Genomic DNA, 72,089 nt, shown 5'->3' on the forward strand with positions numbered 1-72,089 from the left:
TCTACAACTTGGAGAAGACATTTTCTTCACGTGTTTAGCATTTGTCACACTTTTATCTTCAGAAATGTACTGGACAAAGCACAACATATGTGTGTAGTGGATGGACTATGTGGGGAACCTGTAATCTCCAACGGATTAATGCTAATAACTGAGAAAAATTAATTATTGTTAACTTATATAATAATCAATAGTAGTCTTACAAAGTTGTGATAATAGTGATGATATTTTGTAAGCAATTTAGTTCCATGACTGAAACAAAATCGAATCGTTTAGTTTCTACCCCCCAGAAAATTTCATTTTATCCCTCAGGGGTAATTACCCCCAGGCTGGGAACCACTGTGCTAAACTGACAAAAAACACTATACAGGATTTGGGTTGGGCTGGGAAGTCATTCCGCACCCACCTCATTCACCTTATCTTTCGCTCTCAGATTTTCACCCTTTCCGCTCTCTATAGAACAATCTACAAAGAACTTGCGGTTTTCGGATGAAAATGCGCTTCAAACATGGCTCGACGAGTCCTTCACCTCAAAACCACGTGATTACAGTTGCGGAATTGACAGATTACCTCAGCACTGGCAGATTGTTTTAAATAGTGAAGGAGAATATATTACTGTTGAATAAAGTCTCTGTTATGTGTATCTATTAAAAACGTATGGAAAAACGCTATGAACTTATGCCATGCACCAATCCAATACATATGCTGGCTCCCAGACATTTTATTTTTTGTGTACATTGTCGAACATTTCATAGCTGCATATTTCACTCTTTTCTGTGCCAAAGTTAGATTCATTAAAGGGTTACGCAGATCTTTATTTCTTCGAGTCCTGTACTTGTAAACGCCTATGTTATTCTAAAACTCATATGGAGTTTTCATAATAAGTTTGTTTTATTGTGTTTCGTATGGTTAAAACATAATTATTCCATCCATTTACTGCTTTTCTGTTATGTGTTTGTGGCCTCCCCTAGTCGCTCATTTGTAACTTCATACGGCTGAATCGCCTATTGTAGATTCGATCTCCGATGCTACCACGGTGAGGAGGCAGATTTTCAGGTAAGATTGCTTTCATCTGGAAATTAGCGAACCTTGCAATGCTTCGCAATTTCTAAATATAAACTGAAGCGCCAATAAAACTCATATAGGCATGCGTATTCAAATACAGGGGCGTGTAAACAGGCAGAATACGGCTCTGCGGGCGGCAAAGCCGTTGTTAAATCGGTTACTGGTGCTATAATGGCAGCTTATCAACATTTAAGTGAGCTTGAACGAGGTGTTATAGTCGGCGCACGAGCGATGGGACACAGCATCTCCGAGGTAGCGAGGAAGTGGGGATTTTCCCGTACGGTCATTTCACAAGTGTACCGTGAATACCAGGAATCTTGTAAAACATCAAATGTCCGACATCGTTGTGGTCGGGAAAAGATCCTGCAAGTACGGGACTAACGACGACTGAAGAGAATCGTTCAACGTGACGGAAGTGCAACCCTTTCGCAAACCGCTGCAGATTTCAGTGCTGGGCCAAGTGTCAGAGTGCGAATCATTCAACGAAACATCATCGATATGGGCTTTCGGAGCCGAAGGTCCACTCGTGTATCCTTGATTACTGCGCGACATAAAGCTTTACGGCTGCCTGGGCGCGTCAACAACGACATTGGACCCTTGATGACTGGAAACATGTTGCCTGTTCGGTTGAGTCTCGTTTCAAATTGTATCGAGTAGATGGACGTGTACGGGTATGGAGACAATCTCATGAATCCATGGAGCCTACATGTCAGCAGGGGACTGTTCAAGCTGGTGGAGGCTCTGTAATGGTGTGGGGAGTTTGAAGTTGGAGTGATATGGGACCCTGATACGTCTAGATACGATTCTGACTGGTGACTCGTACGTAAGCGTCCTGTCTGATTACCTGAATCCTTTCATGTCAATTGTGCATTCCGGCGGAGTTGGGCAATTCCAGCAGGACAATGCGACACCCCACACGTCCAGAATTGCTACAGAGTGGCTCCACGATTTTAAACACTTCTGCTGGCCACCAAACCCCCCCCCCCCCCCAGACATGAAAATTATTGAGCATATTTGGGATGCCTTGCAACGCGCCGTTCACAAGAGATCTCCACCGCCTCGTAATCTTACGGATTTATGGACAGACATGCAGGATTCATGATGTCAATTCCCTGCAGCACCACTTCAGGATTTAGTCGAGTCCATGCCACGTCGTGATGCGGCACTTCGGCTTGCTCGCCGGGAATTGAATGTGGGTCCTAATCTCCTCCCCCCTTTCTCTGCCCGCTTCCTCCTCCATTCTCTCTTTACCCATCAACCCCTCCTCCTCCTCTTACTCTCTCTCGATATCACCCCCTCCATTCTCTCTCTGTTCCTATTCCCCCCCCCCCATGTCCATTTCCTCCCCGCCTCTCTCTGTCCTCTAACCTCTTTCTCTGACATTGAACTTTGTCTGCTGCTATTACCAACGAAACCTTTATAGGGAATAGAAATCGCTTTAAATGAATGGGTAAATTAGTTGGGATCATTGCTATATGGGGTATAAGAGAGTCCTCTCCAGCTGATCCATCTCAATGGCGTTATTGCGCACAGTTTTAATCTGCGAATGGGTAGGATACGAAGTTTCGAACGATTCAGATTTCGTAGTAGTATTTTAATCATAAGCCGACAAGCCATAAATGCAAGTTTACTGTTTTCTGTAAAACCGACGGCATACTACTTTTTTAAAAACTATATATAAAAACAAAGAAGATATATATGAGACTCATGTTGTCTAAAGGTTTACATTCTCTGCTATCGTAGTAGTATCTGACTGCAAGAAAGAAAAGGAAACTGCAAATTTTCACAACAGGAAACCTGTACATGATTGTTTAAAAAAATAGACAGCCTATGTCTACATACATGTTTATCAGTTTATCGTGTCAAATTTTAAGTAAATCGGTCAAGAACTTTTTGAGATTTTTGTTAATATTGTTTCCCGTTCTATATTTATATATTATAAGCATTAAAATATATAACCTATGTGCGTCCAAATGTCCATTAGAGTATCATGTAAAAATGTGAAATAAATCGAGAGTTTTAGTAACAACGGTTCCCCTTTATGTATTACACATATATTTCTACGTTATACATACTGAAATATATAACCTATGTCCATATGAACGTTCACTAAAGTTAATTTTGAAGTAAATCGGTTTAGAACTTTTCGAGACTTTTGATAACAACGTTTCCCTATTATATATTACATAGATATTTCTACAGTACGTACAGTAGAAAATATGTAGTCTATCTCCGTCTGATTGGTCATTAGAGTATGATGTAAAATTCTGCAGTGAATCGGTGAAGTAGTTTTGGAGATTTTAACATCTTTAAACAATGATTTGTCTTTAGGTACGTTTCAGTATAGATAAGGAAGCGGTAGCACATAGGGTAGCAAGCTAAACTGATTTGTTGGAGACTCATAAACTGTTTAACGTCTTCATTACTAATTCCAAAACAGCTACAAACTGCGCCAGCTAGAACAAGCAAGCAAGCCTGGAAATTTGCCATGCTGTAAGCGGCTATATGTTTCGCCATGGAACTTCTAGTTTACAGTTTGTATCATTAGTATTATGTGCAACTCAGGTAGTAAATACACGCTATTATTGCTGAACCGTCGAGAATTTCCAAGTAATCCTAAGGCGAGCGATCAATTTGTCGCTGTAGAGTAGATTATTTGATTCGGCCCACAGTCACGCAAGCTGAATTAGCTATGCACGGGTGTGAGACACCTGTTTGGGCGGTCATGGGAGTCAGCGACCCGAACAGCGCCGTAGCAGTGTATCAGTGAACCGCAACCTGGACAGGGCGCGTGGGAGAAACGGACGACAGCCGCCTACGACCAGCAACTTCTCCCTCGCCGCTGCTGGCGACGGAACGATGTTTACTGCGAGGCTGCATTAACACGGCTGCCTAAGATTCTCCCGCGCTCGTCGTGTTACGCTGGTGGGTTTGCTCGCCATGTAAAGCGATCGCCTGGCACCTCGAGAGCCTTCCTCCGCCGCGACTATGCCCGGCGTTTGCGTCAGTGGCGGCTTTATGGGGGCTTTTTTTCTCTCCCGGAGGGTCACAAAAGCGACCGAATGGCCGTCGCTTTTACGGCCAGTGGCCTTTGTGGGCGGCCTCTTTATGACCCGACAGGGAATTGGAGTCGGGGCCTCTAAGCGCAGCTGGGGCGGTTAGGTGCTCAGCGTTCATCTGTAACGCGCAGGTGCACTGGCTTCTGTTTCTGTTCTTATTTGCGTCTTTTCACCTCTCCAGTTGTCACAAAGAGGCACTACGTGGTATCAACATGCAGCATTCCATCCTGACTGTTCACAAAAAACCCACCTTCATTTTCGACTTGAGAGTTCAGAGACATTCCGCCTCGTTAAACACTTAACGTACACAATAAAAGTTGCAACACTGTCCTGAAGAGATTTACGTCCTGCACCATCTCGACCTGCCCTGCCTACCAAACACTGACGAGCCAGAACATTATGACCACCTGTTTAATACAATGTTCGGACACTGTTCGAACGCGATAGAGCAGCGATTCTGCATGGCATGGACTCGACAAGTCCTCAGTAAGTTTCCGGAGGCGTGTAGCACCACATGCATACGCACAGGTCACGCAATTCCTGCAAATTATGGGCTCTGGTTTGTGTGCACGCAGCTGTCGCCAAATAGCGTCCCAGATATGTTCCATCAGGTTCTTGTTGGACAAGACATCAGCGTGAGTTCATTATCATGCTCCAGAAACAACTATAGGACCATTCTGCCCTTGTGACACGGGCAGTTATCCTGCTGGAAGATGCTATCGTTGTGAAGGAATGCAGGTTGTCCGCAATAATACACTACTGGTCATTAAAATTGCTACACCAAGAAGAAATGCAGATGATAAACGGGTATTCGTTGGACAAATATATTATACTAGAACTGACATGTGATTACATTTTCACGCAATTTGGGTGCATAGATCCTCTGGCCGTAATAACGGCCCGTGTACGCCTGGGCATTGAGTCCAAGAGAGCTCGGATGGCGTGTACAGGTACAGCTGCCCATGCAGCTTCAACACGATACCACAGTTCATCAAGAGTAGTGACTGGCGTATTGTGACGAGCCAGTTGCTCGGCCACCATTGACCAGACGTTTTCAGTTGGTGAGAGATCTGGAGAATGTGCTGGCCAGGGCAGCAGTCGAACATTTTCCTCATGTCAGCACGTTGTAGGTGTCGCCACCGGCGCCAACTTTGTGTGAATGCTCTGAAAAGCTAATCATTTGCATATCACAGCATCTTCTTCCTGTCGGTTAAATTTCGCGTCGGTAGCACGTCATCTTCGTGGTGTAGCAATTTTAATGGCTAGTTGTGTATTTAGATGACCCACATCTGTCATGGTTCCTTCCATTACTACCACAGGTCTCCTGGAAGCTCACATGAATGTCATCCACAATATAATACCGAATGCACCCCTGAGCAGACGCACATGGGAAGGAGTACAATGTCACAATAACGTTAAACAGTGAGTGTACCCTATTCAAAGATCTGGAGGTCAGTACGACCATGCAACATTATGCTTCTCCGAACCATAACACCTAGACTACAGAACGACCATGTTGGATAACGTTCATGGGTGCATAAAGTGTTTCCATCTCGCAGCGTATGAGGTTACATGCAGCATTGTTCCTTGACCGCGAAATATCACGCGAAAGCTACTTTCGTCGGTAAGTTTTGCACACCTGTGTATTACCGCGTACAGAATGAGTTTCGAAAGTTTGCTTCAAACCTGTAATATAAAGAAAAATATGATATATAAACACCGATTCGTGGAGTATCGTACATGCGTTTCGTTGATAGTCTGAGCATAATAAATTTATGTAATTTTGAAATCCTAAATTTTATATGCAATGACTCATGTACCTTTTACCATTGTAACGTACACTAACGTCACTTACCATCAAGACTTTGAAAATCTGAGAGAAGGAAACTCGTATCTGACAACTCACCTGCAACAAAGAGAGTAAAAACTAAGATTATTTTATCTAGCACAAATAGATAGACAGCAATATGAAATAGGCTGATAAGGCAAAATGCTACACAAGGGTTGCAGTGAATCACTGAAGATTGGAAAAACATGTTAACTACTACTTATGTAAGCAAGTTCCGATAAGATGCGTGTGTAGCCGACAGAGATACGAACGCTGTATAAAAGATGAAAAAAGAGGAAAAGTTAATGCAGCCATTTGGAAACAAACTGTACACGTCGTAAAAGTAGTTCGATTATTCTCAGAAATCTATTCTAAGACACTTACCACATGTTAGTAACTTTTTCACTATTTAGCAGCAATATCTGAAAAAAAATTTAATATTAATAATCACAAAATATTTGCTGGCAGACCTTGTTATTAACTGTAACTAAATTTTACTGTGTATTCGTAGTAATATCTATTTACATTTCTGTTAAAGTAAATCTCGCGTTATAGAACTAAATCTGACAAAAAAGAAGAAATTAGTCGCATTACTAACTAATTGCCTCTGACTTGATCGACCTTGTTAACCAGTCAGAACGTAAGGCAGACTGCGAGATTGGAAAACAGCTGCTGACTAACACGACACAACGAATAATTAGTTTGTAATGCGAGCAATTTTTTACATTATTTCTTTTAATAATCATTTTCTCTGTTCATATGAAATGGCTGTCTGCTTGTGCGTGTTAGTTACATTCACCGTTGTAGCTTCTTGGACCTTGTTAACCACTGTTTATAAACTTGAAGAGGACACACAAAACAGTCATCACAATCAACTCTTTTGTATTTCAGTTTTTTATTACAGTCAAACTATAAAAGTTAGAAACACATTGCGCGGATCACTGGATTGTTCTTATGCAAAGGGAAGAGCACTGGTCCGGCAAGCACGTCTGATGAAGATCTCGAACGTATCCGAGATGCGTTCGCACGGAGCCCTCGGAAGTCCACAAGATGGGAGGCCAAGAACTTCAGCTTCCTCAAACTATGGTGTGGCGTGTTTTGGAACGAAGCCTGCATATGAAGCCTTAAGTTGCAGTAACTGCACCCCGGAGACGATAACAGAAGCTTAAGAATTTCGCACTTCATTTCTCAAGGGTACGGCAGAGGACACTTCTTCCGAAGTATCGGCGTTTCACCTATTTGGTAACGTAAGCCGCTATAATATAAGAATTTGGGGGTCATAATGTCCTGGCGCCGTCGTTGAGCACGAAAGAAACTGACTAGAACTGTATGTGTTTTGTGCCGCTTCTGCTCACAAAGATTGTGGACCTTTCTTTCTTGCGGAGGAAACCGTAACAGGAATGACATAACTGGACATGCTGCAAAACGAGTAGTTTCTTCAACTTCACTAAGATTTTAATGATTTATTTTTTATTCATGACTGCATACTGCCTCAATTTTACCTTGACGTGCGGCGTTGCCTTAACAACACCATCCTACAGCGTTGGATAGAATATTTTATTCACTGTTTTTGGTCTCCCAGGTCACCAGACCTCACACATTACGATTTTTTTTTCTATGGGGGAACATAAAGACAGAGTCTTTGACCCACCTGTGGCAGCTACTCTTCAATATCTGAGAAGTCGAATTGTTGAAGCTGTCGATTCAATAAACAGGGGCCTGTTGATGTATGTGGAATGAAATGGACTACCGTTTCGATGTTTCTCGAGTAACGCATGGTACTCATGCTGAGAATGTCTGTGCGAGCAGAAAACTTCGAACCATCCTCTACCCGACATCTGCAATGTGTTTCTACCTTTCCAGTTTCTCTGTTCTTTCCTTATGAATCGTCCTGTATATGTCAATAAGAGAGACTGTGACAATTTGACGCTGAAATCGAATGTATAGAAATTATTATTTTAAAGACTTCCAAAGATATTGCTATTGGAACTCAGATTCATTTATATTCTTCATCGTTACGTAATTTCTATTTTAACAGTATTGAACAAGTTAATGAAGAAATGTGAGTACCTGAAATCTGTAATATCGTTTAGGATCTCGTTTTTCCACTTTTGATCACGGTTAGATATTTTCATTTCTTCCGTTTCCAACTCTTCACCGACGTGTGAAGTTCAAAAATGGCTCTGAGCACTATGGGACTTAACGGCTATGGTCATCAGTCCCCTAGAACTTAGAACTACTTAAACCTAACTAACCTAAGGACATCACACAACACCCAGTCATCACGAGGCAGAGAAAATCCCTGACCCCGCCGGGAACCGAACCCGGGAACCCGGGCGTGGGAAGCGAGAACGCTACCGCACGACCACGAGCTGCGGACCCGTGTGAAGTACTTTAAGATAGTTATCATCTATTGGAACACTGTGTCCTCTTCTTCTATATGCTTCGCTGTACCTAATTTGTTAGATTTATCACATCTCAAACAATCGATATGTTTTTTACATCGATTTTTAAAATTTCTGTCCTTTAGGCCAATTCATCCCCATTACGGTCGGAGGAAGGCAATGGCAATGGCAAACCACCTCCACTAGGACCTTGCCTAGTGGAGCTCCCACATCGTCCCCTACGCTCCTCGGAGTATGGGACCTCATCATCATCATCATCATCATCATCATCAGGCCAATGTAGTAGCTGCTACAATGACTGCATGTCAGTTTGGTAATTCCTGCGTTGCTCAGCCTTTCACCTGGTTGTGAGATGCCATGCGCCAGTTTCTTCCACAAGTTGGTAGTGACGAAAGTGATTCTGATATCTGTGTTCTTAAATACGCAGGTTGGAACTTAAATAGTGGCAATTAAATAGTGGCAACACTGCTGTGGAGACACTATGCAATGGAATCTACTATTGTCGCTGACAGCACACGTTGTTGACATACCTACCTTACCTCCGAGCAAATGGACTCGCCCGTCCCATGTCACCGGCGTGCGCACAGTCGAGGGAAACACAGACATTTGCGAGCGAGCAGTTTAACGTAACGGTGTCACTATGTTTTCGAAACAGGAACAACGGAGTTGGATCAAGACTGAATGTGCCAGAGGTCGTACAGCACGACAGAGACATCATAGTCTCCAAGAGGCGTGCGGGGAATCGGCATTGCCGTACAGAACAGTGGCACGTTGGGTAAAAGCCTTTAACGAAGGTCGAAAGACTGTGGCAGACATGCATCGGGCAGGTCGTACTAGCGTCTCTGAAGAAGAAATGCATGCTGTTGCCGTGTTAGTGGACAATGATCGACGCCATGCGATTCGTGAGCTCGCCCACGAAACCGGATTAGCGAATACGTCTGTGCTTCACATCCTGAACGAACGCTTGGGCATGCGAAACGTTGCATCACGATCCGTTCCGTATGTCTTGACGGGAATGCAGAAATGGATGCATTACGACGCTGCTCAGACGTACTTGGAGCGCGATGAGCGCGAAGAAGAGGCCGTATCGTAACACTGGATGAGACACGGGCCACATCGTACGAGTCAAAACTGAAACGCCAGTCCAACGAATGGCGTCTTTATGGGTCGTCGCGAAAGTCGAAAGTGGACGTGTACAGGCATGGAGACAACCTCATGAATCCAAGGACCCTGCATGTCAGCACGGGGCTGCTCAAGCTCTGCAAAGGTGTGAGGTGTGTGCAGTTGGAGTGGTATGGGACTCTTGATACGTCTAGATACGACTCTTACAGGTGACATGTACGTAGACATCCAGTCTTATCACCTGCATCCAGTCATGTTCAATGTGAATTCCGACGGACTTGGGCAATTCCAGCAGCACAATGCGACACTCCACACGCCCAGAATTGCTACGTAGCGGCTCCAAGAACACGCTTCTGAGTTTAAACGCTTCCGCTCCCCACCAAACTCCCCAGACAAGAATATTGTTGAACATACCTGGGATGCCTTGCAACGTGTTGTTCAGAAGAGATCTCCGCCCCTCGTACTCATACGCATTTATGGACAGCCCTGGTCAATTCCCTCCAGCACTACCTCAGAAATTAGTCGAGTCCGTGCCACGTCGTGTTGCGGCACTCTGCCTGGTCGCGGGAGCCATACACGATATTAGGCAGGTGTACCTGTTTCTTTAGCTCTGCAGCGTATAACTTGAATGTGTCATCTGCAGTCAATATGGCCTTAAAGTGGAGAAGTCGTACAGGTAATACGCCGGCGAAGGAGACACGATCGACCGCTGGCAAAGGACACGGTGTCGCCAGACGAGGTGGACAAACTTGTAAGAAGCCGAGCGCCCGGGCTTAGTATTCCGAGGAGGGCGTCTCTTTATAATTACTGGGGCCGGGAATATTGGAGCGCCGCGGCACGCCTGATCACAAGGTAGGAGCGTGCATTCTGCGCACGCGCCGCCCTGCCTCTCCCAATTTGGCCGACACCGGTTAGGAGGTCCTCGGCTCCTGATCCCAAGCACTGCCAGCGCCGTCTCAAGCCAGGTTTACTCAGTAACGAATGCAGGCGAACGAGCGTTCACAGACAGTTCGCGAGTGTTCACTACAATTCGCTCGGCGGGCTTTTTGTTGCCATTCGACTGGAGTAATGAATGAAGTGGTACTGGTCTCGCATTAAGGAGAAGCTGGGGTCTCACTTGAGGCAAATATTTTAAGAAACCAGACTTGATCGCAGTTGTCATTTACTCTGTGCCGTGAATATAAACGGCCTGGTGCAATTGCCCAGAAATTAGGTCTAATGTGAATAATAATAAAAGTTTTCAAAATTAGGGCAGGTGCGAGTAGGACTGGTATACAGGATGATTCAAAAGTAACTGTACAATCTTCGCGGGCGTAATGTATGCATGAAAATAAGACAAAAATGTTAAGTAAAGTTCTGTCTGAAACTGCCTATATCACTAACGTCGATATGCAGTCGGATTTTGGAAAATATACTGTATTCGTACATTATGAATTACCTCGAAGAAAACGATTTATTGACACAGAGCATTGTTTCAGAAAATATCGTTCTTATGAAACACAACTAGCTCTTTACACTCATGCAGTAATGAGTGCAATCGACAGGGGATGTCAAATTGATTCCGTATTCTTAGATTTTCAGAAGGCTTTCGACACCGTTCCTCACAAGCGTCTTCTAACCGAACTCAGTTGTGCGACTGGATTCGTGATTTCCTGTCAGAAAGGTCACAGTTCGTAGTAATAGACGGAAAGTCATCGAGTAATATCCGACGTTCCCCAAGGAAGTGTTACAGGCCTTCTATTGTTCCTGATCTATATTAACGACATAGGAGACAATCTGAGTAGCCGTCTTAGATTGTTTGCCGATGATGCTGTGATTTGCTGTCTTGTAAAGTCATCAGATGATCAAAACGACTTGCAAAATGATTTAGATAAGGTATCTGTACGGTGCGAAAAGTGGCAATTGACCCTGAATAAGGAAAAGTGTGAAGTTATTCCCATGAGTACTAAAAGAAATCAGCTAAATTTCGATTACGCGATAAGCCACACAAATCTGAAGGCTGTAAATTGAACTAAATACTTAGGGATTACAATTACAAATAACCTAAATTGGAACGATCACATAGATAAATTGTGGGTAGAGCAAACCAAAGACTGCGATTCATTGGCAGAACACTTAGAAGGTGCAACAGGTCTGCTAAAGAGACTGCTTACACCACGCTTGTCCGCCCTATTCTGGAGTATTGCTGTGCTGTGTTTGATCCGCATCAGGTGGGACTGACGGATGACGTCGAAAAAGTACAAAGAAGGGAAGCTCGTTTTGTATTATCGCGAAACAGGGGAGACAGTGTCGCAGACATGATGCGTGAATTGGAGTGGCAATCATTAAACAAAGACGTTTTTCGTTGCGACGGGATTTTCTCATGAAATTTCAATCACCAGTTTTGCCCTCCGATTGCGAAAACATTGTTGGCACCCACCCACATAGGGAGAAATGATCACCACGATAAAACGAGAGAAATCAGGGCTCGCACAGAAAAATTTAAGTGCTCGTTTTTCTCGCGTGCCGTTCGAGAGTGGAACGGTGGAGAGACAGCTTGAAGGTGGTTCATTCAACCCTCTGCCAGGCACTTTATTGTGAATAGCAGAGTAATGGCGTAGATGTAGATGCTTTATTTCCGAGAGGGATCACGAGTGAACCACAGAAAACACTAAATTTGTTGGGCCGTGAGTTCACGTAGCGCGTTCGCCGCACGTAAGACGCGGCCACCGCCTTCTCGAGCACCGTGTACCAACGCTCCCGAGGCAGCAGCGCGCCATGCTTCAAAGTGGTCACAGTGGGGGCGCTACAAGAGATGCAGCAGTCATACCGCTGGAGCCGACGGAGCCAATCAGGATGCAGCCCCACGTGATTAAGTCGTGTCGTCGCGGCCCGGAAGGGGAGTCGTCTGGTGGGCCTTCTGGAGTACGGAACAGGTCTCCTCTCGTCGTTGCGCTGTTACTGTGCTAGTGTTTACGGCAGATGCAATTTGGCTACGGATCTGAACACGAGTGATTACGCTGAGTTATGTTTCACCTTGTGGTTTCAGAATAAATCTTTTAGGTTGTAATTAACTCCGACTTTCCATTTGGTAGTTTGTACCTAGGACACAAATTAAAAAAAGTCTCTGCGCACTTCACGGGGTAATGAATGCATCAAAATAAGAGTAGAATGTTAAATAAGGTTTTGTCTGAAATCGGTTATTTCCGAGATATTCATTAGAGTAGGGATCACAAGTGCAATACAAAAAACACAATTAAGTAATTCTTCTCAGAAAGCAACGACACGAAGGAAACCGAAATTTGCCTCAGAGCTTGTACAAAATGATGTCGGCAGCGAAGTGCTCGACGCCTTACCGCTCTCGAAAAGTTGCAGGCACCGTTTATTTCATTCTGCACAGTTGCACAGCCATTTTCATTTCGCTGCTATAGTTGTGCTACATTTCTTAGTTGCAACACGATACACGAGCTCCCTGAGACAGCGCCAAAGGTAGAAGTCCAGGAAGTTAAGGTCCAGAGGTCTGGCCGACCAAGCAATTGATCTTGCACGACCTCCCCACCAATCGGGATAACGAAGCAGATCACATACCTCGTGTTCCAAAAACTGTCGATTCAAAACGATGTTGATACTCTCTTACTACAGATACGAGGATATTCTCATACACCCATAGGTGCATGTTCTGAGTGTTCACGATACCCGCACGAGGGAACAATGGATCAGCAGCATGGCGAGCGAATAACCACTGACACAAATTCTGACGTCTAGGGTAGTCTCCTGTACCTTCTGTAGATGAAATGGGTGGAATCGCTGTCTCCGAAACAGATGACATAAAGTTGATTGAGGAATCCCTAAGTGGCACTTACACGGCGGGTACGTATGCTCGGTCCTTCATCTACGACTTCCAGGATGTTCTTAGCACCCATGATATAATGCCTATAACAAAAAACGTTACGCATCATCTTTATTTAAACTTTTAGTCTCATTTTGGTGCATACATTCCACTTACAAAGTGCACAGTTACTTCTGAATCACTCTGTACGGATAGTTCATGTAGATGTAGATACTGGCAACATATACGTCTGCCTACTCCTGGAAAAAAGGATTCTTAACAGAAGGTCAGATAAAGAATGACAAAAAAATACTTTTTCATGAGATATAATTACAAATTAACAATTTTCGGACTATTCCCCTTATTTGTATTGTGAACCTTTGCTTCTTGCCGATTTTCATGATTGCAGGTCAACGGGAAGTATCCCGTAAGTTTTTATGAGTGAAGTTGCGAGTATTAAAATATGGGATATAAATGGCCTTATATTTTGGTTGCGTTGACTTGGAGGCTTAACTATTTCACACCACCAAGGGACCGTAGACCTTAATACTTGACTTAACCCTTTCAGATCTCAATTTTTTCTGCACCAAGCAAAAGTTTTCTTTATGTGGTAATGCTCTCAGGTGATTTTTTACTGATTTTAGACGTAAAATTCGTACAAAAATATGTACCCGTCTTGAAAACATGAGTTATATATCTCATCAAAACCCAATATGGTCGACCTCCGTCCCTCTCTCTCTCATATTGGTTGATAATTGATTACCTGTTCAACTAACCAATCTTCCTCATTCTATTAATACGTTACGTCCGTTTTATCGATTCTTGATCTATTTTTTCCAGTTACACAGTTTATATTAAGTTCTGCTCTTATAGTTTTGTCTTGTATTTAATCTCTAAGACTATATTATTTAATTTACAGGCAGAATTTCATTTTAAACAACTGTATTTTTCTTTTGTCTTTCTTAATGTCTAAAATTCGCTTCCACATATTGGAATAGAGGTAGCCATTACTCAGTAAAATTTTAGGTTTGTTTTCTTCCTTGCCACCTAGTGTTCTGTGCATTGCGCCACATATTATTTGATATTTAAATAATTTATCAGTGACGTAGTTTTCATTTCCGTGATTCATATCGGGGCCTAACGACTGAAAACGTGACACAAGTTCTACTGATTGTTCACGTAGTACTGTTTTCCAGTCTACTGGAAATTTCCCTTTGAAGGCCATAATTTCAGTTATTGTACTGAAAATTTTTAAATGGCTGCTGTTACAACCGGATTTGATTTAGGCGATGTGGCTATTTCCCGTCTTCTGAATAATTATTTTGTTATGGGCAAAGAGCCGAGTATTCATGTGTGTGTGTGTGTGTGTGTGTGTGTGTGTGTGTGTGTGTCCTGCTATCAATATGACACCCGGTTCAACTTCCCGTTTCCACTGTCTAACCAGGTTGCCCAAGTATATAGTGAATGTTGTAGGTGAAAGAAAAGCTACACCTTTGTAGCACTTCTCTGTTGATCTTTATTTGTCCTGTATTTCTTATAATTTCTGTACGCCGATACGAAGTCTTAATTACTTGAATGTCTCTGACACCGTCGTTTTTCCAAGGTGTTTCACAACGTCCTTTTATTCACTTTTCCAAAGCTTTGTCATAAGCTATGTCTGTCAGACACGATGCACGTCTGAAGGAACAGACATTGCTAGCATCTACAGCTGTATAAAATAAGTGGTTTAGGTGACCGCTTGAGTAAAGCAGGAAATCTGGGTTCGAGTCCCGTCCCGGTACGAGCTTTCATAATAATATCAATAAAATGTGCAGGTGAAGTGTAATCGTATTCGCGATTGCGAATCCATTTCTTTTATTTCATACAGCTGTAGATCGTAGCAGAGCATGTCTGAAGGATATCGCGTAGTACATCGTAAAATACAAACACTGCGAAATACTATTACATGCTTAGACAGGCAGTGACAGTAATAACTCTCCCGGTGCGGGAATCACAACTGTGGAAGTGCAGGACACGGATACACGGTGACATATGGACGTTTCGTGTGGGGTCTTGCACTCGTCTCTTATAGGGTGCCTAAAGGATGCTGCTTTCTCAGATAGCTATACAACAATTCAAGCAAATCACATTAATGGTTTTTATTACAATTAAGTAGTTTGGCAATACTTTGGTTTAGAATGGCGTCGCAAGCGATGGGCGAAATGCACTATATACGAGGCGTGTCTTTTAAGTACAGGGTGTTTCAAAAATGACCGGTATATTTGAAACGGCAATAAAAACTAAACGAGCAGCGATAGAAATACACCGTTTGTTGCAATATGCTTGGGACAACAGTACATTTTCAGGCGGACAAACTTTCGAAATTACAGTAGTTACAATTTTCAACAACAGATGGCGCTGCAAGTGATGTGAAAGATATAGAAGACAACGCAGTCTGTGGGTGCGCCAATCTGTACGTCGTCTTTCTGCTGTAAGCGTGTGCTGTTCACAACGTGCAAGTGTGCTGTGGGCAACATGGTTTATTCCTTAGAACAGAGGATTTTTCTGGTGTTGGAATTCCACCGCCTAGAACACAGTGTTGTTGCAACAAGACGAAGTTTTCAACGGAGGTTTAATGTAACCAAAGGACCGAAAAGCGATACAATAAAGGATCTGTTTGAAAAATTTCAACGGACTGGGAACGTGACGGATGAACGTGCTGGAAAGGTAGGGCGACCGCGTACGGCAACTACAGAGGGCGACGCGCAGCTAGTGCAGCAGGTGATCCGACAGCGGCCTCGGGTTTCCGTTCGCCGTGTTGCAGCTGCGGTCCAAATGACGCCAACGTCCACGTATCGTCTCATGCGCCAGAGTTTACACCTCTATCCATACAAAATTCAAACGCGGCAACCCCTCAGCGCCGCTACCATTGCTGCACGAGAGACATTCGCTAACGATATAGTGCACAGGATTGTTGACGGCGATATGCATGTGGGCAGCATTTGGTTTACTGACGAAGCTTATTTTTACTTGGACGGCTTCGTCAATAAACAGAACTGGCGCATATGGGGAACCGAAAAGCCCCATGTTGCAGTCCCATCGTCCCTGCATCCTCAAAAAGTACTGGTCTGGGCCGCCATTTCTTCCAAAGGAATCATTGGCCCATTTTTCAGATCCGAAACGATTACTGCATCACGCTATCTGGACATTCTTCGTGAATTTGTGGCGGTACAAACTGTCTTAGACGACACTGCGAACACCTCGTGGTTTATGCAAGTTGGTGCCCGGCCACATCGCACGGCCGACGTCTTTAATTTCCTGAATGAATATTTCGATGATCGTGTGATTGCTTTGGGCTATCCGAAACATACAGGAGGCGGCGTGGATTGGCCTCCCTATTCGCCAGACATGAACCCCTGTGACTTCTTTCTGTGGGGCACTTGAAAGACCAGGTGTACCGCCAGAATCCAGAAACAATTGAACAGCTGAAGCAGTACATCTCATCTGCATGTGAAGCCATTCCGCCAGACACGTTGTCAAAGGTTTCGGGTAATTTCATTCAGAGACTACGCCATATTATTGCTACGCATGGTGGATATGTGGAAAATATCGTACTATAGAGTTTCCCAGACCGCAGCGCCATCTGTTGTTGAAAATTGTAACTACTGTAATTTCGAAAGTTTGTCTGCCTGAAAATGTACTGTTGTCCCAAGCATATTGCAACAAACGGTGTATTTCTATCGCTGCTCGTTTAGTTTTTAAGGCCGTTTCAAATATACCGGTCATTTTTGAAACACCCTGTAAGTACCGTTTTGAAATTAAAAAAAAAGACGTGCTAAGATATCTCAATAATTTTATTTTTACATGAAAGCCTGTACCTTAATCTACGCACTGACGCCATTAAGTCTGATTCTTCCCTGTTTATGTTGTGTACTGAGTGTTTAAGATGGCTCCGAGCACTATGGGACTTCTGAGGTCATCAGTCCCCTAGAACTTAGAACTACTTAAACCTAACTAACCTAAGGACATCACACACATCCATGCCCGAGGCGGGATTCGAACATGCGACCGTAGCGGTCGCGCGGTTCCAGACTGTAGCGCCTAGAACCGCTCGGCCACTGCGGCCGGCTGTTTAAGATGCCTCCGACAATCGTGAGTCCCGCTAAGTGTGAAGTAGGGGCTGTTATAAGATTTCTTAGATAAAGGCCTAAAAGCGATCGATATTCGTCGTGAAATCTGTGCAGTTTACGGAGAAAACATTATGAGTGATGGAATGGTAAGAAACTGGGTGAAAGCATTTAAAGACGGCCGCACAAATGTGCATGATGAACAACGGAGTGGGTGTCCTTCGGTCGTTACCGAAAGTTTGGTGCAGGAAGTGGGCAATAAGGTGAGAGAAAGCAGACGCTTTACGATTTCCTCCTTGCGGGATGACTTTCCTAATGTTTCTCTTAGTGTTTTGTATGGCACCGTGACCGAGCACTTGAATTACCGAAAATTGTGCGCACGTTGGGTACCGAAAATGTTGACGGATGTGCACGAAACCAAACGTTTAGATAGTGCATTGACTTTCCTTGAGCGGTACCACGACGGTGATGATTTCTTAATCCAAATTGTTACGGGCGATGAAACATGGGTGGCCTACGTCACACCAGAATCAAAGCAACAGCACATGGAAGTTGAGCAAGGGCATTGTTTTGCTGCAAGAAATGCCCGTCCGCATGTGGCGAAACAGACCAAAGATCTCTTCTCATCTTCTCGATGGGAACCTCTATATCATCCTTCGCACAGCCTCGATCTTGCGCCCAGTGACTACCATCTGTTCCTGCACTTGAAGAAACACCTGGGCGGTCAGCGTCTTCAAGACGATGACGAAGTCAAAACAGTGGTGATGCAGTGGTTAGCAAGTCAGGCGGCAGACTTCTATTAGGAGGGCATTCAAAAACTGGAACAACGCTATGAGAAGTGCCTCAATATAGACGGAAATTAAGTAGAAAAGTAGATTAAGGTACAGACTTTCGTGTAAAAATAAAATTATTGAGATACCTTAGCATGTCTTTTTTTAGTTTCAAAACGGTACTTACTTAAAAAAACACGCCTAGTACAATGCCCATGCAAGTTTGTCACACAGTTCATACGATCACTAATAAAGGCTCTCGTAGTGCTCTCTTCTAGGCCGGGTCTACTCTGCTACTGTCGGTCTTCTACTGTCTCGCCGTGGATGGCAGGAACGGCGCTCATATTCTCTTCGTACAGAGGGCGTTCTTGCCGCGGTGCGGTCCTAGTCAACGGGCTATTGGTTGACGTCGCCTCACAGCCTTCTCTGCTCTTGCGTTCTTCATCTTCGTGCCGGCGTTTGTCGTTACGCCGGAACATTTCGATCGGTTCGGGAGCCGTGCTCGGACAACCGAAGTGGTTAAGGCAACTGCTCGAATAAAGTGGGAAATCCAGGTTCGTGTTCCGGTCCAGCGCAAATTTTCACTGTCGTCATTCCAATATGCAGCCGAAGGTGGTTCATATTCGCATCTACGAATACATTTTTGTGTCTTTCTGTACGGTATTGTACTGTCGTTCATATCAAATTTGCAGTCCTCGTCGATTACGCGACTGCGTAATAGATATTCAAAACTATCATCCCTCTCTTGTCTCATTCCCATTCACTTTAGGCCTGTGACGACAAATCGCTAGACTGCCTCTTTTTATGCAGACAGCCACTGGACCTGTGAACGTCCTTCACACCACGAACAAATGGTGAAGGGAAAACAGCGATCGCACCACAATTCCTCCGAATCAAAAAGAGTTACGCCGACTGAAAAATGTTTATGATGATGTTTGGATTGTGGGGCAATCAACTGCGCGGTTATCACCGCCCGTACAAATTCCCAACCTATGCTCAGTACAATCTCGCGACTTTTCAGGAATGATGATAAAATGATGAGGACAACACAAACACTCAATCATCTCGAGGCAGATGAAAACGACCGAAATATGCCAATAGTAAATGAAATGTCATTCTGTACCGGGTACTTCCGAGAAGAGCCGAAAAAACTGAAACCTGCCGAGCCTCGGCCTGCACATCTGAACGCGCGCAGTTTGGCCGGCCTTCGTTTAAAGCTGTACTTTCGAAAGGTTATAACTGCGTAGTGTTAGAGTTATGGTCCAAAGTTTCACGCGGGATCGATTGCTGGGGATAATACCTTGCAAGGGTGCTTTTTTTCCTTAAAATGTGATGTCGAGTTTGTGATGTTTCCTTGTCAGCCTTCCATCTGCCTTACCCGCGATTAGGTTTACGCAGTCGGTCTACTTCAAACAGCTCCTTACGTATACTCCTAAATATTTTACGGATGTGACTGCGTCTGGAGACAGTTCTGGAATCGTGTAATGTTACCATAATGGGTCTTACTTTACATCACGGTCCAAGCTGACGCGTAGTATCGGTAGGTTCAATGTGTCAGCCTTTTGTCAGCGCCCGTGAAAGTGAGCAGTTACCCGGCAACGACCGGGCCCGGCAGGTGACGCCAGCAGCAGGACGCAGGTTACGCAAAACCGGAGTGAGTGCTGCCACGGCGGTGCGTGGGCGGGCGTGGCTTCCTGCCGACCGCTCGTCCGCGACCGGCGGGCCGACGCCGCGTGGTCCGCCACCCCGGCTGCGGCCGTTCCTCATCCAACATCGACACTCTGTATAAACTTGCAAAACGTGCCCTATGTGCACAGCCCACTTGACCAGCAACAATTTCGGCAACTGAGTTTCCTCACATGACATACTCGAAGCCATGGATCAAGGCAATCACGTAGATGCAGCACTTCTGATTTCCAAAAAGCATCTGGCTCAATACCACAACTGAGCTTATTACCAAAGTACAGTCGTGTGGGTCATCAAGCGAAATTTGTGACTGGATTGGGGATTTTTTGGTTGGGAGAATGTAGCAAGTTGTCTCGGATGGAGAGTCATTGATAGACGTAGACGTAACTTCAGGTGTACCCCAGGGGAACTTTGTTGGATCCCTTGCTGTTCACATTGTATATTAATAATCTTGCGACCGAGCGAGGTGGCGCAATGGCTAGCACACTGGACTCGCATTCGGGAGGACGACGGTTCGATCCCGCGTCCGGCTATCCTGATTTAGGTTTTCCGTGATTTCCCTAAATCGCTCCAGGCAAATGCCGGGATGGTTCCTTTGAAAGGGCACGGCCGACTTCCTTCCCCGTCCTTCCATAATCCGATGAGACCGATAACCTCGCTGTCTGGTCTCCCCCCCCCCCCCCCCAAAGAACCCCAATAACCTTGCGGACAATATTAATAGTAACCTCAGACATTTCACATACGACGCAGTTATCTACAATGAGGCACTGTCTGAAATAAGCTGCAAAAAGTATTCAGTCAGGTCTTGATAAAATTTCAAAGTCATTCACAGATTTGTAAAACTGTGCACTCCACAAAACGAAAAAACGTATTATCCTACGATTACAGTCTCAACGAGCCACGACTGGAACCAGCAAACCCATACAAATACCTGGGTGTAGCACTTGGTACGGATATGAAATGGTATGAGCACATAGGCTCAGTATGAGTAAAGTAGGTGATAGAAATTCAGTCTATCACCATCACATCGATTATTTCCATACAGTAAGTGATATGCATACCAAGTTTGGTTGAAATTGCTCCAATGGTTTAGGAGGTGTGTAACATACATCCATGTTTATAATATGAATGGATTTAGTTTCGTTATCGAAACACAAATGGACGCTTTTGTTTTTACCCCTCAGATAAATCCATTTTACCTTTCAGGGGAACCACTGCTCTAGTGGCAAGCGATATAAGAGACGGTAAAAATGGTTCAAATGGCTCTGAGCACTATGGGACTTAACAGCTGAGGTCATCAGTCCCCTAGCACTAAGAACTACTTAAACCTAACTAACCTAAGGACATCACACACATCCATGCCCGAGGCAGGATTCGAACCTGCGGCCGTAGCGGTCGCGCGGTTCCAGACTGAAGCGCCTAGAACCGCTCGGCCACTCCGGCCGGCACTATAAGAGACGAATCGTAGAAGTTTACGTATGAAATTTTCGAGGCATTCGGTTCCGGAAGGAGTCGGGTAACGTGTTATTTCCTTCCACAAAAAACCCGCGAATGACTGCAATGACCCCACCCGAGTACTTACAGCTAAAACAGAAGTTATCTACCACAGTCCCCAGGGGAAAGAAGAGAAGGAACAGATAATGGTGCCAGAAATAGCTTCCACGACACACGTAAATGCAGTCTGGGTTCCCAGGGGGCTCTCGTTCCAGCAGTCTGCCACCGCCATTACCCTCTCCGTCGCCGCGGCAAAACAATTAGCTGTAGGCGGCCAGCTCCGTTCTCGCGGTGCCTGTTCTGCTTTCCCGCGATTCTCTGCGCCCGCTGTCCCGGATAGTGACACGGCTAATTAAGCAGAAAGCCGCCGAGTCTGTGCTAAGCGAGACACTGCTTTGGCGCTGGGCCGGCCTCCGTGCAAAAATCTTCGCTAGACCTGCGTTCAAGTTGATGTCAGAAGAATGTCGTGCGGCCATATCGTGAAACTATCTTCAGCGGTACTGTGAGCTTCACTGCCAGCGTCTGGATATGTATCCGCAACGCTCCGTGTCAATCGTAGTTTTCAGTTTCCTTACAAGTAATGCTTTACCTTTACTTTGACTTTTTCCTGTTTATGTTTGTTTGTGACTTTGTAATGAATATGGACAATTTGTATACATGCAATGCAATGCATTCGACACACATATTGAATACATCTCCTCCTCTCCTCTGTGTCCACCACTTCCTCCCTCTGTCTGTCCACCTCATCCTCCCACCTCTCCTCCTACCCATTCTCTCTTTCTCTCTCTTCATGTCCTCCTCCCCATCTCTTTGTCCATTTCGACTACTTTCTTTCTGTGATCATGTCTTACTCCCCCTCCCTCTGACCATACCCTCCTTCCCCTCTCTCTTTCCAACACAGCTTCCCCTCTTCCTTTTCACCTACCTATCATCCCTCTACATCTCCATCCGTCTCAGGTACCTCTCATTCCTCCTCATTGGCACACGTAGCCCATGAAATACACTTCAGTAACACAGGCCTATCATGTGGGCAGGCTACACATCAGGGGGTTGAAAATCATTTATTTGTCTCTGGCATACAGGCTGCCATGCAAAGAAAGTCAAAGTAGGCCAACACTATCCAAATCAACACACCTGACATTCAGGGCAGCCCCTACATGTTGGAGCCCAGAAAAACCATTTCTTAACCCTGACATGTAGGCAGCCCTGCAAAGCAGATAGATTTGGTACGCTGATAGTGTTCCTACACAACATGCCTATTGTACAGGGCAGTCTATATGCCAGGGGTGGGAAAACACTCTTCAGGTTAACACTCTATTTTGTTTCTTCATTATGCAATAGTTGCTGTTTAATTTTCCTTATCACTATATTTGTAATGTAATGCATTGTATGTTATGAGTTTTGCATTTGTGTGGCCAATGTTTGAGTTTCTAGATAACAGGTAAAAGAATTTACGGCAATAAATTGAATTCAATCGAAAACCAAAAGAGTGCCACCATTTTGCTAGTGTTTATTATTATTTGACCATTATTCTTAAGATTTTAGAATATTAACAAAAATTACAGAGAACTTAAAAATACTCTTAGTTGAAAAAGATTGCATGAGCAAGACCAGGCAAGTAACAGAAACATCACGCAAAGCCTACTCAAAAATAATACATCTACACTTAGATATAAGGTAATAATAATGTAGGTTTCTTTGCAGAAGATTAAGCAGGACCATGGTGGCTTGGAACATCATCATCTTGACAGTAGCAGAGAAATAAAGTTCTGCAACGAGAAGCCCGTTCAGTTTTTCGGTTGGAATCTCATGACACAAAAAACAGAGACTTCAACTTCTCAATAGGTCTTCTGTCAGTCAGACGATGCATACGAAATCACAGATTCTCTGAATGTGAATGCCACCGGCTAAGGTTGGAGCCCTCCCTGTCGAGGGTCTTCAACTGAGTGGCGGCATTTTCTCAAACTGTAGTACCATTCTTGACACTGTTTTCGACGTGGAGCATCATTTCTGCAAGTAAACTTCAAAATTTCAAACGATTCTGTAAATTTCGTTACGAATTATAATTATAAACCTAAACCCACAGAGGCAGTAATATTTTGCCAAAAATTAAAATTTATAAAAACCTGATATTGTGACAATGTATTTGCCTGCTTTCTAACATTACTTAAAAATGGGCCCGAAAGATGAAAACGGGCAGTCGTAAAGTACGAGTAAATTTTAATTTTTGACAACAGCTTAATTCTAGAAATACCAACGCATTTTCCATAACGTGCATTACCAAAGAGGAGGGGATACCTGATGCCCACCCAAAAAAATTAAAAATAAATAAAAAATAAAATTCGCAAACTATTGTTGATTTGTATTAACAAGATTCTTTTTAAAGATATACTAAAGTGTAAGTAAGGTTCTGAAACTGAAAATATTGAATATGACATTTTTCAAAATTTAAAAATACAAATTACCTGACTAAATTACAATATTTTTAAAAGGTGGGAATACGTACCCCTGCTCCTCTTGGCACTGCGAGAGCTAAAGCTCCGCTGGAATCATAGTTTCAAACATTTAAAAACAGTAATTGTAAAATCGAGAGTGAATAAGCTGATCTCCGTAAATGTATTCTCAACTTTCTGGCAGAATTCCGTAAATGAGACTTTTAGATCGCCACGGACAATGCACAAGCTACATCCACACCACACTCTGCAAAACCACTGTGAAGTGCACGGCAGAGAGTGAATTCCTCTGCCCCTGTAATTATGGCTTCTTCTCATTCCATTTACGTGTGGAAGCCCCGAAGAATGACTGCTTAAACGTCTCTGTGCACGCTGTAATTTGTCTAATCCTGTCCTCACGATTAATATGGGAGGGATACGGGAGGGCTGTAGTATATGTCTAGATTTTTCTCTTAGAGCTGTACTTGAATTTTTTTAAACAGGCTTTTACGGGATAGTTTGCGCCTATCTTCAAGCCCTTGCAGTTCAGTATCTCCAGCATCTCCGTAACGCTCAAGCATGGTTCAGACAAATCTGTGACCATTCGTATTGTCCTTCTTTGTACAAGTGCAATATCCCTTGTTGCTCCTTTTCAGTACAGGTCCCACACACTTTCACAACATTCTAGGATGGGTCACATCAGCCGATTGAATTTTACTATCATCCTACCAATATACCGAAGCCTGCCACTCGCTATATCTACGACTCAGCCTACATGATCGTCCCATTTCAGCCTAATAAATTTTACAAGTGGGTATAAGTTGATCGAGTTTAACTGTAACTCATTGGTACAGCTATTGTAATCGTAGGAGACCACGTTTCATCTTTTTATGAGGCGCACATTTTTATATTTCTGAACATTTAAAATAAGTTGCCCAACTCTGCACCACTTTTAAATCTTATCAAGATCAGAGTGAATATTTGTGCAGCTTTTTTCAGTTAGTACTTCATTACAGATAACTGCATCATATGCGAAAAATCTGGGGTTACTATTAATATTGCCCACAAGGTCATTAATATAGTCCTACTATATGAACAGTAAGGGTTCCAAAACACTTCCCTGCGCAAGACTAAGTTACCTCTAAATCTTTCGATGACTCTCCATACAAGATAACATGCTGCATCCTCTCTACCAATAAACCCTCAATCCAGTCACAAATTTAGCTTGATGCCCGACACGATCGTACTTAGGGGAAGTTATTGAGTCAAGTGCTTTTCAGAAGTCAAGAAATAACTGCATCTATTCAACTGCCATAATCCATGGCTTTCAGGATGTCATATACGAGTAATAACGATAGCTCCGAAACAAGTCAAGAAGTCAACAATGTAAACGAATGTGATGAAACGGGAGTTTCCTACAACCTCTACGAGCAGAGTTCGGTATTGAAAGAGCAAGTGCTCTCCTACGTGCTCAGGTGTAACGACAACAATTGAGAATCACTATTGTGAGTAGCGCTGTTGGCTGCATTTCTATTTAACCTGTTGCTGCTTCAGAAAATCGTTGGCAATTGTGACGTATTGTGCGAAAGAATGTGCGGAGCATCAAGTTTAGTGTCCAGTCAATATGCTGTTATTCGGGTGTAAAAACAACAGCAGTGTCCAGTAGCTGGAGGATTTGCTGCCAGGTGATGCAACGGGGGAGAGAACAGCGAGCGCCGAGCTTCGGTTGACTTTCGCGAGAAGACGCTGCGCCGGCACGGAGGTCGTGCGCTCACATTCTGCACGCCGGATGCCTGTCGCATTCAGCGATTCGGCCTTAGGCAAGAGCCGGGGACATTCAGCATTGTGTCCCATGTGGTTTTCCAACATGCTTGCGGCGCTTTCCCGTACAATTCGTCACCTATGCTCGAGACTAGATTTACAAATGATATAGTATTCGGTCCAGCCACATTAATGTGTTCGATCTTAACGTGCTATAACCACTCATAGACGGCAGGTGGCAGCAATAGCAGCGGAGGGTGCATTAAGAGCGTCTGGGAAACGCAGATAACATCGCAATCGTTGTCATAATGTGGGCAAGGAGCGATTTACCTGACGTCCAGAAGAGCATGTTCATTCGACTTAGGATGAAAGGTGGAAGCATTTCAGAAACGGCTACGTCTGTGAACTGTTCGAGTGCCGTCGTAGTTACAATATGCCGTGCATGGCAAACCCGGCGGCGAGACAGCTGTGGTTCGCCACCGGCTATAGATGACAGGTGTAAACGACGGCTGTGTACAGGCAAGCAGACGTGCAACTGTTCGCAAATGACCGGACAAGGGTCTACCAACAGTGACTCCTCAACGAGCGCACAACGTACATAGCTGCATATGGGCCTCCGTAGTATGCGCCTGGTTTATGGACCCATGCTGACTGCTGTTTATCGGCGACGATGGTTGGAATTTGCATACCAATATTGCATCTTAAGGTAGCGACAGTTGGGATTTTCAGGCGAATCACGTACGAAGTGCATTCAAGTTCTAAGGCCTCCGATTTTTTTTCTAATTAACTACTCACCCGAAATCGATGAAACTGGTGTTACTTCTCGACGTAATCGCCCTGCAGACGTACACATTTTTCACAACGCTGATGCCATGATTCCATGGCAGCGGCGAAGGCTTCTTTAGGAGTCTGTTTTGACCACTGGAAATTCGCTGAGGCAATAGCAGCAATGCTGGTGAACGTGCGGCCACAGAGAGTCTCTTTCATTGTTGGAAAAAGCCAAAAGTCACTACGAGCCAGGTCAGGTGAGTAGGGAGCATGAGGAATCAATTCAAAGTTGTTATCACGAAGTAACTGTTGCGTAACGTTAGCTCGATGTGCGGGTGCGTTGTCTTGGTGAAACAGCACACGCGCAGCCCTTCCCGGACGTTTTTGTTGCAGTGCAGGAAGGAATTTGTTCCTCAAAACATTTTCGTAGGATGCACCTGTTACCGTAGTGCCCTTTGGAACGCAATGGGTAAGGATTACGCCCTCGCTGTCCCAGAACATGGACACCATCATTTCTTCAGCACTGGCAGTTACCCGAAATTTAATTGGTGGCGGTGAATCTGTGTGCTTCCATTGAGCTGACTGGCGGTTTGTTTCTGGATTGAAAAATGGCATCCACGTCTCATCCATTGTCACAACCGACGAAAAGAAAGTCCCATTCATGCTGTCGTTGTGCGTCAACATTGCTTGGCAACATGCCACACGGGCAGTCTTTGGTCGTCCGTCTGCATTCGTGGCACCCACCTGGATGACACTTTTCGCATTTTCAGGTCGTGATGCAGGATTGTGTGCACAGAACCCACATAAATGCCAACTCTGGAGGCGATCTGTTCAACAGTCATTCGGCAATCCCCCAAAACAATTCTCTCCACTTTCTCGATCATGTCGTCAGACCAGCTTGTGCGAGCCCGAGGTTGTTTTGGTTTGATGTCACACGATCTTCTGCCTTCATTAAACTGTCGCACCCACGAACGCACTTTCGACGCATCCATAACTCCATCACCACATGTCTCCTTCAACTGTCGATGAATTTCAATTGGTTTCAAACCACGCAAATTCAGAAAACGAATGATTGCACGCTGTTCAAGTAAGGAAAACGTCGCCATTTTAAGTATTTAAAACAGTTCTCATTCTCGGCGCTGGCGGTAAAATTCCATCTGCCGTATGGTGCTGCCATCTCTGGGACGTATTGACAATGAACGCGGCCTCATTTTAAAACAATGCGCATGTTACTATCTCTTTCCAGTCCAGAGAAAAAACACCGGAGGCCTTAGAACTTGAATGCACCTCCTATTATGCTGCATCGGTGGCGTGTACAGCGTGAAATAGCTGAAAGCAGCCTCCAACAATCGTCGGAAGGATTCAGGCCGGAGGGCTAAAACTAAACTCCTTCTGAATAGGTATTGGAAGGCCCAACGGTGCGGACCGGCCGCCGTGTCACCCTCAGCCCACAGGCACCACTGGATGCGGATGTGGATATGCATGTGGTCAGCACACCGCTCTCCGGGCCATATGTCAGTTTACGAGACCGGAGCCGCTACTTCTCAATCGAGTAGCTCCTCAGTTTGCCTCAGAAGGGCAGAGTGCACCACGCTTGCCAACAGCGCTCGGCTGAGCGGATGGTCACCCATCCAAGTGCTAGCCCAGCCCGACAGAGCTTAACTTCGGTGGTCTGAAGGGAACCGGTCTTACCACTGCGGCAAAGCCGTTGGTTCCGGCCGGAGGAGGGATCGTTATATCTGGGGAATGTTTTCGTTGCATTGCCTGGGTGGCATCATCATTCTGGAAGACGCAATGGATCGACAAAATTATGCGTCTATCTTTGGGGACCATGTCCACCCCTACATGTGGTATGTTTTTCCTCTGCACGATGGCATCTACAAACAGCTCGCAGTGTACGTGCGAGGTTCAAAGAGCATCAGGATCAATTTATCTTACTTCCCTGGCCACACCCCTCCCCAGATATACGCCCAATCGATCGGTCTATTCGCGCCATGGATTTTCAACTGACAAACGTAGCGTATCTAGCACAGCGTGGTTTCGCATCCCTGTCTGTACCTTCTAGAATGTCACTGATTCTCTTCCTGCAAGTCCGCGTAGCAAAAGGTGGCTTCGTCCAGGAATAGTATTTCCTTGTATTTGTCACTGTCATGCAATTAGTCATAGATAATTTTTCTCCAGGAATGCAGTTAGCTTACGAGATGGATGGGACATGTTTAACATGGGGGTCGTCAAAAAGTAATATCTCTGATATTTTCTCCAGCATTAGTTTAATTACAGTAACCTGATGATAGCGCAGTTGCAATGGCTCAGTCCAAATAAGAGCTAGGGTTAATTCTGAATGCCTTCTCATGGAGCAGTTGACAAAAAGACTGGTCTCAAACGGAGGACCAGTAAAACACAGGCCCATCACCAACTAGCACCTCGGGAATGACAGATAAGAACGAATGTCATTGTCGACAGAGTGAGTCCTCAAGTAGTCACCGCCTTTGCTTACCTTGGCGGCATCCTCTCATCAAGTGCAAATACACAATCAGAAATTCGACACAGAATTCCATCAGAAATTCGACACAGAATTAACCAGAATGTACTTTTTGTAATTCTATAAGGGCGATCAAAAAGTTTCCATTTGAGGGCGTTGCTGCAGCGTACATGCAACTTAGTGCGGTTACGCTGCAGGTATATAATAACCGACATGCAAGCAAGAGATTAGTGCTGCATTCCCGACGTGCGTGAATTAATTGTGGAAACGTAAGCTATGGCGACGTTATTACCACATATGTCAAAACAAGACCAACATGCTGTTATTCATTTCTTGGCTGCAGAAGGACAAATACTGGCAGACATCCATCCAAGAATGAGGAATGTGAAGGGAGCAGTACAGGTTTTCCAGAGAAACTTTTGCAGCTTAGTCGAAACAACAGGCACGCGAGCTCTGGAGAAATCGTGATGACGTTTTCGTTGATTGCAAGGGGCCGTTGCTCGTTGATTTTCTGGAACACGGCACCACAATTAATGCACAGCATGGACACTTTAGAAAAACTGAAGCCGCCAAAAGCCGAAACGCCCATGAATATTGCGAACGGCATCATTCTGTTGCATGGTAAGGCCCGCCAACATGCTGCCGTAGTTGCTTCGATTAATTCAAGAAAGGAAATACGAATAACCCATTGAATTACAGACCCATATCACAGACCTCAATTTGCAGCAGGATTTTGGAGCATATACTTTACTCGAACATTATGAATCACCTTGAAGAAAATGACTTATTGACACATAACCAACACGGATTCAGAAGATATCGTTCTTGTGCAACGCAGGTAGCTCTTTATTCCCATGAAGTAATGAGTGCTGTCGACAACGGATCTCAGATCGATTCCACATTCCTAGATTTCCAGAAGGCTTCTGATACCGTTCCTCACAAGCGACTATTAATCAAATTGCGTGCATATGGAGTATCAGTTGTCTGACTGGATTCGTGATTTTCTCTCAGAGAGGTCACAGTTCGTAGTGATAGACGGTAAATCATCGAGTAGAACAGAAGTGACATCTGGCGTTCCGCAAAGTAGTGTCATAGGCCCTCTGCTGTTTCTGATTTACATATATGTTCCGGATGATAATCCTAGCAGCCCCCTTAGATTGTTTGTAGATGACGCTGTACTTTACCGTCTAGTAAACGATCAATTCCAGTTATAAAATGATCAAGAGAGAAACGACAATAAGGAATATACATATTGAGAGGCCAATGTCAAAATACCCAGACACGTGAGAAGAGGTCGACAAGAGGTTCGTGAATTCACGCCACTTATTGCCCGAACCGCCCGTTTCTGAGCCAAAAATATCCTTCTAGAATGGGAAGAGTTACCCCAAAACATAATACCATACGACATTAGTGAATGAAAATAAGCAAAGTAGACTAATTTACGTGTCAAAATATCACTCACTTTAGATACCGTTCGAATAGTGAAAAGGGCAGTATTAAGTCTTTGAACAAGATCCTGAACGTGGGCCTTCCACGACAGCTTACTATCTATCTGAACACCTAGGAATTTGAACTGTTCAGTTTCACTAATCATATGCCCGTTCTGTGAGATTAAAACGTCAGGTTTTGTTGAATTGTGTGTTAGGAACTGTAAAAACTGAGTCTTACTGTGATCTAACGTTAGTTTCTTTTCTTTTCTACAAGCCATGAACTGAGGTCATGTACTGCTGTACTTGAAACCGAGTCAATGTTGCACGAAACATCCTTTACTACCAAGCTAGTGTCATCAGCAAACAGAAATATTTTAGAGTTACCCATAATACTAGAGGGCATATCATTTATACAAATAAGGAACAGGAGCGGCCCCAACACTGATCCCTGGGCACCCCCCACTTGACAGTAACCCACTCAGATCCCACATCACAGCCGTTATCAACATTGTGAATAATGACCTATTGCTGCCTGTTGCTAAAGTAAGAGGTGAACCAATTGTGAGCTACTCCCCTTATTCCGTAATGGTCCAACTTCTGGAGCAATACTGTGTGATCAACACAGTCAAATGCCTTTGTTAAATCAAAAAATACGCCAAGTGTTCGAAACTTTTTGTTTAGCCCATCCAGTACCTCACAGAGAAAAGAGAATATAGCATTTTCAGTTGTCAAACTGTACATTTGATAGCAAATCGTGTGACATAAAATGATCAATTAACCTTATATACACAGCCTTTTCGATAACTTTTGTAAACACTGATGGCATAGAAATAGGTCTAAAATTATCTACATTATCCATTTCTCCCTTTTTATAAAGCGGCTTTACTACTGAGTACTTTAATCGCTCAGGAAACTGACCATTCCTAAAGGAAAAATTACAAATATGGCTAAATACAGGGCTAACATGCCTCAGAACATGTCCTACCAACCGATCCCTTCTTCTAGTCAAGTTGTGCCACAAACTCCTCTTCTCCCCAATTCTATTCAGTACCTCCTCATTAGTTATGCGATCTACCCATCTAATCTTCAGCATTCTTCTGTAGCACCACATTTCGAAAGCTTCTATTCTCTTCCTGTCCAAACTATTTAACGTCCATGTTTCACTTTCATACATGGCTACACTCCATACAAATACTTTCAGAAACGACTTTCTGACACTTAAATCTATACTCGATGTTAACAATTTTCTCTTCTTCAGAAACGCTTTCCTTGCCATTGCCAGTCTACATTTTATATCTTCTCTACTTCGACCATCATCAGTTATTTTGCTCCCCAAATATCAAAACTCCTTTACTACTTTAAGTGTCTCATTTCCTAATCTAATTCCCTCAGCATCACCCGACTGAATTCGACTACATTCCATTATCCTCGTTTTGCTTTTGTTGATGTTCATCTTATATCCTCCTTTCAAGACACTGTCCATTCCGTTTAGCCGCTCTTGCAGGTCCTTTGCTGTCTCTGACAGAACATCAATGTCATCGGCGAACGTCAAAGTTTTTATTTCTTCTCCGTGGATTTTAATTCCTACTACGATTTTTTCTTTTGTTTCCTTTACTGCTTGTTCAATATACAGATTGAATAAGAGGAAAACTGAAAATATAGAGTACACTCTCTTTATCTACAAATAAGGGCTGCCTTACAAAAGTCGAGTACATGACTGAGAAGCTCTCTATTAGTTCAATCGAAGCAATGAAGGTTAGGGTTTAGTGTCGCGCCAACGGTGAAACTTTATAATTGCTCAGAAGAAAGTAGGCCAACTGAAAATGAGGACATGACGCAAGACAATATAGTGCAGAGTCAGTACTCATTCCTCAATTGAAGAGTAGAAATAGAAAAAGTTATAAGTGCCATTTTTTCACAAACGCATTTTCAGTACTATTGTGTTCTCAGTAATCTGTTTCCAGTTATTCGCTCATAGTTTACACCACTTCAAGCGTCTCAGCATTAACTACAGAAATGTGTGCATTATGGGAGCTCCTCGAACATTGTACCCCATTCTTTTTAAGTCCCTACACACAGCCATTGCGCTATCTGGATTTCTGGTAGCACTTACGAATCCACAGTCATACGTTCCGCTGATTTCATGTGATTTTTCATCATCACGCTCCGCTATGCTATATGGTTCCTGTTCGTCAGTGCATGAGGTCTGCCTGTCTTGGTTTAGCTGTGTTTGTTCTTTTGCCTTTCTACTTCATAACCACATCATCAACAGTCGGCTTGACCACTTTTAGAACGGTTGAAATGTACATGATGGACCTATTGCTGCCGGCCGCTGTGACCGAGCGGTTCTTGGTGCTTCAGTCCGGAACCGCGCTGCTGATACGGTCGCAGGTTCGAATCCTGCCGCGGACATGGATGTGTGTGATGTCCTTAGGTTAGTTAGGTTTAAGCAGTTCTAAGTCTAGTGGACTAATGACCTCAGATGATAAGTCCCATAGTGCTTTGAGCCATTTTTTGACCTGTTGTTCATGCGACACTCAATGACCAGTCCGCTTTTGAGGTCACTAAGCAAATTCTCCTGTAACTGCTTCTCTACTGACAACACAGAACTGTCCGCGTCCTTTTACACAAAAACGCCAAAGAAACTGGTATAGGCATGCGTATTCAAATACAGAGATACGTAAACAGGCAGAATACCCGCTGCGGCCGGCAACGCCTACATAAGACAAGTGTCTGGCGCAGTTGTTAGATCTGTTACTGTGCTACGAGGGTTGACTGAAAAATAATGTCTCCACCTTCATGACAGAAGTGCAACCCTTTCAAAAACTGCTGCAGATTTCAATGCTGGGCCATCAACAAGTGTCAGCCTGCGAACCACTCAACGAAACACCGGCATTAAGCTGTTGATAACTGGAAACATGTTGCCTGGTCGAATGAGTCTCGTCTCAAACTGTATTCAGCGGATGGACGTGAACGGGTATGGAGACAACCGATGGACCCTGCATCAATGCAGGGGATTGTTCAAGCTGGTGGTGGCTCTGTAATGGTGTAGGGTGCGTGTAGTTGGAGCGATATGGGACCCATGATACGTCTAGATACGACTCTGACAGATGACACGTACGTAAGCACCCTTTCTGGTCACCTGCATCCATTCATGTTCATTGTGGAATCCGAAGGGCTTGGGCAATTACAGCAGGTTAATGCGACGTCCCACAAGTGCAGAGGGGCTCCAGGAACACTCTTGTAAGTTTGAAAACTTCCTCTTGCCACCAAACTCACCAGACATGAACATTGTTGAGCATATCTAGGATGCCTTGCAACGTGCTCTTTCGAATTTATGGACAGCCCTGCCGGGTTCATGGCGTCAGTTCCCTATAGCACTATTTCAGACATTAGTCTACCCCATGCCACGTCGTGTTATGGCACTTCTTTGTGCTCGTGGCGGCCCTGCACGATATTAGGCAGGTGTACCAGTTTCTTTAGCTGTTCAGTGTATATTAGCGGGTCTGCTTCTTGTGACATCCAGTGATAGCTTCCGCACTACATAGGGGTGTTCAGATCCTTTTGATCAGGTAGTGTATACTGGCCGTTTGGAGCACACTTCGGAACACAGACGACCAGAAGGAGGGCGTGATAAAAACTGCTTCTAGCATCGTCTGGTAATGAAATTTTATTAATTCGAAAGCCATCTGTGCAACCTACAGCTGAAGAAAATTTTAAATAATAATTTGCATCCACGAACCTTTCACGAACCATTTTATCGGGAAATTGCAAACAGAAGTGGCTTGAGACTCTTTGTGTGCTGGTCTCGAAAGCAATACGAATAGCGGCTTGCGAAGAAATATGCAATCGATTATTCTTTCCATGCTCCATCTGTGGACTGGATTCGAAAGTATCTTTATGGCTAGAGTAGTCGCTGGTAATGTGTCGTTCAGCGATCGCAAGATAACAGTTCTGCAAGTTTCGCAAGAGTCTTGTTTTTACTTTTTTTTGTCTCGTTTCTATTCCAGTTCCGTACGTCACGCGGTTATCGTTGACAGGACAAGACATTACTCTTCAGTACCTGAAGTGTAAAGGAACTCGATAAGTGTTGCACGAAGATAGCGTCTGTATCAGCACCCAAAAACCTACTTTTCTTGAGTCGAAATGAAAGGTATTTCATAGAAGCTGATTTCCACGAAATACAGATTGCAATGCAAATAGCAGACATCAAGGACATTCGACTGCTCCTCAGTTACTTTATTGAATTGTGTGTGATTTAATTAAGCAAATTTTAAGTAAATTTAGTATTATTGTTATTTTTAGTGTTCTGACACTTCACTTATTGTCACTCACCTTCCTACTTCCCAATACAATGTCGTTAAGTCTGGATTACAATCACCTAATTTCTTTTAAATGTCCTTTGTTCACGATCGAACCAATCGTGTGTTACAGAACACGGCAGGATGGAGATCTTATGCAAATAGTCGGTCAAACAGTCATGTCCAGCAGTCAAGTGGAATACGGCTACTGCTTCTCTTCTTGGTTCTATGAGGTTTCCCCACATCCTTCCCTCACAAGAAATTTTGCTGGATCGCTTTAAAATTTCTTGAAATGTGTTGTTAACAATTCGTTTCACTGCAAAATACGACAGGTTAGTTTTTGTGATCTGTTTAATATTTGTGCTCTTGACGGCTAAAAAAATCTGCTTTATCATTACTATCTAAGCTACAGTGAGATAGTATCCATTGAACTGCAATTATGTTGTTCTTCTGTTGTAGACATTTAATTACGAGGGTAATCCCAAAGGTAAGGAGTTCTATTTTTTTTATAAGTACAGAACTCTGCTTGTGTGGCAGTTGGTCACACTGTTATGAAGAGTGCTTCACGTGCTGTGTGTAAACACGCACGCCGCGCTGAAGCGCTCAGTCTTGGCTTTGCAGCCGTTGAGAATGGAGCTCCCGTTGGATGTTACCGCCAAGTGCGAAGTGCGCGCAGTTATTTGGTTTTTGAACGCAAAGGTCACTGCGCCGATTGAAATCCATCGTTAAATGAAGGAAGTGTATGGGAGTCGAGCATGGATGTCAAAAATGTTCGAAAGTGGTGTAGAGAGTTTACAGCTGGTCGGACCGAAATTCACGACGAACAAAGGAGCGGGAGACCGTCAATTTCTGAGGAGGCAGTGTTGAAGGTTCAGCAAAACATGCGTGAAGATCGGCCGATCACCCTGGATGATCTCTGTACGTTGTTTCCTGAGGTTTCCCGAAGCACCGTTCACAGAATTTTAACGGGAACATTGAACTACCGGAAGGTGTGCGCAAGGTGGGTGCAACGCATCTGACTGAAGACCACATGTGGCAACGAACTGATGCTTCCCGCGCATTTCTTCACCGCCTTGCAGCCGAACACGACAACCATCTGGACTGGTTAAAAGAACATTCGGCCGGAAAGCGATTCAGCTCCGACGACGAGGTGAAAGAAGAGGTTCATAACTTTCTGAACAGCATGGCGGCGAGCTGGTATGACATGGGCATACAAAAACTGCCACAACGTCTACAAAAATGCATCGACAGAAATGGTGATTATGTCGAAAAACAGCTAGATGTTCAAGCTGTAGACTGATGTAAACCATTGTAGAAGTAAACAGGTCTATGTGCTTATAAAAAAATAGGAGACCTTACTTTTGGGATTACCCTCGTAGTTCTTGGACTTCTTTAACTTGAACGATTTTTGGATGATGATGGTGATGTTTGGTTTGTGGGGCGCTCAACTACGCAGTCATCAGCTCCCGTACAAATTTCCAACCTTTGCTCAGTCCGATTTCATCACTTTGATGAATGATGATCAAATGATGACCTGCCTAGTCTCGAGGCATGTGAATATCCCTGACCCCGCCGGGAATCAAACCCGGTGCCCCGTGCTAGGGAAGTAAGAACGCGACCGCGAGACCACGATCTGCAGACGAACGATTTTTGGATCTTGTATATTCATGACTGCCGATATCATATTCTGGAATCACAAAATAAAACTGCTTTGTCCAATGTGTGTAAATAGTTGTTTGCTGACTCACTGCAGTTCCGATAGCTTCAACTTCACCTTCAAAGTTTGAGTAATGCAGTTCTAAAGGTTGAAAGAAAGAGAAAATTTTGGTGTATATTCCTACGCCGACGTTTCCTTCTTTCCCCACGAATGAACTATATGTGCAGATGTGAAGCCACTAATCTTCTGTGTATCTCACACTTATTCCTTCCATTGCTGCAACCCTCACTATCAATTTATCTGTTTCACTGTCTTTTTATAATTATACATTATGTCCAGCTGGTAATGCAACTGAGGTAGCAGAATTGGAGAGAGTGGGGAAATAAATTTTCCAGAATTAACTATCCTCAGCAAATATTGTGATATTCTACTGTTGTCAGTTGAGGGTCAAACTTTGATAAGCAACTTGTGCTGCGAAACGTCAGACAAATCGACAAACAATCGTCCGCCGAAAAACCCGAGACAGTAGCCAAAAGGCAATATGTCAACAAGGGGCCACGAAAGCCGCAACAATTTTGAAAATAAGATTCTTTTGAAATGTGCCTATTGATGTTTAAAATTACCGGTAACTGCTAAATTTTACTAGTTTACCTCATACGAAAGGGTATACGAGAAACGAAATACATTTCCAAATAGCATTTCATACCTACTGAAATTTTTGTCGGAAGTGAACAGCATATTAGTCGACAGAATAAAATCCAGGTGGGACGAAGGGCTGACTTTAACTTGTAATGATTGCCGGCCGCAGTGGTCTAGCGGTTCTAGGCGCTCAATACGGAACAGCGCGACTGCTACGGTCGCAGGTTCGAATCCTGCCTCGGGCATGGATGTATGTGATGTCCTTAGGTTAGTTAGGTTTAAGCAGTTCTAAGTTCTAGGGGACTGATGACCACAGATGTTAAGTCCCATAGTGCTCAGAGCCATTTGAACCATTTTTGTAATGATCAATCAACTACCAGTAAAATCCAATGTTGAACCGAGGGGTGAAGTGCAGTCTTCGACATCTAGTTTTCTATACCGGCTGGGACACCAAACCGCAATACTTGTACCACCTTACATTAAATCTCAGAATAGTGGTTAAAAAGTAAGTATTTAATTGCCAGCATGACACGACTGCCCAGACACGACACATGGAGTCACAGCAGACATATACACAACTCATCGAAATCCACCATACGTATAATACGCAAAATAAAAAAAAGGGGTCAGTGATTCATTCTCATGATAGGAATCGGGTCGCATCTTAAGAACACTCACGCGATTTCTGAGACCGCAGTGACAACACGCGCTCGCGTCCGGTTTTGTAAGCAGGCTCGCACCAGCATGCCGAGGCTTGCTTCCCGTGAATAATTTGCTTGTTTCTTTTGTATCTCCCTTTGCACGTTTGGTGGCTCTCTAGTGGATCCTGCACCACAGAACAGATGCTGTTCGTGGACAGAGAATTCATATATTATTTATTCCTACAAATAATCAAATAGTAAATGTAATATATAACTTTGTCGCTATAGTTACAGTGTCAGTTGCGAACAGTAGATTTGAATGTTGAAATATATACAGCTACAAAGATTTACACAGTCAGTTTTCAGTGCAATGACCATTCCGTAGATGACGAGCCCTGACCGCTATGAAAATCTGTGACTCTTATGAAATGGCAAACACACAAAATGTGTTTGAAGTACACCCGTCGCTGGAGCTCCGGAGAGAGGATGCTTGCATATCACGGGCAGCGGCGTAAGCGTTCGTAACAGCGCCCTCGTGCTGCGGTGGCGTCTGTAGGAAACGTGGCGGTATGACTGGCGGCGAGCCTATTTTAAAATGCAGCCGACCGGATGGCGAGCGGTACCGCAGTCCAGTAGCAGTCTACAATTGTGGAGCCATGACTTTTCTCCCACTGTCAAGGCTGCCCCTCCTTTTCTCATGTGTCTGAGACCAATACATGGATTTTGGATTCACCTCAAGCATTTCTGTTACTCGTCTGTTGCCCCCCCCCCCTCCCCCTAAAAAACTAAAAACTTTTAGTCTTTCGTTTGTTAATTTAATAACATCAAAAGGCATAATATTTTTAATGTAAATGCGAAAGAATTCATCCTATCTATAGGCTTTTTTAAACCATATGTAAACTTTTTACCTTCTTATGTTTGGTTCGCCTTCGTTCATATTTGAAACGCTCTTGGCTTACGAGCGGAATCTTGTAAGGCTGACAGCCTACCCCCGCTCCTATGGAGTGAGGATGATGACATAATAAAGAAAAAAATCACAGGCTTTGAGCATACAAGTCTCAGGTTACGCTATGAAAGCGTAATCTCCTACAACCCTGTATGACTCCATTCTTACCTGCTGCTTCCCTTCTTTGTCCTCCGGCTCGTACACTGCAATCTGATTTGTGCAAAAGTTGTTCATAGCCCTTCGCTTCTTGTAGCTTATCCCCTCCACCATCAGAGTTTCAGACAGTGCATTCCATACAATTCGTGTAAAATGGGCTTTAAATGACGCAGTCAGCAGAGTGTAAGTCATCGGCAATGCTCAGACCCAACACGATTCGGTGACGCAATCGGTGTATACACGAAGTCGCCCAGGCAGTCGGCAGACGCGGCGCCAGAATGGACAGGTGTGCGTGTCGGCCTTTTCCCAGTGACCTCCGACCCAGCGGGAGGTCCGCATTCCAGCCGTTATACCTGTGGCTGCGCCTCTTTGAAGTCACGATGTGGGACGCGCTGGCTGGGGAGCATCTGCGAGAGTGGGGCCGCGGAACCTCAGGTCTACATGTGGCTGCGGCTGCAGCTAGCGGAAAAACGGCTCCGTAAGCAGCCAGAGAGCTCGGCAAATAAGGCACGCCACTTCCCCGCTCTACGCACAGGTTCAACTTCAGTCCGTTATCGTCCGCCATCTGGTCCGTCAGTGAAGGCTCAGCTCGGAGGATGTGCCAAACAACGCAGCTTCGAGCGCTAGCATATTGCTTTATCATATTTATAGACCACATGGAAAAAAAGGCTGATATGTTCCTGTTTTGAAAGACTCTGGCTGGAAAGTTGGACACCATCTGTCTGTTCTCCCTAAGAACCTTTAAAATTTTTCCAAAAATTTTGGCATGCAAACATATTCGTGCTTTTTTATGCTGAGAGAGAATGAGTCAATGGCTCTGATCACTATGGGACTTAACATCTGAGGTCATCAGTCCCCTAGACTTACAAGGGAACCTCCCCATCGCACCCCCCTCAGATTTAGTTATAAGTTGGCACAATGGATAGGACTTGAAAAACTGAACACAGATCAATCGAGAAAACAGGAAGAAGTTGTGTGGAACTATGAAAAAAATAAGCAAAATATACAAACTGAGTAGTCCATGCGCAAGACAGGCAAAGTCAAAGATAGGTTGAGCTCAGGAGCGCCGTTGTCCCGTGGTTAGTGTGAGCAGCTGCGGAACGAGACGTCCTTGTTTCAAGTCTTCCCTCGAGTGAAAAGTGTACTAGGAATATGTTATCGACTCACCTAACTTGTACACTTGGCGAATGGGTAAAAAGATGCTTCTACCTTGCCCGATTTAGATTTTCATATGGATGTGATAATCACTCCCAAAAAAGTGATGAAAACATAAGAGTTTGTCACATAAAACTGCAACAAATGAATGCAAAGTTTCACAGTCGCACTGTTTTCCCTGTGCTCTGTCAAAACATATGTTTTTAACGTTTTCAAATTTTTCCATGTGTAGACCGTCAAATCCTGCATATGTCCAAGCAAATCTGAACATGTCCTGGAGTTTTGGAGAGCGAAGTTGATTATGTGTGAGTGCCTGAACTTTGATAATTGTCTGAAAATAAAAAATTAAACTTTTCACTCGAGGGAAGACTTGAACCAAGGACCCCTCGTTCCGCAGCTGCTCACGCTAACGACGGGACCACGGCGCTCCTGAAGTTAACACTATCCTTGATGTTGCCTGTCTTGCGAATGGACCACTCAGTTTGTATATTTTGCTTATTTTTTTCATAGTTCCACACAACTTCTTCCTGTTTTCTCGATTGATCTGTGTTCACTTTTTCAAGGCCTATCCACTGTGCCAACTTATAACTAAATCTGAGGGGGGTGCGATGGGGAGGTTCCCTTGTTAGAACTATTTAAACCTAACTAACCTAAGGACATCACACACACATCCATGCCCGAGGCAGGATTTGAACCTGCGACCGTAGCAGCAACGCGGTTACGGACTGAAGCACATAGAACAGCTCGGTCAGAGCAGCCGGTGTGAGTGTTGTCCTTAGCGTTAAGTTAGTTTAAGTGGTGTGTAAGTCTAGGGATCGATGACCTCAGCAGTTTGGTACCTTAGGAATTTACACACACATTTTGAAAAGTTCCTGGTTTTGTTGCTTTATAGTTGAAATAAAAACAAATTGGGGAATAATTTGGAAGTTTAAAATCTTCATATGTGTGTAAATATCAGGTATTCACTACTCGAACAGTTTGTTCAGTTGCAGGCGATAGCCGTGATGGCGGAGTACAACCAAGTTTCTCGTCATTGGAGACATGGGCCGTCTGGAAGTTTCCTCCAGGGAAAGTCCGCAAAGCACTTTCACACTAAGATGTCATTGTTGAAGACAAGTCCTGCAGTGGTTGCCCTCAAACCACAACAGACACTGCAACATCCGTCGCTGTCGATGAGCTGAATCTTCAGCACCAACAAATACCCGCCAGAAAGACAACGGAGATACTGGGGAGCGTGTTGGTTTCAAATGAGTGCCAAGATGTCTGAAATATGATCAGCAGAAGGACTGCAGCGAGATATCGAAAGCCATTTTCGCCATTTTTAAGCTCCAAAGACGTTTTTGGCGAGGTTAGTGACTGAGGATGAAACCTGGCTTCACGTTTATGATCCTGAAACCAAGAAACAATCAAAAATGGCACCACAGCGGGTCCTCGAACCCAAAAAAGTGATGGCGTCCGTTTTCTGGGCCAAAGATTGCCTTCTGTTGGTGAACTAATTACATCAGTGATCTTCTATAACCGAACAATATTATGCTATTCATTGGACCATTTGTACGGACCAATTAAGAATAAACGCCGAGGGAAGTTGACCAAAGGGATTTTTTTTTCTCACGACAACGACCCTACGCATAACACCAACGTTGTGGTTGCCAAACTGAAGACCCTAAGGTTCCAACTAGTCAACCATCCTTCCTATTCGCCAGATCTAGCTCCTCGAACTATTATCTGTTTCTGAACTTGAAGAAACATCTGAAGGGTAACCGTCTTAGGATACTGAAGATGTCAAAGCGTCTGTGGAGAGCTGGTTTCGCGAGTTCCCAGATGTCTGGAGAAGTGAATAAATAGATACTTTCAAAACTCTGACTTTATTCTTTCTAGGCAAAACCAGGAATTTTTCAGCATCCCGATCGTATGGTTCAAATGGCTCTGAGCACTATGGGACTCAACTGCTGTGGTCATAAGTCCCCTAGAACTTAGAACTACTTAAACCTAACTAACCTAAGGACATCACACACATCCATGCCCGAGGCAGGATTCGAACCTGCGACCGTAGCGGTCGTGCGGTTCCAGACTGTAGCGCCTTTAACCGCTCGGCCACTCCGGCCGGCATCCCGATCGTATTTAAAACATTTTTATATGAACTGCAGACTAACAAGCGGAGTAAATTTTCCCTAATATTAGGATATCCTTTTCTTTCTCCGCAGGAAGGCCACGACAGATGACAAGACAGTAAAGAACACCTTTAAAATCTGCGAGGGACGTTCAATAAGTAATGCAACACTTTTTTTGTGAAAGCAGGTTGGTTTTATTCAGGATTCCAATACGCCATATTATTCTCCATTCTTTTGGTTACAAAACCCTATTTTTCAACTTATTCTCCGTTCAATGCGAGGGCCTTATCCCACCTTACTAGGAGGCCGAGTATGCCCGCATGGTACTGCGGTACTGATCGACGTCGGAGTAAATGCCTTGCTGCATCAATGACCTCCGCATCGTCCACGTACAGTTCGACGATGAACTGCCACGATTAGCCTCGTAACGCGCAAGCAATTCAGGACAGATGGTCCTTCATTACTCTTAATGGTCTCTGTAGAGCATACACCTTTGAGTGTGGCGGCCGAGTTTATGAATACTATCAACAGAGACGTCCAGTTGGGCAGCGAGGTGTTTGATTGTGATCCGTCGATCACCTAGAATGAGCGTGTCCGCACGTTGCAAAACTGCAGGAGTCACAACTGTATGCCGGCCGGCACGCGGGAGATGGGACAGGTTTCAAAAAATGGCTCCAAGGACTATGGGACTTAACATCTGAGGTCATGAGTCCCCTAGACTTAGAACTACTTAAACCTAACTAACCTAAGGACATCACACACATCCATGCCCGAAGCATGATTCGAACCAATGACCGTAGCAGTGGCGTGGTTACGAACTGAAGCGCCTAGAACCGCTCGGTCACATCGGCCGGCGAGATAGGCTTCCGCGACCTTGATGCGATGATGACAGACGTCTCGCCCAACGACTCACCGTACTTTTGTTCACTGCCAAGTCTCCGTAGACATGGTGCAAGCGCCTATGAATATCTGCGATGCTCTGGTTTTCCGTCAAAAGAAATTCAGTGGCAAATCTGCTCGGAACATAGCTCCGTTACAGACGCCATTTTGAAGGCTATGTATTGCGCCACCACATGTCGTAACTTCATGTTCAAAATGTTCAAATGTGTTCGAAATCTTATGGGACTTAACTGCTAAGGTCATCAGTCCCTAAACTTACACACTACTTAACCTAACTTATCCTAAGGACAAACACACACACACATGCCCGAGGGAGGACTCGAATCTCCGCCGGGATCAGCAGCACAGTCCATGACTGCAGCGCCTCAGACCGCTCAGCAAATCCCGCGCGGCGGAACTTCATGAAACTGTAGGTGCTAAAGCAGGAATATTCCGTGATGTCCCACAAGAAGTTCTGTATTTTTCGAAGCTAAATTGGCCGAGAAAAGAAATGAGTTGCATTACTTACTGAACGCCCCTCGTATGTATACTCTTGTGAAACGTTTTTGTATCGCCGTTATAGCCTGAAGATGAAGTTTGTTCCTCGAGAGGAATTTTAGTAAATCAACAAATATTTTTGAGTGGCAGGCGCCTAGGTAAAATCTTATCACTTTTTTTGTTAAATAGATGCGGTCGATTAACAGTTAAGGGATTGGGAGGGGGGGATTGTTTGGGGGAAGAGACCAAACAGCGAGGTCATCGGTCTCATCGGATTAGGGAAGGACGGGGACGTCAGTCGGCCGTACTCTTTCAAAGGAACCATCCCGGCATTTGCCTGGAGCGATTTAAGGAAATCACGGAAAACCTAAATCAGGAAGGCCGGACGCGAGATTGAACCGTCGTCCTCCCGAATGCGAGTCCAGTGTGCTAACCACTGCGCCACCTCGCTCGGTTCTAACAGTTAAGGCTGCTTTAAGGAAGAAATTGTTTTTTTTTTTCTCTACGTTGAATCGTCAAAGCGTACCTAAAGAAAACCGATCGCTGCGCTGGCCGCGACTGTCGTACTGAAAGCAGGGGAACGAGATGGGCGCAAGCGGTCTTCTCGGAAGGTGGCGGGCCGGCTAAGGCCGCATTGTCCCTGTGTGAGAGAGGGCGCCCTGGCCCAGACGGCGGGCATTCCAGGCCGATCTCAAAACCAAATAAGCCGGGCCGGCGGGAGGTCGGCGGCTGGCGCTGCTGCTCCTTTTTGCCGGCCCGGCCCTAATGAGCAGCAGCGGCCCGGCTGGGGCTGAGCGCCTCCCTCCACAGCCGGAACACAGCCAGCTCCCGGACCCCTGCAGAGAACATTCGGCTCACGCTTGCAAGCAGCGCCTGCCTCAAGTTACCAGCGTAGGTGTCCGGAACACGCTGTCCAGTCACATTGTTAAGCCTCATTTAAGCGAGTGACTTTCTTGTTTCAATCGACTATTCACAATAAGAAAGATAAGGTGCCTAATATCGTCCCCCGACTAATTTTCAGTTCCAAGAACTGGTGACCTGTGCCCTCGTACGTGACCTCAGTTCATTATTTTGTTGACACAATCTGTTGTGCACAGCTTATTTAGCTTCCGTGTACGAGGGAACTCACCTTTTTACGCTGAGATGAGTTTATGCAGCGGTCAAATTAACGGCCTGTAAGCCGGCCGTGGTGGCCGAGCGGTTCTAGGCGCTTCAGTCTGGAACCGCGCGACCTGTACGGTCGCAGGTTCGAATCCTGCCTCGTTCATGGATGTGTGTGATGTCCTTAGGTTAGTTAGGTTTAAGTAGTTGAGGACTGATGACCTCAGATGTTGAGTCCCATAGTGCTCAGAGTCATGTGAACCATTTTTGAACGGCATGTAATTCCTAGTGTGAGTACTGATTTACGTTCAAATATTGGGCTAAATTTCAGTCGTGTGTTGTAGTCTCTGGCGTGTGTTCGCTATAGTCAAGGGTTTGTCCTATATACTGTACTTGTAGCGGGCGTTATAATAAGGGAGTTTATAAATGAATATCGGGGTTTTAACGCTCCGTAATATTTATTACATTACACTTACAGTTATAAATGATACGTCAAATGAAAGAGCATCTCTAAACAGTTGTGTCTGGCACCAGTGCGCATGTTTCCGCCGCAATCCGCTAGACAGCGGTAGTAGCGAAGATGGCGGTTAGTGAGCAGAGAGCGTTTTGTATTTTGCAATTTGCAAAGACCGAATCTGTAGTTACTGTGCAATGTGCGTTCCGGCTGAAGTTCGGTTGTGATCGTCCAAGTGATAATAACATTCCTATATGGTATCATCAATTTGAAGATACCGGCTGCCTTTGTAAAGAGAAGAGCACGGGACGACCAAGAGTTAGTGAAGAGACTGTTGAGCGAATGAGAGAATCGTTCACTCGTAGTCCAAAGAAATCAGTCCGGAAGGCTAGTCGTGAATTACAATTTCCCATGTCGACTGTTTGGAAAGTTTTGAGGAAACGCTTACGACTTCGTCCTTACCGTTTGCAGTTACTACAGGCTCTAAAGCCGGCAGACCGTGGATTACGTGCCAACTTTGCAAACGAAATGTTGTTTCATGACGATGAAGATTTTCTGGATCATGTTGTCTTCAGTGATAAATCAATCTTTCACCTTAGTGGACATGTTAACACTCACAATGTGCGCATCTGGGGCTCAGAAAATCCTCACGAGGTGGTATAAATGCAACGAGATTCCCCTAAGCTGACTGTTTTTTGTGCCGTATCCCGGTAGAAAGTTTATGAGCCTTTCTTTTTTGGTGAACCTACTATAGCTGGCACTTATTACCTTGATAAACTAGATCAATAGCTCTTACCTCAGTTGGAAGAAGATGAGCCAGAGACCTTCATTTTCCAGAAAGATGGTGCGGCACCTCACTGGCATAGTGAAGAACGCGATTGTTTGAACTTCACTGCACCCAAGTGCTGAACAGGCTGCAAGGGGCCAATTACAGGGCTTGCTTTGCATGGCCTCCACGTTCACCCAACCCAACGCCATGCGATTCTTTTTCCTTTGGGGCTTCATCAAGGTTCGTGTGTACGTGCCTCCGCTACCAGCAGACCTCCCTGAATTAAGAAACCGGATTGAAGCAGCTGTTGCTACAATCACTGAAGACACATTTATCAACGTTTGGGAAGAGCTCGGCTATAGATTTGATGTCTGCCGTGTGACAAATGATGCTCACATTGAACATTTATAAGGTTCTAGGTAAAACTGTTTGAGTTGCTCTTTCATTTGACATATCATTTATAACTGTAAGTTTAATATAATAAATACTATAAAGCGTTAAAACCCCGATATTCATTTACAAACACACTGTACATCTGGGAGTCAGAATGAAATCAGGGTAACGTGCGCTGATATAAGACTTCCTGGCAGATTAGAGCTGTGTGCCCGACCGAGTCTCGATCTCCGTACCTTTGCCTTTCGCGGGAAAATGCTCCAGCTGTGAGGAGGAGGGGTCGTGAGTCGTGCTTGGGTAGCTCAGTTGGTAGAAGACTTGCCCACAAAAGGCAAAGGCATAGATTCGTTGCGTGAAATGCTTTGTTTGTTATCACGAAAAATTCACATCTACACAGACATACAAATTCATATCTGACAGATGTCTGTAAGACTGAAAATAATTTGAAAACATTGTTCATTCGACAGCCTTCATGTGATTTATAATAGTAAAAGTATATGACAATGTTAGAATGAAAAAATACATTTAAAATTATTGTACTTTTTAGAATTTTTATCACGTACTAAATTACGAACACCCTTTTTGGATTTCTGTTCCTGCAGTGTTAAGTTTACTCAAATAACTTAGCAAGTTATAACAATTTAATAGTAACTCGCCTACAAGTGGAGAATAAATTGAGGAATACGTATACCAATTTGTGGTCTTTTCCATAACATTTCTCGACTCATACCGTCCCTAATCCACCAAGCTAACGAAATTTTGCCCCCCCCCCATCCCCCACCGAGAAGTGCATATACGCACGAAGGTCCAGTGTGGGCTGTAACTAACTATCGTATGGCAGTGAAACTTGGTAGATATGCTAATGCGTTAATGCGGAACCGATTTACGATGGAAAAAATTTGTTCCAACAGTAGCCACATGTACAAATTTGGCGCTCTATATTGTTTGTGTGACGGTATGACGTCCACGCTGTCTTTTGACAAGTCGTAACGTGAGTGAACACTATGGCATCAAAAACAGAGACCGTGCGCTGTTAGCGAAACTGTTTTATCTGAACGGCGACATTTACAGTATTGACGGAGTGCCTCCGACTGAAAGGCCCAAAGAGAGGTTTCAACGTCATTAAATGGTTTAAAGATAATGATAGCGAAGTTCGGAAAGACAGGTGAGCTTACTGTGGCAACTGGAAGAGGAAAGCGTCCTGTCTCGTTGGAAGTTATTGATGAGGATGCTGTTGCTGTAACAGACCATGTACAGTACCATGTGCTCCGTCTACTGTTAAGGGCTCACGCAATGTCACGAGAATTGTCCATCCCATGGTAGACAGTAATGAAAACTTTGCGATCTATTTTACACTGATACCTGTACAAAATCCAAAGGGTGCAGCAATTGAAACCTCATGCTCTGCAGCGACATTCTGAATTTGCTCTTCCGTTTCTGGTACGGATCGAGGTAGATGACAAGTACCCGGGAAATGGAATGACGATGCACATTTTATATTACAGGGTGCAGTGAATGCACAGATCTGCCGAATTTGGAGTACTGTTAAACTGCTTGTATTCCACGAAGAGCCACTGCACTCGCCGTGGCTGTGTGGTGTGGATCGACAACCACCTTCGTTCTCGGTCCTTTCTGCTTCGAAGAGAATTCACCCAGAGAACTTTTCCAGGTGCATGGCCTGCAAAATCACCCGATCTGAATCCATGTGACATATGGCTCTGGGGATATCCAAAACAACTCGTTTATCAGAACACGTTCGGTCTCAACCTGGTCTGGCCATTATACTGGAATCACCGCGTTTTCTCGATGCAGCACCTCATCGACGTCTCCGGTGCTCAACTGAACAAACTGTGTAAGCGGCGGTTAATAATAAAACCAATCAGCTTACCTTCCATTAGGAAATTGGGTGCACTCAGCGACTGTGATATGATTTATCAATCATAGAGCGCAGCAATCAGTCGTCCTTTTTTTTTTGGCAAATCCAAATTTCGGAAAGTGCCTAGCCATTATCAATGCACTATTTTCTAGTCTCGAAGCTTGTCTCGGGCGTCAGTCATAGTTCTTTGAATACTACTGAGAACTGAAGGACTAGGAAAAGTGCTGACAGAAGCCAATTGCAAACATTCTTTCCGAAGGTGACTGACTACCGAAAGCTGAATAAGCTATCTGAGGCATTGTTGTTCAGTTAGGTACTTTGGGAGATCATAAAAATGTCATCCGACGAGTTAACGTAAAATTTCCATTTTTCATAACACTTGTTTTCAAACGCTCACTATGAACAAACTAGTGGGCCCATATCTCATATGCCATTTTTCAATAATAACAAATGAATTTTTTTTAAATAATATTAATGTATGGAAGTGAAACATGGACGATAAATAGTTTGGACAAGAAGAGAATAGAAGCTTTCGAAATGTGGTGCCACAGAAGAATGCTGAAGATTAGATGGGTAGATCACATAACTAATGATGAGGTATTGAGTAGGATTGGGGAGGAGTTTGTGGCACAACTTGACAAGAAGAAGGGACCGGTTGGTAGGACATGTTCTGAGGCATCAGGGGATCATAAATTTAGCATTGGAGAGCAGCGTGGAGGGTAAAAATCGTAGAGGGAGACCAAGAGATGAATACACTAAGCAGATTCAGAAGGATGTAGGTTGCAGTAAGTACTGGGAGATGAAGAAGCTTGCACAGGATAGAGTAGCATGGAGAGCTGCATCAAACCAGTCTCAGGACTGAAGACCACAACAACAACAACATTAATGTCACATCTCAAAAGCGCCATCTAGGGGTCGTATAATAAATAATGTTATTATACCGTCATAACAACGATTCGTTTGCTCTGCTTATTGGACAACACGTTTACCTTCGTAACTTTCGTCATATTTGTTTTCGCACGATGCTTCGGTACCTCAAATCGGCACATTCTGAGCTGAGAGCAAAAGGCTATGGCCGTGACCACGGAGTCCCAGAACTCAGGGTTGTTCCCCGCGCCCTCTGATGTTGGTGGCGAGCTGCTCTCTGCGCATGCGCAGGAACGCCGTAACTCTCGCGGCGCCCTCTGAAAACCCGGCCACAATCCGTCTTGCGGCTGCGGCATTCTTCAGCCGTCGCACTGTATAAGGAGATGGCCCAGTCTGCAGGTACCAAACAAACCACTTCGTCAGCTCACCTGCGTGCCTTTTTTGCTGTCTGAGCCCAAGTATAAATCTGCGTTATCCAAAAACGCGCCGAGAGGCGACGCTCCGCACCTCCGGTGACAGGAATTACGAGGACAGTTTTCGAAATAAGTATGTTTTCCTCAGAATAACAAAAATAAAAACTGTGAGGTATTAAGTACGTTTGGATAATTTATTACTGTAATTATTGTTCACATTTTAAGTCTCTGCGCAGGACGTGTTTTTGAGCAACGAACACCAGAATGGAAAAATATTACCAAAATTTCTTTGCATGCGTATTTAAAACGTCGGTCCTTGTACATGAGGATGGTAACGTTTTAGGGTAGACAACCCCAACAAGTATGTAGGCGTACATCATGACAACTCGGGAAAGCTAACTGCACAGGCGCACTGTGCATGGCGTGATATATTTCCCGAAATGTTCAATGCTGATAAATAGATCTTGTTCTCAAGCTGAAGAACACAGTTGATCAGCCTTAGTGAAATGGCGTCGTACTTGGCTACGGAACTGGCAGACATGATTCTTATCTACGGACAAGCAAGGAAGCTGACAGGCTGTATCGTAACAAGAGTCAATGCAATTGATATCCGACCCACACCATGTAACACTACAACTCCATGTCAGAACAAAATTTTCTGTAAAAGATGTTATAAATTAGATGACTATTTAACTGAAATTTTTGTAGTGAATTCAAAATGCCATGCGGATGCATTTCTTGTTTTGTAAAAGAATATTGAATGATCTGTGTACAGGAATAATCGATAAGATAGGTCATGTAAAACTAAAGAGGAAAAGCAGCAGAAAGCACTTTCGCAGCAGAACGACGTGTCGTAGAGAGACCAGCGAAGTGACGTATAACTTGCGTGAACAGCTCCAGCAGCGGCGTAAATATTGGCTAATCATTGGACTGTGTTGCCTTTCAAAGTGATGTTTTCTGTTCATAAACAAAATAAATGTATATGTTCCTTGTTTTTTTTTTTTTTTTCGACTCAGCCAGCCTCCGAAACAAGATACGTTTGTTAAAAGATATAACCAGTCCCATCCACACACGCTTACACCCTAGACTTGCATAGAATATTAACATTGTCAGTATAATAAAGGATAAAAATAGGATAGATAGCATTACGGGGGAGATGGCCAACGGCTGTGGGTCTCCAACTGCCCGCTTTACAGGGCTTCCGATAAGTTGATTGCCAGTCTTTGTCGCGACTGACACGCTGATTCTTCCCTTGACTCTCTACTTCAACAAAAGTAAATATTTTTCATGAATTTAGGTTTGTAATACACCTTAATATTATATAGCACAACAATAATTTTTCATTTTACCGTAAGTTAGACAATGAGTAGTTACAGAAACATACATTTCACGGCTGTATAGGTCTAGTTTCTCTCTGCGTTGTCATTCATATTTGAGAGGCGCTATGGCCATCTCTCCTTGCTCATTGGGAGAGATGGCCATATCATTTCTGGTATAGTTAGCCACAGTGTAAAACTTTTTGCTTATTTCTTAGTTTTGACGTGAATTAATTTTTTTAAAGATGCCAACTAATCACGTTCCCGAGATTAGTTCAATTACAGGCGGATGAACAGAAGAGGACTTGAAACTGTTATTAATAAAGTAAAAAGAGATAATTACTCAGTCAGAGAAGATTCCATCGTTTTTAAAATTCCAAGGAAAACCCTAGAGCGAAATATAAAAACCGGTTGTGATTCAAAAACTGCAATGGGTCCAGGCTCCTGTTTGGATTTAGGCAATGAGAAATGACTTGTGAAATTTCCTATAATTTCCTCTACAAAACTTAACTGTAATAAGCAGTTCAGTTAGAACATGTGGAGGTTATTGGATATTCTTTTAATACGCTTTCCTCTTTGTTTTTAAAGTGTTTTGCCAAATGGTCATCTCGCCTCACCTCGTGAGGATTTTCTGAGCCCCAGATGCGCACACTGTCAGTGTTAACATGTCCACGAAGGTGAAAGGTCGATTTATCACTGAAGACAACATGATCCAGAAAATCTTCATCGTCATGAAACAACATTTAGTTTGCAAAGTTGGCACGTAATCCACGGTCTGCCGGCTTTAGAGCCTGTAATAACTGCAAACGGTAAGGACGTAGTCGTAAGCGTTTCCTTAAAACTTTCCGAACAGTCGACATGGGAACTTGTAATTCACGACTAGCCTTCCGGACTGATTTCTTTGGGCTACGAGTGAATGACTCTCTCATTCGCTCAACAGTCTCTTCGCTAACTCTTGGTCGTCCTGTGCTCTTCCCTTTACAAAGGCAGCCGGTATCTTCAAATTGATGATACCATCTACGAATGTTATTATCACTTGGAGGATCATAACCGAATTTCAGCCGGAACGCATGTTGCACAGTAACTACAGGTCCTAATACACGGATGAGATGGCAAAGTATTACGTAATTTAAAAAATAAATAGTAGTTACTCTTAGTTTGAAATCTGGGCTAACTTCGTGAACCAAGTGTTATTCTGTTTTTTTGTGAATATATAAAGCATTATACGTAAATTTTCTAGTGTTTTTTTGTGTATTACTGTTTGATACGGGCATCTGAAAAAATCACAGCTATCTATCCCTCTTTAACCTATTAATTAAAGCAAGATGTGTTCAGCCGCTAAGCACTTATATAGGCCTTAATGTTTACACAGTGCCACGTCATGCGTTGTAAGTGGTGTCTCTATTCTGGTGAGCAATTGTTATGCACGAAGCATTAAGCACCGAAGACATTTATTTTTCCAACTATAGAAGTTAGCCTTACATTTTTCCCCTTTCTTGACACGTATCTGAGGACAGAAAGTATAACTCTGCAATGAAGTGTTCTGGATAGAAAGGGACGGGTATGCCGTGTGTTGCAGCCTTCGAAATATCTAGGGACGGTCGTCACAGGTCACACGCACTTCCGTGTTCTTCCATTCCCTGCCTGCTATCAGTATGTTCAACTAATACGAAGCATCGTTCGTATCTATGCTTTATCGCAGCAGTGGCGCTAAGAAGATAAGATACTGCACTGCCTGCGTGCTATAACAATCTGCGAATACGTGTCCGGTTCGCAAGCCATACCGCACAAGATCAATAAAATGTGCCTCACTCCTACCGTGCTTTTGTTCACTGTCAGGTCTCCATAGACATTTTGCAAGCGCCTATGAATGTCTGCGATGCTCTGGTTGTTCACCAAAAGAAACTCAATGGCAGCTTTCTTCTTGGAAAGCACCTCCGTTACAGAGGAACCGGGAATATTCCACGATGTCCCACAACATACTACGCATATTTTCAAACGAAACTGGGCGAGAAATAAACATGTTGCATTACTTATTGAGCGCCCCTCGTGCGTAAATGGTTTGGCGGGTATGGTGGGCACCAGTGTGCGGTTGTTTGCAGATGATGCTGTGGTGTAAGGGAGGGTGTCGTAACTGAGTGGCTGTAGGAGAATACGACGTGAGTTAGACAACATTTCTAGTTGCTGTGATGAAAGGCAACTGGCTCTAAACGTAGAAATAAGTAAGTTAATGCGGATGATTAGGAAAAAGAAGCTCGTAATGTTCAAATACTGTGCAACATTAGTACATCGCTGCTTCACACAGCCAAGTCGTTTAAATATTTAGGCGTAACGTAGCAAAGCGATACGAACTGGAACGATCAAGTGAGGGTTGCGGTAGGGAAGGCGAACGCTCGACCTCTGTTTATTGGGGGATTTGGGGAAACTGTGCTTCATCTGTGAAGCATACCACACATTGGTTGGTAGTGCGACCTATTCTTGGGTACTGCTCGAGAGTCGTGGATCCGTAGTACCAGGCTGGATTAAAAAAAGACATCGAAGCTGCTCAGAGACGCACTGCTAGATTTGTTACCGGTACTTCCGATCAACACGCGAGTATTAGTAATGTATTGCGAATATACAGAAAGAAGGATTCTTTATTGTAAGATTATATGATAGCAGAACAAAGACTGGTAGCAGTTACTTCTGTAAAATATCTGGGAGTATGCGTACGGAACGATTTGAAGTGGAATGATCATATAAAATTAATTGTTGGTAAGGCGGGTGCCTGGTTGAGATTCATTGCGAGAGTCCTTAGAAAATGTAGTCCATCAACAAAGGAGGTGGCTTGTAAAACACTCGTTTGACCTATACTTGAGTATTGCTCATCAGTGTGGGATCCGTACCAGGTCGGGTTGACAGAGGAGGTAGAGAAGATCTAAAGAAGAGCGCCGTGTTTCGTCACAGGGTTATTTGGTAAGCGTGATAGCGTTACGGAGATGTTTAGCAAACTCAAGTGGCAGATTCTGCAAGAGAGGCGCTCTGCATCGCGGTGTAGCTTGCAGTCCAGGTTCGATAGGGTGCGTTTCTGGATGAGGTATCGAATATATTGCTTCCCCCTACTTATACCTCCCGAGGAGATCACGAATGTAAAATTAGAGAGATTCGAGCGTGCACGGAGGCTTTCCGGCAGTCGTCTTCCCGCGAACCATACGCGACTGGAACAGGAAAGGGAGGTAATGACAGTGGCACGTACAGTGCCCTCCGCCACACACCGTTGGGTGGTTTGCGGAGTATAAATGTAGATGTATTATGGAGATGCTTCGAGAACTCAAATGGGAATCCCCGTTGCGAAATCGAACGCTACTGAGAAAATTTAGAGAACCGGGATTTGAAACTGTCTGCGTGACGATTCTACTGTTGTCAACAACATTTAGCGTAAAGGCCACGAAGAGAACAAAGGCATATAGACAGTCGTTTTTTCCTCTCTCTATTTGCGAGTGGAACAGGAAATGACTAATAGTGACACTGGATACCCTCCGCCACACACCGTACGGTAGCTCCTAGAGTATGTACGTAGACGTATATATAGAAGACAAAAGTTTTATGAAACGCGTGCAATGGTGCCACTGTGTGCGCAGGAATGAAACCCCTTCCTATCAGGTGAGTTAACAACTCCATGGGAGTTATTAAAATTGGAGTAAAGATTTGATATACAGAGTTAAATAAGTTGTCACCTCGGTAATTCTCACAAGTATTTCTATTTCCTTTCTTACGTATTAGAGGAAGCAAATCCTGAAAATGTGTGTTTGGAGCATAGCATCGTACGGAATTGAAGCATGCATTGATGGAAAACCGGAAAAGAAGACAACCGAAAAATATCAAATGTGCTACTATAGAAGGATGTTAAAAGATAAAGATAATAACCTAGCCCATAGCAATAGTAAAAATACAGAAATTCTAGCAGAAACATTTAACAAGTTACTATATTGTGAAGATCCCCCAGAACTTCTTCAGATAAACACAGAAACCCCAATTAAAACACCAGCAGAAAATATAAATCCACCTACAATTAATGAGGTCTACAGAGCTTTGAAAGAACTCAAAAACTACAAAGCAAGTGGAGAAGATCAAACGTTTGCTGAACTTTGGAAATATGCAGCAGAACCAGTAAAGATAGCATTACACCAATGCATAGTAAAAATCTGGAATGAAGAGAAATTACCAGAAAATTGGACTACTGCTATAATACATCCATTACATAAGAAAGGAGAAAAATCATATCCAGACAACTATAGAGGAATTTCCCTTTTGGACTGCACGTATAAGATCATGGCAAGAATACTATACAACCGCTGTAAAGATCAACTAGAACTAGAACTGGGAGAATATCAAGGAGGATTTAGATCCTGGAGAAGCTGCCCAGAACAGATAATCACCTTGAAGTTAGTTATGGATATCTACAAAAGAAGGCAAAAACAACTAGTCATAACCTTTGTAGATTTCAAAAAGGCGTATGATTGCATCCATAGATCTTCAATGATGAAAATATTAAGGAATTTTGGACTTCATCCTAAATTAATAAAAATGATACAGTTAACCTTAACAAACACCAAATCCAAAGTAAAATTTAGAGGAGAAATATCTGAACCATTTACGATTAAAACAGGATTGAGACAGGGAGATTGTTTATCACCATTGCTATTCAATTGTGCTCTTGAGTATGTAATGAGAGAATGGTACAAGGAAAATCCTATGAATATTAAAATTGGAACTAAGAAAGATAAAATAAACCTAAATTGCTTGGGATTTGCTGATGACCTAGCATTACTAGCTAATAATATTCAGGAAGCCACGAAACAAATAACAAGCTTACAAAATATAGCACAAAAATTAGGACTCCAGATATCATTTGAAAAGACTGAAATAATGGTAACGGATCCACTTGTAATAGATCACATCACAGTGAACAATAGGGAAATTAAAATAGTGAAACAATTTTAACACCTGGGTGAAATTATAACATAAATTGCACGAGAAACCTGCAGGGCGAGCAAGAACTATTAAATGATAAAAGCTCAAAAACTAACATGGTCTACGTGTAATAAAAAATGTCTATCAATTAAAACAAAATTAAAACATTACAAGACGGTGGTTCAACCAGAGGTTACATACGGAAGTGAAACTCTTTTTAAAGTCACCCAGAAAAACAGAATTGACAAAATTTTAAAAGTAGAGAGAAGAATTGCTAGAACATGCATAAATAAGAAATATCAAAAAGCTGGGCAATGGCGGATAGTTCCAAATGAAGTGGTATACAGAGAACTGGAGCCCATCACCGATACTATACGAAAGAAAAGGATCTCTTTTTGTGGTCACATTCTGAGGACACCAGAAACCAGATTATCAAGGAAAATTATTGAGAAACTCTGGAATTTGAAACAACAAGGAGGATGGCTTAAGGAAATAAGAGAGGATATGGAAGAACTGGAAATAACTCTGGATGATTTGCAGAACAAAACGCCAAATTTAAAGAAGTTGAGGGACACAGAAATAAGATTTAAACCAAAAATTGACAAACGACATACAATGAAAAGGGTATTTACAGATGAGGAACGACGAAAAGCATCGGAACGAATGAAGAGATACTGGGCCATCGGAAGGGGAAAATACCAAAGAAGAGGACCAGAAATGATTGACTGAAGTGGTCCAATGAGGCTGTAAAAGCAGAAGAAGAAGGATGTTGACAGTTAGGTGGACTTCTGAAGATAAGAAATGAGGAGATTCTCCGCAGAATCAGCGAGGAAAGGAACATATTCTGCCAAATAGAATAGACAGGATGATTGGACATGTACTAAGGAAATTACGTCCATGGTACAAGAGGAAAGAGTAGAGGGCTGTGAATGTAAGTACTAGATACATAAACAACTGACATAGCAGAGGTTTTATTTCAATCATCTGATACACAATCCGTTATCCAACAAGTACTGATAGATTTTACAAGGTAGTAAATGTACTAGGAGGGTTAGAAGAAGAAGAAGAAGATGATGATGATGATGTCTGGTTTGGGGGGCGCTCAACTCCGCGGTTAACAGCGCCCGTACAAATTCCTAGCCTCTGCTCAGCCCAATCTCGCCACCTTCATGAATGATGATGAAATGATGAGGACAACTCAAATACCCAGTCATCTCGAGGCAGATGAAAATCCTTAACCCCGCCGGGAATCGAAACCGGGACCCCGTGCTCGGAAAGCGAGAACGCGAGCTGCGGACCAGTCTAGAAGAGATTCCAGGACGGATACAACCCGTTATCTTTATTACACACTTTTGTATAGCAAAGACCTTATCCCTCAATGCGGAGTTTATCTATTCGGGGTGATTTCAAATGGACCAATCAGATGAATCTAGATATTGTAAAATTAGGTGACAGAATGAGATACACTGGAACAGGGGAGGCACGACATTGTGGGAGCTTGAACACTCTTGCTTGCAACAAAACCACAGCAGCAACAACGATTCCAAGGAAATGCAACTCTTGTAAGTAATGGATCGCATGCAAAGCTCGAGTCAGATCGCTTCATGATTACTTTTCGTTAGGCTTCGTGTCTTACTAAGATGGATACATCGGAGACAGACAAAATTCGAGGAAGAGCGAAGCGATTTGTCATGGGCGTGCGGAACCAGGCGAGATCATCACACAAATGACCAGCTCTACTACGAAGTTATCGATCATGGGAAGGTTCATTCTTCAAATTCTGTGAGTATGCGTTTCTAAGACGAGTCCAGAAACAATGTTTTCTTCCCAATACGCTATTGTCATGGCAGTGACTGTACAAGTAGAGGAATTCGGGCTGACGTAAGGACATGCTTACAGCTGCTTTTCCCGCAAGCCATCCAAGACTGGGAAACGGAGGGGTAAAATGAAATGATATTTTACGTAGCCTCCGCTATCTCCCTTGTGCTGGAATGCGGAAATCAAGAACATTTACGACTCCATTCTAGGAATAGCAAGGCATGAAGCCCTGGTACAGCACGATCCATCAATCAAAATTCAAAATCGCTAGTTTCCAGTCATCAACTACCCACCTATTCACCTCACGCGTCGCTTGTCAGTGACAACAGAAATGTGTGGCTTATAAGTAGGAAGCACTTTGTAATTCACAAGTAATTCATCGCGCTGATTTCACACGATTTTTTACAATCACCATCCGCAATACTCGACTGTCCCGGAGCGGAATCACATGAGGTGTGCCTTGTCTTGGCTTAGGAAGACGTCGTTCCCCAACATTTTACTTCACACTCACACCACCAACAGTCGACTTGGCACGTTTAGAAGAGTTGAAATCAGGATTGTTGTAATTTAACCTGACCAAAAAACCGTGTAGTTAAAAAATCTACAAAAAATCCAATAAAACGCAAATACACTACTGGCGATTAAAATTGCTACACCACGAAGATGACGTGCTACAGACGCGAAATTTAACCGACAGGAAGAAGATGCTGTGGTATGCAAATGGTTACCTTTTCAGAGCATTCACACAAGGTTGGTGCCAGTGGCGACACCTACAACGTGGTGACACGAGGAAAGTTTCCAACCGATTTCTCATACACAAACAGCAGTTGACCGGTGCTGCTTGGTGAAACGTTGTTGTGATGCCTCGTGTAAGGAGGAGAAATGCTTACCATCACGTTTACGACTTTGATAAAGGTCGGATTGTAGCCTATCGCGATTGCGGTTTATCGCATCGCGACATTGCTCCTCGCGTTGGTCGAGATCCAATGGCTGTTAGCAGAATATGGAATTGGTGGGTTCAGGAGGATAATACGGAACGCCGTGCTGGATCCCAACGGCCTCGTATCACTAGCAGTCTAGATGACAGGCATCTTATCCGCATGGCTGTAACGAATCGTGCAGCCACGTCTCGATCCCTGAGTCAACAGATAGGGACGTCTGCAAGACAACAACCATATGCACGAGCAGTTCGACGACGTTTGCAGCAGCATGGACTATGAGCTCGCAGGCCATGGCTGCGGTTATCCCTGATGCTGCATCACAGACAGGAGCGCCTGCGATGATGTACTCAACGACGAACCTGGGTGCACGAATGGCAAAACGTCATTTTCTCGGATGAATCCAGGTTCTGTTCACAGCATCATGATGGTCGCATTCGTGTTTGGCGACATCGCGGTGAGCGCACATTGGAAGGGGGTATTCGTCATCGCCATACTGGCGTATCACCCGGCTTGATGGTATGGGGTGCCGTTGGTTACACGTCTCGGTCACCTCTTTTTCGCATTGACGGCGCTTTGAACAGTGGACGTTACATTTGAGATGTGTAACGACCCGTGGCTCTATCCTTCATTCGATCCCTCCGAAACCCTACATTTCAGCAGGATAATGAACGATCGCATGTTGCAGGTCCTGTACGGGGCTTTCTGGACACAGAAAATGTTCGACTGCTGCCCTGGCCAGCACATTCTCCAGATCTCTCACCAATTGAAAACGTCTGGTCAATGGTGGCCGAGCAACTGGCTCGTCACAATACGCCAGTCACTACTCTTGATGAACTGTGGTATCGTGTTGAAGCTACATGGGAAGCTGTACCTGTACACGCCATCCAAGCTCTGTTTGACTCAATGCCCAGGCGTATCAAGGCCGTTATTACGGCCAGAGGTGGTTGTTCTGAGTACTGATTCTCAGGATCTATGCATACAAATTGCGTGAAAATGTAATCACATGTCAGTTCTAGTATAATATATTTGTCCAATGAATACCCGTTTATCATCTGCATTTCTTCTTGATGTAGCAATTTTAATGGCCAGTAGTGTATATTTACTTATGAAAATTCAATTCGTACACGAATTGCTACATAGCCTTACACAAATTAAAAAGAGCCATCATACAGCGTGTATCGGTTATAAGTGCAGATATTTCTATTGGTGACTGAGGGTATTGAACTGAACATCATTTCATCATTATTTATGTCATTTGCAGACTAATAATTATAGCTATTACTTCTGATAAGGTTTTAGGTGGGTTAGTGTCTCCAAGTACAAGTGGCAAGAGCAAGCCATTAAATCTGCTGGGCAGCACATTCATATGCTGAAGTGTGGATGCGTAAACGTAAAACGCTTAATCTATACCGAAAGGCGTACTCCATTTTATGCTGTACTTACGACCGTGCAGAAAAGTTTGTCACGTGTCTGTGGCAAGACTGTTCCACACAGCGACAAAATAACCAGCACACTGATATGTATACATATTAATGTACCACATATAAAATTTCTCTAGCTGTACCCATTAAATCTTGTGTTCACTGAAGGCAACTATCACCTGTTACAATAATTTATTTTCTTAATATTGTAATACTCTGAAGTTTTCTTGCAATATAACAAACACAAAAAATAACATTCACACTTCCAGGAACAACTTTAACTGCATGTAGAATTGTAATGACTGTAAAGTACAATTTAGTTTTAATACACGAATTTCTAAATCTTCATAAATCTTCACTATTTTCTCAGGTCCCTTCGCTCCTAAATTATTTGTTAATTTTGGCCAAACACGCCTGTAGGTGGAGAAGATTCTCTCCATGGATGCAAATGAAGCACTAATGAAAAAACTAATCCTAGGAATTTAAATTGAACTATTTAATCGTCAATACGAAAAACCGCAAAAAATCCAATAATGCCCATGAAAACCCTATTTCACCCACTGGATTGGTTTTTTATTCAAATGCACAAGTTTTTCTCAACCCTGGTTGAAACGTCCCTGATGGATAAGTTACTTAGGTGGCATCCAATGACTAGTCCACGTCTGAACTCAACTGATTGACCAGTTCTGCCGTTACTGTTTCACTACTGACAACACAATGCTCACCGCCACCTTTTACAATGGCGACATCTAGTTATCACTTCCACATTACATAGGGTGTTCAGGTACGTTTGATCAGATAGTTTATATGTCCAGAGATGGCTAAAGGGGAAAATCAGGAGGCCTAGGGACAGTCCTTCACCCCATCCACCATTCGCGAATGGAATAGGAAAATGGGCGGAGGGGGGGGGGGGGGGGTTTAGTGATACCAAATGTACTCTCCACAACAAACTGTAGGGTTTGCTCAGTATACGTGTAAATGTAAATACACATCTTCCACTAGACAAATAAAGTGCTTAGCCGACGTTCCTAACATTCGATCGCGTTGCGCTGGCGAACCACGTAGGCTTCAGCGAGCAAATAAAAGACGTATGGCAGCAATAAGCCGTGAGTTATACGATTTCCCACAGTGCCGGCGTAATGGACGATCCTCGGACCAGATACGCAGCGAGCGGCGGGGAGGACAAACAAACGTGTGCTTGTGGTAGCGGCTGGTGAGACCGGTTTGTTCTGAATCCGGCACTGGCAGCGGTCATTTCTTGGGCCGTAATACCGGCGGACTGTAATTTGACGGCCCATGCGGCCGCAGTAATGACGGCGGGAGCGCCTTCCGGAGTGTGAACACGGAGCGCGGAAGTTCACCGGCCTTGGGGATGCCCACCACGGCGGTCACTACACTTCGAGGAGCCTTCCCGGAGTCACACACGAGCAAGATTCTCAAAATGCGGAAGACGATGGAAGGAGAGGGATTCCAATGGTGAGCATTATGATCATGAGCACAAAAATAGATCCTCTTGGTAGGGAACCAACAGAAACGAAAAACCCCAATAGTCCTAAAATGAAGTTTGCTTGGTCCTGAGACACTGAACGTGGTTAATATTGGAACATAACAACACTGCCCAAACGTATATCATAATTAATAGCGAAAACTGACAAATGTGAAAGTGGAAGATAATAACCAAAAATGTTCCAGTAAACATGGATTCGAAAATGAGGTCTTTCGATTATGTGGCTACAAGAAGACAATAAGTTCATAACGAAATTTTTTCCTTCTTAGTATAAATGTTTTGTAAACTTTTTAAAATAATAAAAGTAATAAACTGCCTAGGGGGTCACAGTAGATTCAGCGAATAATGCAAATAAATCTATGTAAATTAAAATGTTAATGTTCGTTTGTTCAAAATCGTTATCTCCGAAAGATCTTCACCGATTGCTCTGGAATTTCGACACAACGTTGCATTCGAATACACGCATGTTTTCGTATACCTACTAGAAAGCCATGTCGAAATTTTGACACAACGTTGCATGAAAGTACGGAGGTTTATATATCTATGTTGTAATATATATAATATATTAATAAATATATAATATAAAAAGAGGAAACGTTATTACTAAAATTTTCAGAAAGTTCTTGACTGAATTACTTCAAATTTTTACACACTACTCTGATTAACATTAGTACGGGCATAGGCTACATATTTTTAATATATACGCATATAATATATAAATACATATGTAATATATGAAAGGTAAACATTGTTACCAAAACTCTGAAAACATTTTTGAATAGTTTGCTTGAGATTTTTCAACAGTACTGTAATGAACTATCGGACGAAAGTAAGTTATATATTTTCGAAAGATTTATTTCAAATTTTTCAACATTACTCTAGTAAACTTTTGGATAAATATAGGACATATAGTTTTAATATACAATTATACATATAAAATCTATAATAGTGAAACGTTGTTAACAAAAACGAAAGTTTTATTCATGGCTTATTGGCTTATGATTATTATACTACAACAGAATCTGAATTTGCTACAACAATAAACAAGTCTCAAGATCAGAGACAGGGACAAAAAGAAGATGGACAGAAAAGTGGGAACAAATGGACACAGAATGCGGAAAGGAGGAAATGAACAGACGGACGGAAATGGGGGGGAAAGTAGATTATGAGGTATAAGTTTCATACACATTGGAAACGTGTGCTTCCTCTTTTCTTTCTGTTCATTTAACAAGAGTGAGACACAGCAGTGCCTGGCCGGGAACAGCTAGTTAAATATATAAACATTAATCAGGAAGTCGTGGAAATAACTGGCAAAGAAAAGTCATTCAGGAGAACAATACAGCGAGGAAGGCACGAGCGTATTGCTGTACGACACAACCAGTTCTTTGTAAAAGTCCTAGAAGGAACATTAACGTGTGTGTTCACTAGCAAGTAACGTCTGCAAGTGCATTAGAATAAAAACTTGCGCAACTTTACTTCTGCAAGTCGCTTGGGCAAGTTAATTTCAGGAACTTGCTGCACGACCGGAAGTGAATTTGTGGCAACATTAACGCAGGAGGAAAAGACCTACAGTTACCTCCAATAGGACGGAGCAACTGCTCACACATCCGGACATTTACACAATCTTCACGACTGGCAGAGCTGTTAAGGGGCTGCGGAACGCCCTATACTTGCAATGTTAAAATAACGCTTATAAATTACATCTTTCCTCACAAAGTATTTGAGGTAGGAAGTTGAACTTTTTACAGATTATTTATTGGAATATGGGCTACAACTTAACACAGGGATTTTACAAAATTTTAGTTCAGTTATTAAAGATGATTTTTTTTCAATTGTAATGAAAATTCACAACATTTTTTTGCAATTTTTTATTTATATATTCAAAAATATACAGTTTTTTGGAAAAAGGCTGTGTTAAATTATGCAGAAGATACTGTGTAACATTTACTGAAAGTTTGAAACAAATATGTTTGGAAGATCCTTAGAAAACATGTAATTAGTATGAGAAAATAAAAGTTTTGGGAATCGAGCGACAAAGATTGGATTAACTTTTTAGTGCATTCCAGGTCCATAGGATGGATTATCTTCATCCTCTGCAAACTCCTCCTCCAGCTTCCTCTTGTTCCTCCTCCTGTTTACTCTTGCTTGTATTTCTAGACTCTTTACAGCCCTGTCTGCAGCCCGAAGGCGTTCCTTGTCTAAAGCAAGCATCGCTCGTACCATGTTAGAATGTTATTATTTACAGTAATAACACATACCTTTGGCTTTCTAACATTTCTCCTTTTCTTAAAAGCCTTCAGAGGATTTCTAATAACTTTATTTTTACTCATTATTATACTTCAACAAAACAGAGACTCAAGAAACGGAATTAATTACGAATATTTTCGAGATAACGACAGAGTAAATAAACATGAAACAATCGACAATCACACCAGCGATATATATTGAACCATCACAGGTTAGCCACAACACATACTTTATCTCACATCACTAAAATGTACCTGATGAACACGGACGTTAATAATAACACCATTTGACAGCAGTTTAACAGCGCCACAGTGGGTCACGCCCATGTAGAACACATTTCAAAAAAAATTTAAAAATAGTTGTAGTCTTCGGAATTGAATAAATTATATATCTATTAAAAGGTAATAGTCTGCAGATTCAGAAAACGCAAAAAAAGTAAAAATTGAACTTTTCATGATTTTGAGCCTTTCCGGAGCCCCTTAACGGAGGTGAGTCTGGTCGCAGCCCTAGCTGGCCACCCAGGTCACCTGATCTGTCGGTGTGCGATTACTTTGTGCGGGGAGCCCTCAAGTCTCAGGTGTATCGCAACAACCCTCATAGTCTTCAAGAACTGCAGCAGAACATTTCGGATGAGATTGCGGCAATTCCAGCAGTCCAGCTTCCATCCGCCTTCAGCAACTTGTTGACCGGGACCAAAAAGTGCCAAGAGATGAATGGTGCTCACTTTCAAAATCTGCTTTCGTCAGGTTAATACTATATTTCCTTTCCCCTGCTGTGTTTCTTTGTGCCTTCGAACTCCGTTGTCCGAGCCACTTTTGTTTGCCCCACAACGTACTTGCAGAAGTGTTTCCACTAGAGTCGCGTCGTGAAACAGCCAAGTGGAAGTTAACAGTGTCGTGATTAAAAACAGAGCATCCACCACCTTTGTTGCATTATCCTTACCATTATTAAAGAAATATCGCGGCGAGAAATTAAGAAAGAAATGTTCAGATGAAGAAATGGATACAAAGATGTAAATATTTAAATTTTCAAGAAATATTATGAAATGAACTAAAATCAGAGGACTTCACTCAGCTTAAAAGCTTTACAACGTCGTCTGCAAGTTTACAACATCTCTCGTCTATTGCACAGTCAAATACTCCAATACAGGATACAAAAATGCAGCAAGCTATATAACCAAGAGATCGACTTTTAATTACTCTTCAATTTTTGCAAACAATATGAATTACTTTCAATACAAATGTAATGCATTATTTCATGTTTACGCCAGTATTAAAAAACCAGCTAAAATGAAATAAAAATACGTCTGCATTCTACTTGCCCTTCTGCTGAAATTCGCGTCAGCTGTAAGGGTGACTGCCAGCCTCAGTGACCGAGCGGTTCTAGGCGCTACAGTCTGTAACCGGGCGACCGCTACGGTCGCAGGTTCGAATCCTGCCTCGGGCTTGGATGTGTGTGATGTCCTTAGGTTAGTTAGGTTTAAGTAGTTCTAGGGGACTGATGACCTCACAAGTTAAGTCCCATAGTGCTCAGAGCTATTTTTGTAAGTGTGACTCGAAGATGATGAGATGCTATGAAATGAAATGGCACCCCCGACCATCAGTCCTGCTTGGCGGGCTGTATCACGCGCGACAATTAGGGTGATATCCCACGGCTATCCGGGGTTTCTCTAGACAGGGCTTCACTGATCATCGGCACCTGGAATCTCATTGACTGGCGTAGAATTGTCTACAGTGATGGGTCTCGCTTCGAAATGAGCCCCAGTGATCAATGAAGACATGTCTGGAGACGCCCAAACAGTGGTGGGATACCAACCTGATTGTCGTCAGGAAATTTGGAAATTTCTGGCAAGTTCCTGTGGGACCAAACTGCTGAGGTCATTGGTCGCTAGGGTTATCCACTACTCAATCTAAGAAACTAACTTACGCTAAGGACCAAGCGCGCGCGCGCGCGCGCGCGCGCGCGCGCGCGCACACACACACACACACACACACACACACACACACATGCTCGAGGGAGGACTCGAACCTCGGACGGAGGGAACCGCGTGAGCCGTGGCAAGGCGCATCAGACCGCGCGGGGATCGTCGTCCGCCATACGTCCCGACAACCAAGAGTACTGGTCTGGGGTTCCATTTCATTTCATAGCAGGATCCCTTTGGTTATAAGAACGGCACTCTTGTAGCACAGCGGTACGAAAACTATATTCTACGCCGTCCTGGGCTTACATTTCAGCAAGATAACGCCCGTCCGCACAGGGCTAGAGTTTCTGCTCCTCATTTTTGTGCTTGCCAAACCCTGCCTTGGCCATTGAGGTCGTCGGATCTCTCCCCAATTGAGAATGTTTGGAGTAGTAATGGTGCGGCCCTCCAACCACTTGGGATTTTTAGTATTTCTCGCGCCAATTGAACAGAACAGAATTTGGCACAATATCCCTCAGAAGAACATTCAACACCTCTTTCAACCAATGCCAAGCAGAATAACTACTTGCATAAGGGTCAGAGATGGACCAGCGCGTTAAGGGCTTGCTCAATTTGTGAAGCTCTTTTTCTTCAATAAAACGTCCAATATCCGTCCATTCTTTTTTCTTAACATGTATAAACCATGTCGTGGGACGCGGAAAAAAGTGCAGTCGTTGTCGTAGTGGGGAAACAGACAATTTATGTGACTTCCAAAACGTCATGATCACTGGCTTTCAGGCCAATGGTGGGAGCATTTCCGAGACGGCTGTTCGCATGCCGCCGGCGCGTGTCAAAATGGGACTATCCAGAACCAGCACCGAGGCAACTGTGGTGCGCCACGGGCCATAGATAACGGTGAAAGGCGGCTGCGGAAATCTGTAGGGACGAATAGACGTGCAACTGTTTAGCAACCGACCACAGATGAAGCAAGAACCTTCCACAGCCTCCGCAACAGGCGCCTGTTTCATGCATCTATGCTGACTGCTGTTCGTCGCCGACGATGCTTGGGATTCAGACGCCAGTAGTGCAACTGGACGCCCACTGAATGGCGGTAGGTGAATGACGAAAACATCCCCCAAGCCTAAGGCTCTCTCTTCCGAACTGGGCCATTTGACAATTGTTCGTTATAATGCTCCAGGCCGTTATGGTCTGGGGAATGATTTCGTGGCATTCCCTGGAAGACACAATGGATCAACACTAGTATGCGTCTATCTCGGGGACTTTGTCGACGCCTACATGTACTTTGCTTTTTTCCCCGACACGATGGCATCTACCAGCAGGACAATGCTACGAGTCGCACAGCTGACATGAGTATGTGCGAAGTTTGAAGCGCATCAGGATGAATTTACCACACTCCCCTGGCCTCCAAACTGCCAGATTTAAACCCAATGGACAATCTTTGGACATGCCTCGATCGGGCTGTTCGCGTCATGGATTTCTCAACCGAGAAACCTAACGCAGCTGGCCACGGCACTGGAGTCTGCGTGGCTCTACATCCCCGTCGGTACCTTCCAGATCTTGACTGACTGTCTTCCTGCACGTCTCATAGCAGTCCGCTCTTGCGAAATGTGAGAGGTGGTCACATCAGTGTGACAGCGTATGTAGGCTGCGATGGTTGTTCCGGCTCGACCCACGGGAGCAAGGCAATGGAAATAAGACTGCGCACACTCTGGGAGGGTGACGAGTGGGTGGCAACTAGCAGTGAGCCCGCGTCGCACAATCAGTTGGCGCGCCTCCAGATGGTGTTTAGCATGGAGTTGCTGGCAATGGCAGGTGTCGCGGCCTTGTGGCCGTCCCACTCCCTAGTCTGCGTGACCTCCTGTTGCAGGTGGCCTGTCGTTTCGTTATACGAGTACTACACCTGCTCACGACTCTACAGATCCCCTTCATTTCTTTCTGTGTAAGCAAAAACCGTCTGTTTGGCGTAGCTTACAGTTCTCACGAAAGAAGGAAGAAGGGATAAAAATAAAAAAAACCATAATGCTCCGATACGACAGCCCATCCCAAATACATCTAAAACAATTAATTACAATGTATCAAGGTACTGTTTTCGAGACTTTGTCGGCAAATTTTCTGGCGCAAACAAGTAATTTTTAGTATATTTTTATTAAGTCGTTTTCTTGTCAGTTTGTTCGGTACAAATTTTGCAATTGGTTTTCAAAATGTTCAAATGTGTGTGCATTCCTAAGGGATCAAACTGCTTATGCCATCAATCCCTAGACTTACGCAATACTTAAACCAACCTATGCTAAGAACAACACACACACCCATGCCCGAGGGAGGACTCGAACCTCCGGAGGAGGGGCCACGCAGTCCGTGACATGACGCCTCAAACCGAGCGGCTACTCCGCGCGGCGCAGTTGGTTTTAAACTACTTCCCGATGAGCTAAAGACCTTCAACATAGCTCAGAACTGGAGGACAACGCAATATTAATTCCCCTTCTTGTCTCGTGTGTGGCGGAGGGTACTTTGTTTTTCTGTTTGCCTGCCGCTTCAGTCCGGAACCGCGCTGCTGCTACGGTCGCAGGTTCGAATCCTGCCTCGGGCATGGATGTGTGTGATGTTCTTAGGTTAGTTAGGTTTAAGTAGTTCTAAGTCTAGGAGAAAAAAATGTTCAAATGTATGTGAAATCTTATGGGACTTAACTGCTAGGGTCATCAGTCCCTTACCTTACATGCTACTTAACCTAAATTATCCTAAGGACAAACACACACGCCCATGCCCGAGGGAGGACTCGAACCTCCGCCGGGACCAGCTGCACAATCCATGAATGCAGCTCCTAAGACCGCTCGGCTAATCCCGCACGGCAGTTTAAGGGGACTGATGACCTCAAAACAATGGTTCAAATGGCTCTGAGCACTATCGGACTTAACATCTGTGGTCATCAGTCCCCTAGAAACTAGAACTACTTAAACCTAACTAACCTAAGAACATCACACACATCCATGCCCGAGGCAGGATTCGAACCTGTGACCGTAACGGTCACGCGGTTCCAGACTGAAGCGCCTAGAACCGCACGGTCACACCGGTCTGATGATCTCAGATGTTTTTTAAGTCCCATAGTGCTTAGAGCCATTTGAACCATTTTTTGTCTGCTTGTCTGTTTGGTACAAATTTTGCATGTGTTTAAACTAACTTCCCGATGAGCTAGAGACTTAAAATTTTCAATATAGCTCGGAACTGGATGGCAACGCAATATCAACATGCTTTCTTGTCTAGTGTGAGACAGAGATTACTTTGTGTACCGCTGTTATTTCCCCCTTGTCCTGTTACGCTGTAAGAACGATCGCTGGTGCACACTATAAACTATCCACACATCCACCAGTCGCCTGTGAACATCTGCAGTGTTTACACACTCCTTCCGCAGAAACCACATCATCCAACGCTGTCCTTGATGATGACACTGCATTGACCTTTCACATAGTGGCAGCAGTTGGTAAAATAGGCTGTACTGTCCAGGAATTACACTTGGGTGTAAGACCACAGTACTATATACTTGTCACTCTAATGGTGAGTCAAACAGTGCACCATGAATGATGGGAAAAATAAAGTGTAAATGAATCTGGAACGGCCCTGGTACTATTAGCGGGAGTTGCTGGTTGCCATTTGGAAGCAGTGAACTGAACAATTCGCCGGTGAACACATTACAGACCAGTGGTCGGGTCTCGGAATCTTTACTGAAACCAACCTACAGGGCCTATACACATTAAAAAAACTACGCCCCACGAAAGAATTATATCCGAATAGGACGGAACTCGGTATATGTGATGTACATGTAGAGATGAACGCAGTTTTGAAAAATTGAAAACTGGATGATTTATTCAAAGGAAAGAGCCTCACGAAATAAGTAAGTCAGTAGCGCGTTGATCAACATCTGGCCCTCACACAAGCAGTTATTCGGCTTGGTATTGACTGACAGAATTTTTGGACGTTCTCCTGAGGGATATCGTGCTAAAGTCAATCCAATTGGCGCTTTACGTCTTCAAAATCATGAGATGGTTGAGGACCCTACCCATCATCCTCCAAACATTCTAACTAGGGAAAGATTCGGCGACCTTACTGGCCAAGGCAGGGTTTGGCAAGCTCGAAGACAAGCAGTAGAAAATATCGCCGTTTGCAGGCGGCCATTATCTTCCTGGAATGTAAGCAGGGCAAGGAAATGGGGCGTAGAACATCGTCGACGTACCGCTGTGCCGTACGAGTGACCCAGATGACAACCAAAGTGATCTTACTATGAAATGAAATGGCACCCACGAGCGTCTTTCCTTGTTGTCGGGTCACATGGCGGGCGACAGTTGGGTCCGCTGTCCAGGGGCGTCACCAGACATTCCGTCACTGATCAGCGGGGCTCAGTTCGAAGCGGGACTTATCACCGAAGTCAGATCTACTCCAAACCGAAGACATGTCTCGAGACGCCCCGGGCAATGGTGAAATACCAACCTGACTATCCTCCACCATACGGCCCGACATCCAGGAGCCATCGGCCTGGGGTGCTATTAGCAGAACTCATTTGGTTGTCATCCTCGGCACTCGTACAGCACAGCCGTGTGTCGACGATATTCTACGCCTGCCAGCAAGCTCACCAATCTCTCCCCAGTTGAGAATGTTTGGAGGAATATGAGTGAGGACGTCCAACCTGCTTGAGATTTAGGTGATTTAATGCACCAATTGGACAGACTCAGAAGGACATCAGTCAGTGCCAAGCCAAACAACTGCTTGCGTAAGGGTCAGAGGTGGATCAATGCGTTGTGTACTTGCCCAACTTGTGAATCTCTTGTCTCTTGAGTGAATCATTTAATTTTTCTGAAATTCCAATAATTTCTTTGACTGTACATGTACGTCGCATAAAGCGATTTCACTCCCTTTCGGATAATTCCTTCAGGGTGCGTCTTTTTTTGTATTAGAATGTAATTATTGTCCATGGTGTGATGAGCAGTTTAATACTGTCTAGTGGGTCAAAGAGAGGCTGGTAACCGTTATTTACTATGATTGGTAGTTTAACAGAGCGGAGAATTAATCCGGGTCTGCCAATAAAGTATCTGATTAAATCTGTGGAGCAGTACGCCGCCTAATGTGTCACGCGCGACACACATCGAGAGTGTGTGGGTAGACGCTGGCAGCGACCACGAGTGTACCTTCGCGCAACGTCACGAACATCAGGACGAGCGAACGAAAGAAACGTTTCAACCGATTATCCGCTTTCTTCTGAGACACTGGAGGACACTTCGAAGAAGATTGCAAAGAGGTAAGAATTGCTGAACTTCATCGAATAGTAAGAACATAACAACCCTGCCGCGCGGGATTAGCCGAGCGGTCTAAGGGCTGCAGTCATGGACTATGCGGTCTAAGGGCTGCAGTCATGGACTGTGCGGCTGGTCCCGGCCGAGGTTCGAGTCCTCCCTCGTACATGGGTGTGTGTTTGTTTGTCCTTAGGATAATTTAGGTTAAGTAGTGTGTAAGTTTAGGGTCTGAAGACCTTAGCAGTTAGGTCCCATAAGATTTCACACACATTTGAACATTTTATTTCAGTCGACGCCACATTAGGCGATTTGCGCGCCGATGATGAGGATGAAATGATGATGAGGAAAACACAACACCCAGTCCACGAGCAGAGAAAATCTGAAGAAGACGTCTCATAAAGTCAGATCTATTGTACCAAAAGTGAAGACAAAAAATATCTCTGCTGGAACAGAGCTTGAAAGCTCAAAAGTGTCTCAGTCCACAGGCGTCAATGAATGAGGATATAGAGGGGTATATGGTGAACACACTGGTCTCCCTGCCGTTTTCAGTTTTCGTGGCCGGCGTACCAACGGTAAGCAAACGCGAAATTCGTTTGCGCTTCAAGTGTTTACCTGCACGTTTGAGCCCCATCGGTTTGTGCTCTCTAGTTGTAGCGATCAGACAATTTGCCCGTGAAGCTTTCAGTCTTTCACGATGTATACGAGGGTCGAAAAAGTGGATATGGTTTACGTTTATGGCAAATGTGGCCAAACAGTTCAAGCAACGGCGCGGATGGATACTGAAAGTTATCTTCATCGCGTCAAAACCTAACGATCTGTCTCCTGTCGCCATATTTTCCGCTATAAATTTGCGAAACATGCACTTTTATAAATTTGCCTTCTGAAAATATTTTGAGTGGTCTGAGCTGCCTCACCCACGGGGTATCGATATGTATGCATGTCTTCCGATTTCATGAGCATAAAATGTGCTGCTTTTCAGTTAAATAAAGGAGGAGGAGGAGATTAGTGTTTAACCTCCTTAAATAAAGGAAATGAGTCACTTTATGGTCAGTAGTATACATGTTCTTTTCCCTCACTAAAAAAGACTCACTTCCTCCATATATATATTGCTAAGCTACTATCCACGAACCCGGTACCAGCTACACGTTGCCTTTCTAACCGCTTTTACAATAAACAGAAATTTGATTTAAAATGCTGTCATTATCTACTAGTCAAAAAATGGTTCAAATGGCTCTGAGCACTATGGGACTCAACATCTTAGGTCATAAGTCCCCTAGAACTTAGAACTACTTAAACCTAACTAACCTAAGGACATCACACACACCCATGCCCGAGGCAGGATTCGAACCTGCGACCGTAGCAGTCCCGCGGTTCCGGACTGCAGCGCCGGAACCGCTAATCTACTAGTCAAAAGGTGTAATCGTTTGTTGAAAGTTTAACGCAATAAGAGAACTATTACAGTTAAAAATTGTGTGTTTGTCTCGTGGCAGCCTAAATGACGGCGCGGAAATACATGGATTTCATTCGTCTTGTACATGAGAATGAAATCACGTAGCCCTGCTAATAAACTTTACATATAATCTGAAACCTTTTCTCGGTGACATCGTTCAAAAACGA

The sequence above is a fragment of the Schistocerca cancellata genome, chromosome 7 (genome assembly GCF_023864275.1).
Source record: "Schistocerca cancellata isolate TAMUIC-IGC-003103 chromosome 7, iqSchCanc2.1, whole genome shotgun sequence".
Taxonomy (NCBI): domain Eukaryota; kingdom Metazoa; phylum Arthropoda; class Insecta; order Orthoptera; family Acrididae; genus Schistocerca; species Schistocerca cancellata.